Raw genomic sequence first — 72,089 nt, forward strand, 5'->3', positions numbered from 1 at the left:
ATGTTTTGCCATTTTAGGCTTGTCCCAGTTATTTGTATGGGAGTGTAAAACACAGTTATCTGAGCATATTAAGCCTTAAATAATTAGTAAAAGGTGAGAATAATCTTGTTTTTGGAGAGACTTTTTTAACTCAGTTCAATAAACAAACATTAGCAAAAAAAACCTTCCTCACTTTACTATGCAATAATGTCTGCAATACTTCTGTGCCCAGAGAGAAGCCTCATGGTGGTGATTCAGGCTTTCACTTGCAGAATACTGAGTGAGTGAGGCCATGCCAGTAGGTGGCAATCCTACATCATCGTGCCCACTTTAGCAAAAACCACATGCACACAGACACACACACACACACACACACACAACACGCCACACACAAACAACTGACATTATTAAAAGTTATCTTACATTTATATAATTTCAGAGCTCGTGGTGGTGCTGGCTTACAGCGAGACTCAGCACACGCACATTTCACTCCTGTGGCGGTGGCAGCGCCGCGCATGCGCAGAGGCTGTCAGCTCTCTGAGACTGAAGCCGCTCAAACCCGGGAGCTTCAGCAACTGCAGCAGATGTGAAGGCAGGCTGGAGGAAAGCAGGGCTCCTTCCGTCTGGGATGTTTTTCCTTTTCCTTTTCGTACGCGGCTGCAGCGCGGTCAGCCATTCTTCATTTACTTTTGTGATTTAAAGAACAAACAAGCCCTGTTTAGGCTCCGCGTGCTGGAGCGGAGAGGCTGAATGGAAAGAGAGAGAGGAGAGAGAGAGAGGAGAGAGAGAGAGAGAGAGAGAGAGCTGCAGTTTGAATAAAACCACTGACTGACTGGAAATGAGTGAGTGACACTCCAGAGTTGGACGTCGTGCTCTTCGTACGGACTGAAGCAGCGAGGAAACGCGCGCAATGATCCGGAATATTTCAGCCTAATTAACGAATCTGAGCGAATCCTAAACCAGTTAAAGGCTGAGGAGGAGAGAGAGAGACTGCAGTTCAGACACGAGGTGAAGTGCGTCTCTGTCTGTGTGTGTGTGTGTGTGTGTGTGTGTGAGAGAGAGAGAGAGAGAGAGAGAGAGAGAGCTGGAAGCACTGCTGTGTAAAGTCAGCACACACACACGTTTGGGTTTGATCTGTGGATTGCTCTCTCAGACACAGGCTCTCTCGTCGTCTCTGATACACTGGGACCCTTTCTAATAACTGCTGGATTTTTTTTTCTACCCCCATCGGAATACAGCACCAGAGAGGCTGTTTGAACCCCAGTGCTCTCTCCTCCTTTTCCATCTCTCTCTCTCTCTCTCTCTCTCTCTCTCTCTCTCTCTCTCTCCCTTCATCTCTCTGGATGTGGATAGCACGCTGCGTTTCCTTTTCAGCAAGACGCTGACAGATTTATTCTCCGTTTATTCTTGGGATGGAAAAAGAAAGCGCCCGTCTGCTCTCACATCTCGGTAAATCGTGCATGGATTTTACATTAACTTGAGGCTGCAGTGGACCCTCCATATTATACACTGCCGTCGGTCGCTCGGCACATTTCAGAAAAAAAGAAAATGTGTAAGTAGCTGCCATCAGAATTTTAGATTAGCCTAGCCGTTAGCACTGATGTATTTTCTTAGTTTATTACGAGTTTCATTCAAAAGCATTCGCGGTGTCATTGAAAAGCATGCTTTTTAGCTCTTTGTTCTATCTATCTATCTATCTATCTATCTATCTATCTATCTATCTGTCTATCTGTGTGTCTGTCTGTTTGCCTGCCTACCTGTCTAACTATCTGCCTGTCTGTCTGTCTATCTGTCTATTTATGTATGCATCTGTTTGCCTATCTATCTATCTATCTGTCTATCTATCTGTCTATCTATCTGCTTATTTGTCTATTTATGTATGTACTTGTGTGCTTATCTATCTATCTATCTATCTATCTATCTATCTATCTGTCAGTCGGTGGCTGCAGGGCTGAGTGTTGGTAGGCATTGCTAGTGCGACAGTGTGCTGGTAGAATTTGGATCCCACCCCACCTCCCCCCTCTGTTGCTCCACTTAGCGTTACTTTTTGCTAGAATATGGCGTTGGGTCATTCATATTCCGTTCACATGTGGAGGCTTTTGCAAAGACGCAAGAGGGAAAGAGGCACCGTGTCTGTGGTCGCTTCGCCATCTACTCCTCACTGCTATCTAATAAAGCAGGTGATGTGAAAGGCATCCTGAGAGCAGCTTGTGTGGAGTTCGTTACTCACCGTGGGTCTCATCCCTGAACATGTTATCCCATCTACTACAGCTTTTTTTTTCTTTTGATGGTAATTCTGGGAAGCACAGCAGAGGGGGGCAGCTCACACAGGGCCGTGCTGCGCGTCTTTAATATTTAACTCTCTGAGGCCCCCAAAGCCCGGCCACAGTGGCCAGGCGGTGGTGTGAGTTATAAATGCTATTTGCATTCCTCACACATTGGCTGAGACTCTAGGTTGTACATTGGCATTGGAACATTACGTAATTTCAGCAGATGATTCATGGTGGTGGGTTGATGCTTCCCTAATACTGTTTGGGCATGAACACTTTGACAGGGGCTGTCTTTTCCTGAAAAGGTGCTGGAAAGCAGTGCGGCTTCTGCATGTTAGGCTAGCGTAGTAGCTGAGGCAGTTTTCCAGGGACATTTTAAGCCCAGCCGTGGACTAAATTTCACTGTTTTACGGAGATTCTGCGTCGAAAGTCCACGTGAGTCAAGAACACGGCTATGACGTCTCGATGCGTTGCCTGCTTGTAGGGATATCAAACGAAGAGAGTCAACTGAGATAATTGTCTTAATTGGTTCTGTTCTATCTATTCCAGCTCCTGAAGTGTTGCAGTAAATATAGATGTCATCGCCCTGAGTCTTGTAAGAAGGATCTGTTATTATCATGATCTGGAAGTGACAGTGCGTTCGCATACACTTAAACAAGTTAATACAGATGTTTGCAGCTTGTTTCAAATGACATGCCTTTAAAAGAGGGAAGTTTTATTTATCGCAGCTGGAAAACGTCAAATAGGGCTCATGTTTTTATTCATGTTATTACTGTATAGTTGTCATGTTGGCTCTTGAGATGAAGCCGAACGAGTCCACTTTATGGATGGATTTCATGGCTTCATGATGAAACAAGAATAAGCAAACAAACATATTAAATGTTACTACATACAGATGCAGAAATATATGAAAGATTAGATGCATTTTCTAGATCTCTGACAGAAATATTATCTCATATTATACACATACTGAAAACACTGCCAAACTCTTAATGGTTTTCATAGAAATTGCTTGACAGCTGCTCTATTTAGTTCAATGCATTCTGCACCATAATCATCTTATCCAGCTTAAATGAATGGAGCAAATATCCCAATTCCGATAAGGGAAAGTAAATCTGCTAAAAATTAAAAGCATAATCACATTTAGACAATACTGTTACCGACTCAGATCAGTTTTGTGCTTGGAACATTGCCACGGGGCTCGATGATTTAAATTACAGCCAGTATGATGTACTGTATAACAGATTGAAGTGTGGGGGTCTTCATTTACACTTTGGTTTCTGCCTGAGGGTCCTGTTTGTTGTGGTTTCTCACAAGACAAGACTGCACAATTAAAGGAATAGCAGTGAATCACTGGGTACACTGGTCACTGAATATAGGTAAATGTAACATGACCCGATGAACACATTATATTTTGTATTATACCATCATCGCTATTTTCTTAGCTACTTCATGAATGATGTCTAATGGATTACAGAATCACCAAACTTATGATTGAGTTCTGGTCATGCAGAATGTGTTGTGCCGATCGTCATTAGTCACAGTTTGATTAATACAGTCGCATCAGTCAAAACATTATCATCTTTCTTAGATCTGGAATTACACTGTGCACTTATTCTCTATTGACACTCTCTTTCAGAGACAACAGTTTTAGTCAATGTAGGGCTGTCAGTGTTCATTATATTAGTAACCGGGTAATATTTAGATTTTCTTTTTTTTTGGCCTGAATTGAACAAACTATGCATACGGGAAGCCTGTAAAAAAGACCAAATTAGAAAAATATTGCATTATATGGCACAAAAATGCATGTAAAGTGGTGCATCTATTAGATATGTGCATTCTGACTAATTTTGATATTCGAGCATCCGTAAGATTTCATGATTAGATATTCAAAGGGACAAATGATTTCAAATTAATGTGTGAAAATTGCTAAAATTTTTCAGAACATCATGTCCACTCCACAATCCATACAGTCCATTTAATGAATGTCACAAAAACCAAAACACTTACCTAAATAAATCCATTTTAACTGCAGCAGTTTGGCTCATTCACAGTGAAGTTATGTATTTTCAAAAGAGTCACATTACAGGGCAGCCGATCACAGAAAATGTCATTTAAATACACCAGTCTTAAAGTCACAAAACAAAAACAGCCTGTTTCATTCTGAGGGATAAAGAGGTTGGAAGATGGTCGTGTAAAAATGTGGGGGATAATATGAAAAAAAAAAAATATATGATATGGCCCCTATAATGTAAAGGGCATGACTAGCTAGAGGTATGAAAACACTGGTGTTGCACCAAAATTTAGCATCACTTTGACATTGTCAAAACATACAATTATTCAAAAATAGCTACAGAAAATTGTTAGATTTTCATATCAGATGAGTAACATAACAGTACCGTGTACTGTCTGTGTTCTGTTTTGTGTTTATTGCAAGTCTTTTGTATTTATTTACTGTACTGTATTGTCTTGCACTTGTGTTCCTGTATTGGTCCTGGAGGAATGTTGTTTCGTTTCACTGTGTACTTATAGCTGAAATGACAATAAAGCCTGAATTGACTTGACTTGACTTGAACAGATACTGCCTAAAGAGCTAATGAGCTCAAACTACAGCTAACCGGTTCAGCGCTGGGTGCTGACGAGTAGGGCTGAACATTTAATTATATAAAATATAATCGCGACTTTAATAAATGCAGTCCTCAAGTTGCAGGAGCTGCAATTTTAATTCTATCTGACATTATTCACAACTGTTTTAGCAAGTTTTAAATGGAGAAATTTAACCTAATAACTCAGCTGGGAGTCTGGCGCTCTACATCCAGTGTTCACACATCAAGTCCAAAAAAATTCTTAGCGACAAAAAGGCCTGAAGTTTACTTGAATGAAAATATTCAAAATAGTGATCAGAAAAATTACAATTAGCTATATTCCCCAAATCGTTCAGCCTTACTAATGAGGACTTGTCTCTTCAGTGGACAATAACCTACTTAAGGATTTGCTTATATTTTAACTGCTTATGGACCTAACACGGCCTTAACAGCACATCCTTGATAACAAGTCCACATTAAGGCATATTTGGCGCTTTGGAGTACCAAAATATAGTATCACTTACTTGCAAATACAATTTTACAGTCCTGTTAAAAATAAAATCATCATTTCGCTCAACTGTTGGTAAATATATGGTACATATTCTCAGTCTTCCCATGGTGGAACTCAATGGATTCACATGGGTACTCAAGTAACTCAAGTACTCAGTTAACCATTCAAAGTGCCAAATTTGAAATACTGAAAACACTGTTTGGGTGTTTGTTGTGTTTCGGCTTGGGAGGGTGAAGAAAATATACATACCAACAGTTTCAGTGAAACATGGCGGTTTTGCTCATACTTTGCTACTCAGAAACACCAGAGCCTGAACGTGAGTGTATTGCTAAGGACACATGATTAAGGATGTGTCTGAGAAGGCAGAGAGTTTATCACTTATTAGGCTAACTACTTTAACAGATGTTAATTATATATATTTCTCTGACAAATAACGTGGCCCATTGTGCAGTGAGGTAAAAATACCTTGTGTAGAAGACGACGAGTCCTCTTTAGCATCCAGTGACGCTCATCTGAAGAGGTAGCCTCCGTTACTCGTCCAATCCAAAAACCTACCGATTTCCCTCTGTTTTTGAATCATAAAATGTATTCCTCTGTGTGCTGCAATATTTTTGTGCTACACCAGTGTTTTCACCCAAAAAGGTTGTTTTTGTTGTTGTTGTTGTTCCTCTTCTGCAGTTAACCAGACATCTGTTCTTTCTTATGGACACCTGACAATTCTTATGGACACTTGAATATCGTCGCTGTCCAAAGAAAACCATGTATCTCCATTTTTTTTTTATTTTTAGTTTTCTACATCAATTCAACACACCAGCTGTCCTTTACATTGCGTACGAATTTCATGATGCATGGACCAATAGAAATGCTTTAAAATCACTTGGTTCAAAATCTCTTTACATTGACTTACATTGAAAGGTAAGAGTGTTTTTGCCTTCTCCTGTAAAGTTACTGTTTTGGAGATACTTGTTTTTCATTGGACAGCAACGATATCAAAAATAGTCAGAATCCACGTACATGTTTAAAATGCCTTATCGCCATGTAATATGCAAACAAATCAATGCTGCCAGTTCATCGAGAAGGTACAGTTTAATCAGCGAGCAATTGTTACTTTGAAATTGTAATAAGATAGGGGTATTATTTTAGCTTCATTTACAGAAGCTCTAAAGCATTGCAGAGAAACATCCTTGCTCTTTTCTGCGGGGTGGTGACCTGAATTTAGCCTGCACTTCTGGGCTGCAGATTACAAACCCCTACAGTACGTTTTTGATTGATGGTGTATCCTCACAAGCCGCTCAGAGAAACAAGGTTTAGTGTGCAGGCCGGGAACTGGAGGTCCACAGCGAGGATGAGCGCTAATGTGTTGAATGTGTCAGCTAAAGGGGAAAAAAAAAAAGAATGCCAGATACCATTCTGTTCCCCCACAGCAAGCAAGGGTGTGTCTCCGAATGAGAGCATTTAGCCAATATTGCACCCATTAACCTCGGTAATCCCTGCCATTTAAATGAAAGTGGAGCAGTGAGGCGCTTCGGCTCAACCTGACGCCATACTGAACACGCCTCTAATGTGGGTCAGGTAGGAGTTCATCTCATGCCGTGTAGAGACATTAAAAAGTTTAATAAGAGGGACCTGAGTTATTGCTGTAATGGCTTATTTGGGAATGTAAAAGAGGTCAGTGGCGTAGATTGTGTTTTGAGCAAATTCATTAACGCAATTTCCTCTTAAAATCTGAGTGCAGATGCACTCGAGCACTGTGTTCCTCAGCTCAGCTCAGTAAAGGTAAGGTTATAGACTGAGCCAGCAGTGACTCAAGCGTCTGCCAGTTGCCTAGCCGCGCTCCCTGTTCATTTCATTTAAAAAAAGTCATGGTCTTTTATTAATCTTGTAGTTTCCATATCCTTCCATCCCTTCAGAATATAAAACAACAACAGCACGCCGGCAGAATTCTAAGCAGGAAAAGATGCCCGTGTCCCTCCTTAGGTGAAAAAATGCTTGGCTTGTGGACCGTTGCTGTAGAATCACAGCAGTGCCCAGCACTTTGTTGTACATGGTCATGCTTATGTCAGCCATTCTGAAGGATAATAAAACACTTGATGCTGGACTTTTGTGGTTATTGATCGGTTTGTGTTTGAGACAATGTGAAATCACTACAACAGTCTTTTTGTACTGCATTGATGCACGGCTGTATCCTTGCGTGTTGAGGGGTTTTTTTTTCCATTGGCATCTAGGGGTGGTTGATTTTCTTAATACACAGTATGTATCACAGACAGTGTTGGGGGTATCCAGGGTTCAATTTGTGGCAGAGGTCTTGGAGGGTCCCCTGGTGGGGTGACTATGAAGTGATTTATTGCAGAATACCAATTTCACAATATATTTTTGTGCAGTTTCTTCATCATATTACCTGGCAGGAGTCTTTTACTTTATGTCAGTGTAAATGTAAATTATCCTTAAAGTCTTTCTGATTGATTCAACCTTTTTCAGCAGGCAGGGGGTCCCTTTACTCTTATAGAATGTCTGGGACCACCCCTGACATTCCATAAAGATTTGTGGGGGGTAACGCAGTTCAAAGTCGCACGTACAGTGATGTGGATACTTTTTCTTTTTATAAATTTAGTAACATGCTGCAGTTTAAATAACTGTAATCACATTACAGTTACTAACTAAATAGGAATGTTGTCACTGGTGTTACTCATATTTTTAATTACATTATGGTGCATTTTGAGCGCAAATTTCCTCTATGTAGATTATCCATGCCTGTCCTTCATGTAATTTGCGTGCCCATGTGTTACCTGCGACAGCTGATTTTGTAACTTCAATTGTAAATGTTAGCAGCACAGCACGCTTGTGGGAAGCTTCATAACCTCAGCTCACACTCAGTGAAAGCATCTAACCATATATCTAACCTAGTATGAAACGAATATATAAAGATCCCAATGCTAAAGAAGAGAACCTCGCCTATACAGACAAATAAATAATACAAAACCCAACCAGTGCAGCAGCGTCACTTCAGTAATACAAGAAAATAATCACACTACACAATCACATCATTCCACCGTCTAAAAAAAACGCTAAGACATTTCATTAATTTTTATGTTTTTTTCTTTCCAGTCATCATTTTAACAGTAGGGGGACAGTAGGTCATTGGCTGTGTTTTATTGGCTTCCTATGAAACATCTGTATGAATTAGAGCATGGTTCATGTAAATTATATGCACATGAGGTACTGGTAGACTGTCACTTCATTTCACACACTTAAGCTGATTCATCGTTTGTGCTCACGTCATACAAAAGTTGCATGAATTAGACCCAAAGTAGTTTGTACATCATTAAAGATGGTCAAATCTCTGCTCTTTTTAAATGCAACTTTGATGAATAAGGGCCAGTGTGGCGTAATATATCACCATAACAATAAATAGTGTGATGTTGGACACCTAAATGAGCAGCTTATGTAGAGTAAAAGCAAAAAAGGTACCATTTCAAAGATGTGAATTTGCTACAGTAACAATATGTATTAAAGCACCACTCAGCACTTGGCTATGACTCACTCACATGTCATATGAACATAGATTATGAAAAGGACCACATAGCTTGTATAGCTTGTAATTCAGTGCTGAATTACCTGTTAACAGCATTCCGAAGAACTTTACTGTAAGAGTTCATTCAACAGTGACGACTGCACTGTGAACCTTCTTACATGGGAGCGTTGAATGAAATAAAGCCTTCTGAAAATATCACTCGTGAACCATCTGCACATAAAAGGGTCTGTTTTTAGCCAAAATATGTCATACTAATGGCTGATATTTGCCGGGATGTTTTATCAAGGGAGCGCAGTAGGATGACACATGAGACAGTGCGTTACTGGTTTTGGCTCGTCTCTGATGCTCAGCCATCCTTAACTCTGATGTTCTGCCCGCCACGATTCAATCACAATAGCGTAGACCCTCTACTGCGCATCTGCTTTATTTAAGCGCGCTTTATATCTCTGTGATTCGCATGTTTAATAAGGCCTCTCGTGGCAGGTTCGTGTAGATGTTAATTCTTAAATTACCAGAAGCTGTTGCTAGATTGTGTGGCCCCTGCGACTGTGTTTACATTTTTTTCTTTTCCTCTTAATATAATGACTCGCAATGTAACCAGTGCTCTCACCAGTAATTAACTAATAAAGGCAAAGGACATATCTAGCTTCTCCAGCACGCAGATAGCAATCGGAATGATGTGGCATCTCTCCACAACTTGATGTCCTAATGCTGGTTCTCTTAGGCTTGTGTTCCAGTGCATCTCTCCCTAGATTAAGCAGTGGATCGATGAGCGCTTGTTTTTTGATGTAATTGCATGGAGCAGATCACCTCGTGTAAAGCGTATTAACAAATGTTGACCTGCACAGATCAAGCGGTGACTTTGAACGCTGGCAGAATGGGACGGAGCCCAAGCGCTAGCAGATGAGCGAGAGCCTGAACAGGCTGCAGGAGTTTAAGTCCCGCAGCAGATGTCTGATGCCATGCGTGGACGCTCTGGAAAACCCTGTCTGAGGGGCATATGGCGCACTGGAGGAGGTCCAGAGCGTTTCGCAGACAAGCACAAGCACACAGGCACACATAGGTGAAAGTTCATCTGTCTAAAGAGCTGCTGAATTTAGACATGCCCCATTCGAGTGGCTTGTTAAGCGAACGTCTCATTTCAACAACAAATGGATGTTGGCCGCGTTGCCCTCCGCAGGCCTTCTAAATGTATCTGTGCTTTTGGAAGACATTGCTCTTGCCGTTTAATCAAAGCCACAGCCTGTATCATCTGGATATTCTGAAATGATAGACTGTCTGTTGATTGTTAATTTAGGAAGCTTCAATCACCACCATATCCCGCTAATGACCCAAACAGTGTAAATTGTAATATTCGTCAAGATTAGTCAGCGGAGACAGAGAGCGAGCGGTTCCTGTCTAAGCTGAGGACGGTGGATATCGTTTTTGCCGTGATTGCGCCGTGTATTTGTCATCACAGGCAGTACAAATCTGGGTTGCTCATTATTTTGGAACCCCTATCCAATCACCCCCCACCACCCTCCACCACCTCATCCCCCCCACGGACGCCTATCCCTCCTCTCTCAGCATATTTCTCAGATTGGAGAGGAAACTGGAGGGCAGGTGGCTTTTTCAAGCTTCTCGGATAAGTTGGCCTGGATTCTCGAACAGAAGTGTGTCAAAGCGAACCATGTTTTTAGAGGCTCTTATACCAGAGGGTGCCTAGAATACATGCTGCTGCAGACAATGATCAGGGTTGAATTTGTTCCACAATAAAGACGGAAGCCAGCTGGCATCGTTTCCAGCATCTGAAAAATGCAGGATGTAAACAAAGATGGAAACATCTCTGGTCTGACTTTTCCAGTGGAGATGGCTATCCATGGGTCCAAGGGCAATTCTAGGATTTTACCATTAGATTTTAATAAGAAAGTTTTTCCAAAATTGAATTCAGAAATTACTTTCCCCCGATTGTCAAGGCCATTAAAAGTTGACCCTCTGGGGTCTGAGGGGATGTTCTCAATTTTTGCATATCTTCTTAAATTCGCCTTTAAAGCCACTTGCATTTAACTTGAACCCCATATTTTATATCAAAATGCTCCGATATCTTTGTCACTACTTTCCAAAACTGCTGTGGCCAATTCAGTGGCTGTAAAAGTTTTGCACACCATTTCACGTGTCGCTGATGTTGACTGAATGAAGAAATTAAGGGTTTCCGACATGCTGGGTAAACCTTTAGTGCTTTCGTAATCGTTCATGGGAAATCTGAGTCACATACGATTTCACGAGAAGATGGAATCGAAAAGGCGACTCTACGGAGTCAGGAAATTTTTGAAACGGGTTGTATTATCAACATATATACAAACATCCGATTTGACACATGGGCATGTTTGTGGACTTCAGGGGGTTAATTAGCAAAGGAATGCTGGAGATTCTACTGTTGAACTGTTGACTGGCAGGAGTGGCTGATGTGATGTAACAGGCGCCTTTCATGATGTAACTTTTAAGGCACACGCCATCTAATATCAATGTCTGCAGTTTTGCTCTTGATATTTGAACTCTGTCACTCGTGTTAACATGAACACAGGTCGCCAGCGTAAACAACCTGAAATAACTCAAAGTGAGAGAGTAAAGTGACATGTACGTGCAGCTGGCGGTGATGACGGGTGTGCTTGATCAGTGAGTTTAATGATTAGTATAATCTTTTCCCTGCCATTGGAAAACCGTGCCGTTTAGAGGCGGTAAAAGTCACTGCACTTCAATCAAAGATTACAGAGAAACAAGAATTTATTTTTGTTTAATGATATGACACAATGGATTGTGCATAAATGACCAAGGACAACAAATTTTGTTTCAGGTTGGCTTTAAGCATGAGATACGGCACCTTGTGCTTGAAAAGGCCTGGTCTCGATGCCCCTCTTTTTGGTTAGATAGATGTCGCCTACCCAAGCTAACATATGAATGGCCACATAAGATTCAATTCCTCAATACATGCTATCACACTTTTCTACATAAGCAAAGACCACAATACCATGTTGCCCCTCACCAGTCATTCAGATTCAGCATTAGGAGGTTACGGACAGATTCAGACCAAAATCTTTAATACAGTTCAAACCACGAAATCACAGAATGGAGGGGAGAACTTGAAGGATAGTTTGCTGTTTGTTCACTGCAGCACTGCATTAACCAATGACTTTTAATTTATTTGGGAAGGAATGATATTTTCAGGAGTATGGCAGCATATTCCAGACTTCAAATTCAAATTTGAAAAGGCTAATTAAATTGTACGTTTACAATTGTACTTCCCATGTGAATGTGCATCATTGAAGACATAAATCAAATTCAAATACAGAATGTGTATTTGCGTTTTTATTTCTGTGTATAATGGATGGAAAAAGTTAATATGGAAAAGCAAAGTCTTTTTGACATTCCATTTTCATTGTCTTAATGGTCTGACATATTAAAAACAGAATAACAATCACCCATTTGCAGTTGCATTTTCTCATTATTGCGCTTCAGCTCTGACAAAGTTATGTATTTGAAGCCCTGTTTGCAATTGCGTTTTCACTGACAGTCTTCCGAGCCTCTGCCCGAAGCCAGTCACGATGTCACTAATGTTGGTGCTTGTGCAGCCACAAGCTCCCCTAGTCGGTCAAGAATCACTTCCACACGAAGCAACAGGGAATCACTTTAGACAGAATTATCCTCAGCCTGGTTGGTGAGTGTTACAACGTAATTAGCAGCAGTTGTTAACGCGCCAGTACTGACCAAAATTTCGGCTTTTTCATCGCTTCCTCTCAAAACACACCCCCACACTAAAAAGTCTCTCCAGACGTTCCACCCACAGTGTTTGATTGACAGGAGAGCTTGTTTACAGTAAAAATGCAATTGTGAACAGGATTGCAAATACATTTTATTTTATCAGAGCTGAAGCACGACAGCAAGGAAACACGATTGCAAATGGAGGATTGTTGTTCCATTTTTAATATATGTCAGAGTCAGACCATGAAGACAATGAAAATGAAATGTCAAAAAGACTTTGTTTTCCCATGATAACATTTTCGAGCCATTATACACAGAAAAGCAAATGCAAATACAGATTTTGCATTTTAATTTGAATTATGTCTTAAATAATGCACACTCACATGGAAAATGCAATTGCAAGTTCACAATTTATCATTTTCAAATTTGCAAAAAATTGAAAAAAGTGCAGAATATGCTGCCATAGAGGGGGGCTGGGATGAAAAACCAAAAACTAATTCTAGAGTCTAGAATCACCCCTGTGTGAGCCAGTAAAGTGATCTGATAGAATGGAGCACCTACCAGCCCATGCTTGTGTTTATTTTCTGAAAATGTTACTTCCTGTTGTGTTTTTCCATTGTTTACATGAATAACCTTTCGCTCTACAGTAAGTACTGTGATTGGAAACTCTATTTGTACCTTAACCTCTAACAGCCTGTTGTAGTTGGTACAGCTTCTAAATATATTACTTGTTCATATTTATTGCTTTTGAAATAGTAATTCTAATAGTGGGCTGTGTGGCCCAAAATGTATATCATAATTAAAATGTTAATGGTTTTAGTTTATATCATGCTATAGTGTATTTATGTTGGGGCTGTCAAACTAAGATAATGTACTTTTTGGGGATTTGGAGACGTCTGTGGTGGAAATGTGTAGTTGGAGAATTGTACACATAGAACAACATTTTGTAATGTGGGTTGTGCTTTGGACCCCTTCCCCGAGTGGATGAATGTGATAATTGCAAGAATATTCAAAGAGAACTTTGTCAAAGCTTGGTGAAGGATGTGTCTTCTGAGGATGTAAGGGAAGCATGGACACAGTATTACTTTCCATATTACTCTCCACTCTTTCAATAACAGACTGGACTGATGTTCAGGTGAGGGACTGCTGAAACATCCCTGACTCAGTCATTCCACTAATCACACCAGCCTTACCATGTTTTGCACCGTTTGTTCATTGTGTTATCTGCTATTATTTGTGGTATACCAGTAGAAAGATTACGAAAAAGCTGATAGCTTAAGACACACAGACAGGCCAGTCTAGCACCTGCAGTCTCTTACTTACAAATCCTGCTGTTGAAACACGTGCAGAACGTGGCATTGTCTTGCTGAAACAAGCAGGGATTTCACTGAAAAAGACGTCATCTAGATGGCAGCATATGTTGCTTTAAAATCTGTAGGTGCCCCTAAATATCAATGTTATGTTCACAGATGTGCAAGTTACCCACTAACACACCCCCAACCCATAGACACTGACTTTTGAACTTTACACTGGTAACAATCGGGATGGTCCTTTTCTTCTTTTGCCCTGGGTATACGACATTCATGATTTCCAAAAACAATTTGAAAGGTGGACTCGTCAGGCCACAGCACACGTTACCACTTTTCAACAGTCCTTTAGCTCAGAGAAGTCGGCGGCATATCTGGATGTTGTTGGTATAGAGCTTCCGCTTTGCAAAATAAAGTCTTAACTTTCATTTGTAGGTGCATGACAAACTGTGTTTACTCACAATTTGCGTTTTACCTACTGTCCCAACTTTTTGGAATTGGTTTTGTTCTTTGGTTAAAAACAATGTAAAGTCTTTAACCATAATCGCATTATTGATTCACAAGTGCATTTTACTTATCGCAATACTACTAGCCTATTTTGTCCACATCGTGCAGCCCTACTGGTGCGTATGATACCTCTGTTGGTGCCAGAATCAAAAATCCAGTGGTGCAGAATATGCAGAATATGAGTGAGCATGATGAAAAGATGCGATGCGCTGGAGCTCCTCAGAGAGCCACTCGCAGGCTCCAAACACACTGGATTTATGTGTGCCGGCCTGCTAGCAGCTGAGTGCTTCAATTGGCCTGGCTTCATGTGGAGTCAATACTAATGACTGAGGAGACTATATGGCCACAGTGAGATTATAGCTCTGAGGCCCCAACCGCTCCTATTGTCATGTCAGGCATGGAAAAGTAATGGTTACCCTGGCCTGCCTCCTTTCATCTCTTCTCTACATTGTCTGTGTTATACAGTCATTAAGGCTAATGACTATTCAGACGTATTTGTTTTGAACTGCGAAAGATACCGGCAATCCCCAACAACATGTAGGTGTGGAGGATATCAGAGCGGTGGGCGAGAAAACAGAGCTGAATGCGTTTCTGCTGTTCTGCCCACCAGAGCAGAGAAGCGAGACAGTATCAGGCGCCTTTAGCACATCGCTTAGGCACGAGCATAAATGCTCAGTGCCAGCAGCAGAACACCAGAGCACAGCAGAGCACTCTTATTCATGTTTTTTGCATGTGGGACACTAAGACTGCACAATGTATCGTATGTTTAATATTCATGCTTCATGGTCTTTGTGAGATTGATAATATGGAAGGCTGAGCCCTCTAACTAATCACTAAATATTTTATTACGACCAATGTCAGGGGCTCCAGATGAGTTACTGTGGGTGTTTGCATAAAGTAAAAGAAAAATATGGTCATATCTAAGGGGAATTACACTGTTTAAAGAAAAATCTGCATAATTCAGTCACTGAGATGTAAACAAAGTAATTCAGAGTGGTTTGGAGTGAAATACTGAGTTGATTTGTTTACAGTGGTGGTGATAGGAACCAGGGGTCACATTGTCCACAGTGCAAATCTAGCCATTTTATTTGCTGTCCAAAATGACTAGTAAACCTACACACACCCTTTGAGTTTTTATATATAATGTTGAGAATGGAAAAAAGTGGTAACCCAAGAAAACGAAAGCTTTCTTTAGGGACTGTTTTGCATTTTTGATGTGAAGTGCTCCATTTCAGAGTAATTAGTCAGAATTGTTCACAGTGGTGGTGATAGGAACCAGACGTCTGAAGAGGTTAATGCCTCTGAAAGCTGTTACATGATACATTGCCTGATGCCTAAAACGTTGTTCCATGGTCATTTTACGATATAGATATTTCCAAATACACATGAGGCAGAGAGGTAGATGCAGGGCATTGTAAAGAAAAATACCTCCCCACACTTTTTTCCCCATTATCAACATCACATATAAAAACTCAGAAAGGAGATGTAGATTCGCTGTTTGTTTTGGATAATAATAAAATTTCCATAATTGCATTGTCAACATTGTGACCCCTGGTTCCAATCAGCACCACTGTAAAGAAATCAGATACTATAAGCTTCTCTACAGGTTTCACATCACACCACTCTGAGTGATTGTTTACATTACTGCATGATGGTGCAGTCATTTTTAAAAATCGGTGGAATTTCCTTTTAAATTCTACCCTTGCATTAAGGATTTATTGATATTAGTCATATTATAACCACATTATGTAATATGTAATGATATATTGTATTGCTACATATTAAAGCTTGACTGATATTGGATAATTGGATATTGATTGTTGGATAATACTGGCCAATACTGGCCATCAGAAGTGGCGAAAATGTTCCCAATAATCAGCAACTTTTTTTAAATCACAGTATCACTTTGATATAAACTGATGTGATTTTCAACAATAGGAAAAAACTTTAGACAGTTGTGCCAGTGGGGATCCCAATATGAGTCACCCTCCCTGTCTAACTACGTGCCAGCCATGCAGGCTGAATTTGTACACTTTTAAATATTTAAATATAAAACATTATCATGGTAACAATAAGAAAAAAAATCAGATCAGCATTTAGCATGAGAATAAGACATAACAACACATACACACAAAAAATGTATATTTTTTTCTATTAAGAGAACTGATATACAGTAAGAAATGTAAGAGGTCAACAGAAATAAAAATGCAAAGAATTCTGGGTAGCTCCACCCCCAAAGCTACAATATTTACTTTATTTAATACTGAGTTTAAGAAGTGTTACCTATCATAGCAGAAGCTCAGTTTTACTAATACTATTCCAATAAAAACCTACAATATAAGATGTAAATAGTTATTGTTGTGGTTTAGCCCATTAATATCTGTGTAGATCATTTTCATATCAGTCGGGCTGTACTACATAATGCAATTATCATGTGCATCACAGTACATTAATTAACTCATCTGTGGATCCTTGATGTGACAGAATTAAAGATCAGCTTACCTTAACTAAATGTATTGTTTGTTGGATCACATAACTGGATTTATTGATCAAAACTCACAGAAACTCACCTGAGATTAGTTGGGATGCTCAGAGCACTCGATAAAAAGCTTAGTTATTTGTTAAAGGGCACATTTGCATATTGCAGCCTCTTGCAATATCAGTACTGCAAAGGCCAATATTACGATAACGATTAACAAACAGTGTTTTAACCGTAACTTATAGCACTATGGAATTCCGTCCATATTGTGCATTCCTACTGGCTGTAAGGCATCTGCATGATGGATAGCACCTCCTCTCATTCCCATAAATGCAGGACGAGCGTCCGGTCGGATAATCCCCCAGGCAGCCAGTGGGGGTGCGCACAAACGAGGGCATTCCATACGTCGCTCTATTAATCAGGTGGATTGTCACCACCAGGGAGCCTTGTTGGAAAGCTCCACCACAAGCCTAGGTGGGCCTTCAGAGACTCAATATGCAGAACGTTGGTCCAGATCACATCTTCGCTGCAGGAACGTTCGATACATGACACATTAGTAGGTGTGATAATGACAACGAATAGCGTCTTGCCGATGCAGCCCCCGTTAATATTGAACGCCATGGTTGATGAGTAAAGTAGTCTTTCTTGTATTAATTGCCCTTAAGGGGCCACTTGGCTGGGTGCGAGCCTGGCTGCCTCCACACACCGGAGCATGTCAGTGAGTTTGAACAGCAAAGGCTCTTTCAGAGGATTGGCTGTGTAATGCAATCTGTATGCAGGGGATGAGCAGCACGCAAGCTGTGGCTCCCTCATTTGTGCCCATGCAGGAGGGTCAAGTCATCCCTCTCTTCTCCTTTTCTATTCTCCTCCTGCCTGCTAGCGCTGCGCTCTTCATTATCTCCGTCAAAACTACACATCGGAACATGAAGTTTTCATGGCAACCCTTTACTTCCCCGTAGCCGCTTCTACTGTAAGGACAGTTCGGCTTAATTTCTCTTTCATTAGACTCTTCTCGTGGATATTTTTTCGCCTGCTCGGCTCCTTGTGCAAATCCACACGTCTTCTTTGTGAATCTAATGAGAGAATTTACTATGGGAGTTCAATGAGGAGTCATCTACAAAAGCAATTTCTGTTTTAGATTTTGTGTTTAATTACTATGCACGGTGACTTAGCTAATGAATAATGAATGTGGCTCCGCGCTCTATGTGCTCTGACTTTTAATGCGGTGCTCTCACTCTTCCTCCAGTCCTCTCCTTCTTTCCTGAGCTGACTTTAGCACAGTACCTTGAGTGAAATATAATGCTGCCTATGTCTAGCCAATGTATATGTCTTCAGGTGTTTTTGATAGTAGTTTTTAAATATGGCATTACTATTATTAGCATATCATGCTATGTATCAAGTATGGTGAAAATGTCTTTAGGTACAATGATATAATACTTTTTCCATATCGCCCACCCTTAATTTTGAGTTTGGATGCACAATGATATCAGAATCGCATCAGTATCAGCAGATAATGGCTTGCGAATAAATGATTGGCAGATAAAATGATTAGCGTTGGACAGATTGTACTCTGGAAGAGCCGAATGTTTAGGCATGTACGCGTATACTGCTGGCCCTGATGGTCTAGTGGCTAGGATTTGGTGTGCTCACTGCCGCGGCCCGGGTTCAATTTCCGGTCAGCGAAGTGCTCTATTTCTTGGGGACAGTCATGGGCTGGAGGTTAGGGAACCAACCCTGTGACTGGAAGGTCGCCAGCTCGATCCCCTGAGACGGTATGTGGTTAAGGTGCCCTTGAGCAAGGCACCTAACCCCCAACTGCTCCCCAGGGCGCTGTGGATAGGGCTGCCCACCGCTCCGGGCAAGTGTGCTCACTCCACTACTAGTGTGTATGCATTTCGCTAGTGTGTATGTGGTGTCTGCACAGATGGGTTAAATGCAGAGGTGAAATTTTCCTGTTGTGGGACTAATAAGGGTCACTCAGTCTAATTTATAAAAAAGACTGAACACAATAATTACCTAACCCTTAATCAACATTTGCAAAATTGCATGTAAAAAAAAAAAGAAAATTAAACGTTTTAGTTTTTAATGTCAGTGAGATATGTTCTGAATGCCATCTTTTTAAAATAGCAATAATCAGGCAATAATTTGAATAAAATAGTAATTAAAAATTAAAAATAAAAACCGTTCACATGATGCTTGCTGTGTATCTCTGTCATACAGGACTATATTTCAGTCAGCACTGGAATTGAGAACCCTGCCATAAAGCACTGAGCCCTTTACCAAGAGCTGTGAAGCTGCTCAAACATAAAATACAGTATGGAACATTGTGCTAGTACCTGTACAGTACCAACATAAAAATGTCATATACTGTGCTGTATAATATAATCATAATGTACATGCTGCATCAGTCATTATATACCAGTGCTTAATGTGGAAAACTTTATTGGTAGCCTCTGTTTATTTAAAAAAAAAAAACAATAATGCTAATTTCCATTAGCAGGAATTTGAGATTTTCCATTATGTGTTAGCATCCAGCTAACATGGAGGATTTTTTTTCTCCACACTGAATCCAATACTACACAGCTTGGGTCTACACACAGACTTTGGACATACATAGCTTCTAACATTTAGGCAACTTTTTACTTTGTATGTTCCAATTTTAAAGTGACTCGTGTAGTAAATGCTAACACTGAATAGCTTGTTAGCCCATTAGTAGTCTGCTGAGCTGCTTGTGAAACTTGTGTAGGTTAAGCTCTGAATGCTTTTGTACTTTTTACTACATATACACGCAGTTTATGACTGCAAACATACATGTGTTTGTTAGACTGAGTAAGACGAATAAAAATTCTTTCCCTGCTCCTCCTTCTGCTGTGCTGTGGCTTCCATCCTTGTAATTGCTCACAAGCTCCACTCAGAGGAGGAACCATATCACCATATTGCAGAATACTAAATTACTGAATGCCGGCACATGTCTAGCGATGCTGTGCTAAAATAGCAGTATTTTATTCATTTTTCACCATTTGTAACTCTAGAAATAAACGTTAGTTAAAAGGTAGTTGTCAGATTGCCGTCCTGTGGTTTATGTTGAAAATGCATGTTAACAGTGAATAGGAGCTACACATTATGATAACATCAAAATGGTTAGTTGACAATAAAAGATATGGCAAAGTGAGACTTGCTTTAAGTATTATGGTTATCACCCCTGACGAGTGTTTTTCCACCAAAAAAGCCACAATGTTGTCACTATTGTACTTCCCAAAAAGCAGCCCCAGCCACTGGTTTTGTACTTCAGTTGTAGATTAATAGCTACTGTTATATGGCTTGCTTTTATACTGTTCTTTGGTGCTGTGCTGTTCACAAAATGCCTGTTTCAAGCTAAAAGTTAAAGTTCCAGCTTTATTTTTTTTTTAGTACATTATTGAAAATTTGTCAATGAAATGACGATTCAAAATGTTTTGAATGCAAACCAGCAGATGGCGCAAGTCTGCACTTTATATCCACATAATTCTCCATAATGCAAATTCGGGTGGATTTAATGCCAATTTCTTAATTTTATAGATGTTTATGTATATATTCTGGCACATATGTATGTTCAAAATATCTAATATCGGCAGAAATTCTCCTCTGTGCCTGTCTGATATTGAGAATGATGAAAAAACATTGAAAATAGAGTAGAAATAGAACCTGTGAACCAGAACACTGTTGAGTGTGACCTCGAGAAACAATTGCAGCAGGAGGTCAGATGGCTAAATGTGCTCTCTATCTGTAGCATGTGTGCAGCGGGAAGGCCTTGTGCACTGCAATACTAGAACACGCTCAATCCTCTTGATGTAGTCAGAAAGGACTCTTGACGCAGGTTCGCTATAACACTATATTGTGGTTGCCGGAGCAACCTATGGTTGCCTGGCTCTGTATGTTCTAAAAGAAGCACTGTCTAGTAATTTAAAGAGGAATGAGGCTTGGTCATACATTGCCAGTATTTAAAAAGGTACATATTTTGAAGGCAGAGCCCATAAATGCTGTGATGGACTGTATCAATTTGCTATTGCAAGCATTTAAAAGTGACTGCAGTGGCTCTAATGCAAAACTATGAATTATTCCTAAGCAAGCTGTCTGTAATGGGGGGGTAGTTAGTGTGAGTGTATATAGAGCACTGAGTCACCTCTGCTGTGCAACAGTCTGGACACAATGTGGGGTCCATTCGGCGAATTAGAAACACAGCAACTTGAAAGGGAAAGGCCTCCATTTTCACAGCAGCGGCCCTGGGCACTTTTTATGATAACCATAATACTTAAAGCGAGACTCACTTTGCTGTGTCCCTCATCATCCTGTCAAGCGGGCACCAAGCAGATGCTGGACCTAATGACAGAGCTGCCCATATGTTTTAGCAGTGTTTTTTACAGACCACCTTTAGAATATTTCATCCTCGCCATCTTGCCGCGGTACTGAAGGGACTGAGAGTGAAATAGAGGATGGGGGGAAATGTGTTCACAGTGATCAAAGATCCAATCCTTGCAGGCTACAATGGGGATCCAATTGAGAATTCAGTAGAGGAATATAGATTCCTCTGGTTCAGATTTAATGAACATTCATGAGTGCTTTGGCTCAGCGTGCTGTAAGAAGCATGTTGAGAATCCTTACAGTTTTCTACAGCATTCTGTAGCTAAATTAAGTCATAGGACTTTTAAGATGAAATGTTTTATGTCAAATATAAAATTTACATAGTGTCATCTCTAAGGATGGGAATGTTACCGGTATAAAAGAAATGCTACTGTATAAAACCCACTGATTAACAGATGTTACACTGTTTTAAATATTAATAATTCCTGTGCAGGTTTAAAAGAACAGCTTGCTGCTACAGTAAAGCATATTCTAAGCCAGCACATTTACATACAGTCATATGCAAAACTTTGAGCACCCCTGGTCAAATTCCATGTCTTCATCTTCTACAGAGAACCAACTTAAATGTTAGTGCGCAAGTTCTATTTATTTGCAATTCTATTTATTTATAGAGTTTAACATATTGGGAAAAATATAAAATGTGCCATATCTTTTGCACAGGTCACATTTCATGTTTTATTTTTTCCAATATGTTAAATCCAGCAAATAAGCAGTAATTGTATATTAAAATGTGTGGAGAAGTGTGTTTTCTGTAGCTGTGTTAACTTATTTTTATTCAGAAAATCAACAAAGCATGGAACCTGACCAAATGTTTGCATATGACTGAATATTATAGTCTGAAAAGGTAAATAGTTTCATATCTTTTAAATAATTTTTTTAATGTTATAAAGAAGTAAAACGTTTGTCATTATAATATTTGTAGTGAAATAATTTAAGTAACACTTCATTTTGCCCACTCTAGATGATTTGTAGATGCTCTGTTTAACATTAAACTAAACATCAAGTTAAATGCAACTGTACTTGCAATGTAGTAGAGTCTATTAACTCTAAACTTTGCCACCCAAAACCTGAACCTAATCCCAAACTAGTCTATTTTCACTGGGCAGTTTGTTAATAATTTAAATCATTTTCACTTTATAAAAATTAAGTAGCATGTAAACATGCTTATAGTTTCAAAACATAGCCCATCTGTACCGTCTATAAATGGAACCTAAACTACAAAAATGGCCTATTTAGAATTCATTGTTTTTGTGATGTCATTAAAACATTTAATTTACAAAAAATGTACTCATTATGGGTGAAGTAGTCTAGCTCCACCCATTCACACTAAAGTTATAAGAAGCATTTCAGTTCAGACTGTTTTTTGAATGAGGCACAAAAAAGAGCAGCCAATCAAAAGAGATGTCATTCACACATACATCAGTCTTAAAGGCACAGTCTGTTTAATTCAAAGGGATAAAGAGAGGTTGTAAAATGCTCATGTAAAAATGAATTACGGCTGGTCTGGGTATCTAAAAATACTCAAGAAAAATGTAAGATATGGGCGTCTGTGCATGATCTATATTGGTCACACTTTATTTTGATATAAGACTATTAAAATAAAATGTGACCAATAAATTCAATGTTTATTGGTGCAACAATTTATAAACACTTTCAGTATATTTGTACTTTTATTTGGGCTGGACAGTATGATAATTGCTTTTGCTATATTAGAGATAGCAATGATGAAGGCTGCAGTATGCAAATATCCAGCTTTATTTTAATATTGTGATATTGTGAATGTAGTATAAACTCATTTTTGGCATTTTCAGATGTAAATCTGTGCTAAATTCAGGCCAGTAATCAACTTCCTATCGCATTCTTCAAGTCCTAATAATCAAAACAGATCTGTCTGGGCTTTCTAATAACTTTGACATTCCAAACAGTGTTTAGTGACGGTTTCAACTGATGAGGTTTTATGAGAGTGAGCACTGTAGTAGGCCCACAAACAGCCCTTGCAGTTTAAGGAACAAATAACATTATTTCTGTACATGTCTTTAGAAATATATATAAATGAATCTTAAAAATGTATGACATGTAAAGCATTCAGGCACACATTAATTATTCAGATAGAAATTAACTGACTATAAATTAGCTCAGGCCTGTCACAATCAGAAAATTTTAGCTGACAATGAATTGCCTTAGAAATAATTGTGATTTAACAGTGTAATTGTCTTTCTTTGTTCACTGTATTCAACCCTTAAACTTCAAGCCTATCATGGTCAAATTGGCTGACTAGCTATAATGTTCCCTTGAGGTTGATACTGATGGCAAATGCAGCTAGAGTTAAAATAAACAAACGTTGCTGACCGCTGCCTTCTGAGCGTGTAATAGCACCGGTCAAACGTTAGATCTGTATTTGTATCTATTCGCTTAGACCCTGTTGATGAAAACGCACCCAGTTTACATTCATGTTTGTTGATATGTAAATATATGACTGTGAAAGCTGGGATGATAATTGTGATCATCTCAAATAATTGCGATCAGGTGATTATGTAATAATTGTGACAGGCCTAAATGAACTCCTAATCAATCACCATTAGATTTATAGATGTATAAATGTATATGGAACATAAAACTTGGTGTATTCACAAGTAAAGTGTATTCACTGTATTTTTAAAATAATTCGGTGCAGTGATGCTACTCTGGCATCACATTTGCACAACAGCTCTAGTAGCTTTAAAGGTCTACAAGGGCCGGAAAATCAAGGGAAACACTAAAATAATACTAAAAACTGAGATGGTTTTGGTCACTGATGTGCTGATAAGAAATTTTGGTATTGTTTCATTCCTAGTCTCCCTGCACAACCTTCTTTATGGATTAGCTGCGCATGGAGATGTGGTTTGGGTGGGATACAGAGCTCTAATAAATCCTGGCTGAGCTGTAAGATGGCTGTGCCGTAGCTTGTTTTAGCCTGGTCAGCGCTCTGCCTCTGCGATTCTCCATCTGAAAGGTGAAGTGAAGTGAAGGGCCCAGGCCACGGAGTGATCACTCTTTACTCAGATAGTCTAGATGAAGAGCCTATCTCGCTCTGCCACTCCTGGAGATTAGATGTGCCTTGGCTCGTGACTATTTCCGGAGGGAGAAGAACAGGAGAGAAACAATAAGTGTTTTAACCGTTTTCGCCTGGTTTTCCCCCTACTTTTGCTCCAGCACTGATTTGTTGTGCCGCGGAATAATGCTTTTCGGCTCTTTTGTGTCGGCTCGCCCGGCAAATAACAGACAGCGTGAATGCCTTGCTAAAAATTCCGCCAGTATACAATGAGAAACATGCAAGATTCCCTTCCCTCAAGCTGTGTATTTTCAGCGAGAAGAGCCGCTGCTGCCAAAGCGGCGACTGAAGCGCTTTTGTCTAGTAATTGTATTCTTCCTCAACACCTTTTCCCATTACAATATAGATTTTCTCCCTTGGATGTGGTAGAAGAGCAGCACATGGGTCTGCCGAACACTTCCCCATGGACAGATTATCCGCTACAATGGTGTTAAGGTCCATTGTTATGAAGATGACTAATAGCATTATATGAGCCGCAAATCTGATGAAGTCAATGCATTCCCCCACGTACTGTGCTCAGAATAACTTGATGGAAATTTCAGTGTAAAGCACCAGCGCCGGCATTAATTTGCAGGGAAAAGCTTTCAATGGCTGTGTTTACTGAGTCCACTCTATGCTGTACATTTCTATCCATAGATAAATAGATCAATAGATACATACATATAAACATGTACTGTATTGATCCTCAAGGAGAAATCTGGGTGCAACAGTAGAAATTGGATGTTATTTATATGTACAGTGGCATGCAAAAGTTGGGCATCCCTGGTCAAAATTTCTGTTACTGTGAATAGTATGTAAGTAGACGATGAACTGATCTTCAAAAGGCATAAAACTAGGTGACACATTCTTTTCAGTATTTTAAGTAAGATTAGTGTGTTATTTTTGTTTGATACCATTTTAGAGTAAAAGAAAAGGAAAGAAGCGCTATGCCAAAGTTTGGACATGAAGAGATTTGAGCTCTCAGATAACTTTTACCAAGGTCTCAGACTTTAATTAGTTTTTCAGGGCTATGGCTTTTTCTCGTTAGGAAAGGCCAGGTGATGCAAATTTCAAAGCTTTACAAAAAACTCTGACTCCTCAAACATTGTCCCAACAATCAGCAGCCATGGGCCCCTCCAAGCAGCTGCCTAGCCCTCTGAAAATTCAAATAATTGATGCCCACAAAGCTGGAGAAGGCTACAAGAAGACAGTAAAGCATAAACAACAAAGGTGAGGTCTGGAAGACCAGAAAACTTTCCAAGTGAACTGCTCATAGGATTACGAGAAAGGCAAATCAAACCCACGTTTGACTACAAAAGACTATCCAGAAGATCTGGAGTGGTGGTGCTCTGTTGTACTGTGCAGCAGCATCTGCACAAATCTGACCTTCGTGGAAGAGTCATCAGACAAAAACCTTTCCTGTATCCTCATCACAAAATTCAATGTCAGAAGTTTGCGAAGGAACATCTAAACAAGCCTGGTGAATTTTGGAAACATGTCCTGTGGACTGATGAAGTTAAAATACAACTGTTGGCCTCAAAATGCAAATGTGCGTTTGGAGAAAAAAGGGTGCAGAATTTCGTGAAAAGACCATCTCTCCAACTGTTAAGGAGGTTTTAATGATCATGCTTTGGGTTTGCGTTGTGGCCAGTGCTCTTGGAATATTTCACTGGTAGATAGAAGAATGGATTCAATCAAATAACAGCAAATTTTGGAAACCATCTGTAAAAAACCATCAGTAAAAAAAAGCTGAAGATGAAAAAAGGATGGCCTCTACAACAGCATAATGATCCTAAACACTCCTCAAAATCCACAATAATTTACCTTAAGAGGCGCGATCTGAAGGTTTTGCCATGGCCCTCTTAGTCCCCCAATCTAAACATCATTGAAAATCTGTGGATAGACCTCAAAAGAGCAGTTCATGCAAGACAGCCCAAGAATCTCAGAGAATTAGAAGGCTTTTGCAAAGAATTGGTGACAAATCCCCACAAACAAGAATTGAAAATCTCTTAGCTGGCTACAAAAAGCATTTACAAGCTGTGATAATTGCCAAAGGGGGTGTTGCTAAGTGCTGACCATGCAGGTGCCCAAACTTTTGCTTCAGGCCTTATTCCTTTTTGTTATTTTAAAACTGTAAAAGATGGAAATAAAAAAAGTAATCATGTTTAAAATATTAAAGAATGAATCATCTTTAACTTGACACGTTTTGGAAAAAAGGTAATCTTTTACTCTCTTAGCTGTTCACAGAACAGAAATTTTGAACAGGGTGCCCAAACTTTTGCATGCCACTATATATGCATATTATTTTATTTTGTAGTTATATATACAGTAATAGAAGAACACAGGACAATACATAAACATATAAACGTATGTTATTATATTCTCTACACGTATATACTTATATACACACATATGCATAAGTACAATAACATAAAAACACAGGGACTTATATACTATTATTGTTGTGCATTATTATATAATACTCAAATATATCAGCTCTTCATAATATGGGATGAGAAGAGTAAAAAATAACCACATTGACATCAACAGCTTCATGTTTGAGAGCTCTCAGAAATGAAACAGTGAAAGCTTATTTCAAGCTACCTATTAATTGTGCTCAACTTTAAATGTGCACCATTACCTAACAACTACAGCAAGCTAGCAGAACAGTCACACTATATTGCACAGCGTTGCACTTTTAACAACTTCAGCATGAGCAGAACAAGACAAGATTTAAATTGAGAACATTACTCAAGTACTGAAGTAAAAAAATATCCTAACTGAATGTCAGTAACAAGCAGTTAAAAGCTCCACATGTGTGAGTACAACTGCTGTAACACTACCTCAGCACTAACATAATATTGCAAATTCTATAGAGGTGCTAAAAGAAATTAGTGTTGTTGCACTGTTGGAAATGGAGTAAATACAGCCTTCTTATGAATGTGTTTTTGCAGTGACATTGTCATGTAATGACATGCACAATTTCACTGTATCTTGACGTACAGTGTAAACAAAATGACAATTTCATATTCACTGCACGTATGTAGTATTTTACAGTGGCATCGAGCATATCTCAGCAATCACATTTAAGAACCAGACTTATCCACCCCAGTTAGTATTGACTGCAGACTGCAGGAAGGTGGAGCTGGGCTTTAGAGGCTTAAGAAAAAAGAGTAGCCCAAATGGACAGCAAATCTAGGGAGCATTTCACTACATGTAATATGTGACAACACACTTGACATAAAATCACAGCTTGGGCTAGGTGTAAACTAGCACCATGTTAGCCAGTTCATATTTTTCTTAAGGTCTTTTCAAGGTGTTATTGTTTCTGGGTGCATGAAAGTCCAAAAAAAAGTCAGCATCTAATCATTTGTTAGCAACAAGTAAAATGATGACGATGGCAAAAATACAGACCTTTTTCTTTAAAAGAGAAGGATGGCTTGGGCTTAACTTCATCAAGAGAGATGGCTTAGCCTTAACTTAACTATTGCATATGTAAGAACACAGGTCAGTGTATATATTATGTTATATTGACAGCATTGCATATGCAGCAGTAGCCCTCCTTGCTATATACAGTAGCAGAAGAGTATGGGAGAATACATACATGGGACATTAAAATGCGCCTGCATGTGTTTCATTTCGTCGCCTATGGCTTTACAGCTCTCACTCTGTATATACAGGATGGAGCGGCGAGATGAAGATGTTCACTAATCCACTTTTATCCTCACCTGCCGCAGTGCTTTGGGGCTGCAGTTTTGGCAGAGGTCCTGACAGTTTAAAAGTGCACCAATATTTTCGCTAACAAGGGTTTCACACAGTCCCGAAAACATGGGGGTGCACCAACCCACAGCCAATAAATTACCCTGGCGTACAGCTCCCGTATCTGTCCCAGCAGTATATGCCTGAGTTGAGACGAGCACATGGCGCCGTAGCCCCCCGCTCCACATCCCACTCCGCTAAATAGCTCCCGCAGAAGATTGCTGCATGCAGGGTGTCATGGCTCAGTGACTGGTGTCTATATCTGAGGCCATTCTGAGCCTGTAAAACTGTCACTCAGCACGATTCTCTGATGATTTACACAGAGTGCCTAAAAGATTTAATGTAAGATCATTTCATTTGGTTTCAGTCCATATGTTTATCTCATCTAAAGAGTCGACTAAATAGTCGTGGTCACACATTGCGTTCAAAAGAAAATGCATCTTGAAAGCGCAGCTTGTTTGACCTGTCTTGCTGATTAAGAAGAGGTGACTACATTAATTAATTAATTAATTATGTCCACTGAGTGCTGCTATCTTTATTTTCTTAATTTAATAAACTGAAAAAGAATATAATTAAGTAACATGATGTAAAAGCTCTTGGATGCCAGAAGCTGCTCTGCTGTATAACAGCTGCAGAAGCTGAGCTAATTAACATTAGAAACAAACCTTCAGTCGGTGTGTTTTCTTCTTCCTTATTTTGGATTTTTCCCAATTTCTCCCTAATTTGATCATGTCCAGTTCCACCACCCATTAGTCACACGGTGCTACCAAGCTGGGAGACCGAAGACTAGCACATGCTTTCTCAGAGACATGTGAAGCGCCACCACATCTTTTCAAACTGCTGGTATTGCAGCGTCATTGAACAGCCAAGTGTGTTTAAAGGAGACACTTAATGGCAATTCAGTTATGTTCGCTAAGAGATGACAGCATTGGCCAGCGTCACACTGAGTGACAGGGGAGAGACAGGACAATTATGCTTTCTTAGACTCTCGGCTATGGATGGTTGTGGCATCACCAGGGATCAACTCATGATATCCTGACAAGAAGTAATACAGGTAGAAGCTTATTGCTGCTGTCGGGCCGAAACCTCGCGTCTCCATTTTGGTCGTTTTTCAGTTTTTGACATAATTTGAAAAAACCTACTGTCCCTTATATTGTGTGTAAATTTCGAGATGAAACCAAAAGAAATGGCTCAGAATTACTTGGAAGAATGTCTGGTTCCATTGACTTACATTAAAAGTAAAGCAGGTTTTTTCCTTTCTTCTGGAAAGTTACCATTTTGGAGATACAAGGTTTTGGTCTGACAGCAGCGATATACGTTGCATTACTTTGAAAGAGTGCAATTCTCAAATTGCAAGCCTTATAGCTTATATTATCACCAGCACTCGTCTTGTAGGTTTTAAGAGCAGACATGTAACCTAATAACACTGAACTATGAACAGTCTGTAGATGTGTTCAAGAAGCACTCAAACACCCATGTGCTGTGACATCACAACCACAACTAACTGTCTGTTCAGCTTTGAAGAAATTCCTTGTGGTATTTGACAAATGATTGAAAAAATAATCACAGTTTAAATCGCAGTCACAGTACTGGTCAGAAAAATCACAATTAGATGTTTTTCCCAAATCATGCAGCCCGACTGTATATGGACACTCACTCACTCACTCGTCATCTAAGCCGCTTATCCTCCTCGGTCGTGGGTGGTGCTGGAGCCTATCCCAGCACTCATTGGGTGGTGTGTATATACAGGTGTACATGGACACATATGTGTAAAGTATCAATGTCTTAGCAACTGAAGATTGATTTACCAATTATTAGCTAAAATGGAATTGATGTGTTATTGGAGTAACTACTGAGGGGCGGTCTCACTGAGGCCCGTGGTGCCTATGTCAACCGGGCCTCTAAAATCTTTATTAGGCTCCTCATATAGATACTGATACAGTTGCACCCCCATGACATTCTTCACCAGTTAGCTTCCATCAACAATACACAGACATACCTGATGTAAAGTTATTTCCTTCTGATATATAATGTATCTGATGCCAACTAAGGGTGGGAAAAATAATGCTTAGATGCATTGTGATTTTCTCTTGAAAGATTCTGCAGTCACAAAATGTTCACAGTTTTCGTGTATAAAAAGTAAAAGTCCCAAAATCCTGACCCTACAAAAGAAAATGGCTTTGTTTAACAGTCAGCGCATGAGATTGATAACCAGCTATCAGGCTAATCCAGTAATGTTCAGAGAAAATAAGGTTTAAAGTTTAAATATTTAGGTGAAAAAGTTAAGAAAAATGTTCACTATTAAAGTACTTAATATGTGATTTTCACAAAAGATTTGACCAAATCAGTTACTGCTAAAACAGCATATAAGCTTGAAAAAATATAATCAAAATTAGGTCTTAACTGTAGTGAACTTTGTCAGTGACAAAGACAGGAGGAAAGCATAATGTAGGCTGCAGTCATGCCTATGAGTCATGTTTATTTTGGTACAGGTGTAGCAGCAGCGTTCAAATACAGCATGAGTGCCTACCTGCCTCGCATTACTTACCTCATAAAACTGCAACACAGATCAGGTAATAAAGTGTCAGACTTGATTAGATGTTCAGAGCAAAAAAAATATGCCAATTTCAAGCTCGTCTGATCATGCATCCCTACAAAACATATACTGTATTAAATATATATGGTCTTGATTCTTATTTAGCCAGTGATGTGTCAGACATCCAAATGTGATGCATAATTATTGCAATCCAGGTCTTATGCCTATGTTTGAGTGCCACTTGTCACATTATGTGTTTTTTTGATCTTCTAAGAGAAAATAAGTAAACACATCCTCTACATAGAACACATATTTTGGTGCACAATTACTGTTTATTTACTGAATTTAACATATTGGGGAATAAAAACATAAAATATAGCCTGTGCAAAAGTTACAGTACATTTTATATTTGTATTTTTATGTTTTGTTTTCTTCCACTATGTTAAACTCAGCAAATAAATAGAAGTTGTGCACTAAAATTAGCAGAAAATGCTATATTTAAGTGTTCTGTGTAGAGGATGTGATCAATTATTTTCACTTTGAAAATCAACAAGACGTCATTTGACCAGGGATGTTTGCATAGGACTGTAGGAAGTCTAACGTAAACATTTAGGTTGACATTAGATCCTAGTGGGTGGAGTGACAGGACTTGAGAGCATCAACTCCACTGTTAGAAATTATGTGAGAAATGTACTATGATTGTTGACTTAACAGTTGCCATAACAGTTATTAATAGTCCTTTCCTTTTCTACTTAATTAACATCATATTTATAATTAATGGGGATTTTGTTAAAATATTTATGCACTGCAAAAAAATCCATTGTGATAAATGCAGTAAATTACAGGCTATGAGTTGCATTACCTTTACTGTAATTTACTGCATCATATTAAAAATAAATAATAGTACAGTATCAACTTTACACTTTGACTTCATCGTCACCTGGTCCATAAGATCACTGTGATGTAGCTGCATTCTGCTTTATACTTACTGTAATAAGCTGTAATTAAAATACAGTTATCTCCTGTGTTTTTACACATGAAAAAATTACTTGCAGTTTTACCAGACTCATACATTTGTTCATTAAAAAGATCAATTAACACATTTATCCACCATGATTTGCAGAGTATCTCAAATATGAATTTGTAAAATGAAAATACATATTTTAACTTTTGCAAGAAAACTTTTTGAACAATAAGCAAGTGTTGCAGTGTTGACATCAACAGTTAAACAATCTAAACAAGTCAATCCTGTGTAAAACTTTAAAAGTCTTTAAAACTCCCAAACCTGAATTGTCAAAATAAAAGCACATTTTTTTATTAAAATGCTAATGCCTTTTTAACAGTAGCCACGTTGGTTTGCCCCATATGTCAGACCAAATACACACCTCTGCACAATGGCATTTTAAATTCTGGATTTTGTGTGTCATTCATTTTAAATAATCATCAAAATGAGTCTGTAACCAGGTGGAGAACGACATGGTGCAATGAATTCGATTGACCGAGGTGAACTATTTGCCTTTGTGATTTATTCTGTGATTCCGAATTTACACATAAATTGCAGCATTGTGATAAATGGTGATATTAGTAGACTTCCGTGTCAGAGCAGTGAGAGAATTGCATCAGAAACAAATGCATCACCCAACCTTTCTCCTGCTGTTGTAGCGCCGCGTAATCGCCATCCATTTTGGACAGAGTCCTGCGAGCGAACGTGTTGGGAACCTCTCCCATTTATGTGTCGCCAGTCGAGTCTGTGCAGATTGCACCTGCCGTAATGAGTAAGCCCCATGTTTGGATTACGCATTCACCTGGGGCTCTGCGGAACTCTGCACAATTACAGCATATTGATAAGCGTGGGCATCAGGGGGTATTCAGTGGGAACATTATGAGTGTGGGCCCAGCACTCCCTGCAGCCTAATCCACCCACACCACCAGAGACGGCCAAAGCTCAGCAGGGTGAAAAAAAGAGGCCTGATTGTGGCCATTTCATCTGATTATTTATCAGTGTCATTATGATAATGGAGGCAGCATAAGTTAGTTTAGCACAGTCTGATGATTACACCGATTATACCTGGCCTCAGGCACAGAACGCTTGGACTCCACACTGAACCAGTTTGCAGAGCAGTACTCCTACTGGATGTGCACGAGTAGGTCTCTGTAGGATTGGGGATTTGCATTACTCCTCCGATTTGTACCTATTTTCTCTAACTAAACAGCTTCAAGAGCCCTTCTGAACAGCAAGTAAGTTATTGATTTTGGCATGTTTCAGCACAGAAAGGTCTTCTTTCACTTCAGAGATGGGTTTGTGTCCCTGCTTGGTTTATATCTCTGTATTTCAGAATAGAACACAGAATAAAATGTTATGATCGTCATTTGTAGGCCTAGTGCTGATCGATGGAGAGAAATCCTAACTGCTTATCAGTTAGCAGGGAACTGAGGGAACAGGGAATTTTTGCCGGTTGATTACTGATATTCTTATAAATAATTTTTGTATCGTAAGTTTTACAAAAAATGACTATAAAAGCAAATGAGATTATCTTCTTACATAAATGCCTGTTTCATTGTGAAGACACTCCAGATAAAGGATTTCACAGAACAGATTACTGAAATCTCATTGCTTTATTGCTTAATCAAGAAAACGGTTTACATTCTTATTAAAGAAACCTTTTTCCAGGTCATTTTGTAGTGTAAAACTAGTCCAGCTATTAGCAATATATTAGTAAATATTTCTATAACAACTTTCGGAATATTGGTTAGGGATGAACAGTCAATTTTATTAATGCAGGTTTTCTTTTTTTTTACAAAATTAGGCCTCAGAATTGTATAACACGGTGAGATCTCACCATTGCACCATTTGAGTGAATGTTGTTGTTAGTGCAGAATAAATAGACATATATCGATACTACAGTTAGATTCAGTGTTCAGTGCAAGGTTTTCAGAGGTACATGAGACAATGTGGCTTCTACTGTTTTGCCATTTTCATAATTGCAGTTTAAGAGACCTGTTTGATTGATAGGACCAAAATTGTCATTTCCGCCTGTAGTCTTACCTTAATTATATATTAATTTATGTTAATGTATCACATTTACATATGATTTATATTCTGTGTCAGCAGATTCAACTGCTTTCAGTTTGTTTCAATGTCAGTGATAAAGAATGGCAAAAAAGAATTTTAAATTCATTTCATAGCAAAAAATCTCTGACTGACAAACATAAATGTGGTATAGATTGAAAGTTTAAAATCCTCACTTCCAACAGAATTTCTCTGCTTGTTTAGCTATGACATACTTTGCTTATCACCAATAATAAGAATTAAAATCTTTTCTTGATAAAAAAAAAGAAAACCAAAATGTATTGAATAGGAATTTCAGGAATCATAAACAAACACATTCACCCGGAGTTTCGACTTGCTGCACGATTGCCTATCTGTGCCTGACACTGATACACTACAAACCAATCACGATCCTCCTAAATCAGAAGTTTCCGGTACAAAAACGGCCATTTAAGCCCTTTTGTTTAATGTTATTGTCTACTCAAGGTGAACATAACATGTACTTACACAGCATTTGAGTCTTTGGAAGTTCTAATGAGGGCTTCCATTTGTAAAGCCTCTCCTTTGGCTGCTGCACACTCTACCCATTTAAGTAAAGACCTTGGCAGACGGCCTATAAGCCGAACCTCTCTGTAAGCCATTGTTTCCTGGCCCCGAGGAGCCAAAAGAACGTCTCCTGAGAACTCGCTTTTGTGTGTTGTTTGTCCTTTTATAGTTCTAGGGCAAATAAGCTGAGCGCACTCCAGAAGCGTGTATTTTGTGAGTGATTTAGTGGAAGCATTACTTGCTTATGAAATGGTATTAGCTTTGAGGCTTCTGCTATGGGAACAGGGCACAAATAAATTATCCCCAAAAAATGGCATCATTATTGGCAAAATTGGGCTCCGTATTAACATCAAGGCACTGTTTACTTGCTAAACCCAGTTTCCAATTTAGAGGTTTTTACCTGTTGCATCTTATTAGCTAAATATAGCATCTGCTTGCAGAAGATTTATTCATTCCAGAGTCTGTGACATTTATTCGTTTGCATGAATAAATACTTTATCTCTGCATGGAATGCTTAATTCCTCATCTATTGCCTTATTTCAGGGCTTTTTTTTTCTAGATTTTAGTGGTTTGTTTGATCATAATTGCAGAATTTTGGCAGAATCAGGCTTAATTAGCCAAGTATGATTGCACCTACAAGGAATTTGTCTTCAGTTACACAGTAGCTTACAATACTCAGTAACTAATGATGGAAATTCTATGATTTTTTACTTAAAAACCTAAATTCTACCATACAAACATTTATTCCGGTAGACAAGGGGTGGGAATCTCTGGTCTTGGAAGGCCAGATTCCTGCACAGTTTGGCGGTTTTCCTGCTCATTTCAACTCACTTGATTCAACTCATTAGTTAATTGCTAGGTTTAGTTGGAGTCTTAAAGCAAGGAAAACACCAAACTGCGCTGGACTCCAGCCCTCAGTGGCCACCCATGCTGTGGACATTCATATATGCACACATTTATAAATTCATTAAAAGGGCAAAGTATTTTGGAATACTGAATAAAGTACAATAAAATAAGTTAAGAAATGTCATGAAAAAACAATATCAAGTAGTAGCATGGCCAGATGTGATCTCAATATAAGAATATACATCTGGTGACAACTTATTAAACATCTGGATTGTGGTGAAATCCGATGCAAACAAAGATACACCCCCTCCAGATCCACCCCCAAAACACTAGTCATCCATGCTACGTCCGGAGTAAAACTAATAACACAAGCAAAACAAGCCAGCTAGCGAAACGCTGTAGGTAGCTAACAGAACTGTTGTCTTTTCCTGTTTTTACCACATGTAATGTGTTCTCTGCACACACAACACACATCTACACGTTTATTTGGAGATTTTTGTCACATCCACAGGGCTAATGACAGGCTTGTTGTCCATCAGACGAGCACACCCTCACCCCCTAATATAAGCTCCGCCTGCACAAGGCGTTGGATTGGTTTAAATTTCACACTCTGTTTATCCCCACCCACATTCACCCCAAAATTCCTCATGGTTGTCTTCAGACATTCTCGTTATGAGATCACTTCTGGCTTTAAGGGACTGTGACAAGTGCCACACAAAGCGCTGCTGTGCACTGAAAGGCGAATTCCACCATTTTTTTTTTAATTGCCATGTAATTCAATTGTCAAGACATAAATAAAGTCATTCAGAGTGGTTTGGTAGAGTACAGTATCAGAATTGTTCAAAGCAGCTGTGATAGGAACCAGAGGTCCAAAGCGTTCAATGCTGTGTTTCATGACCATGGTCCTGTAGGTCCACTGCCCTGCACATTTTAGAGTGTTCTCTGCTCCCAACACACTTGATCCTATGACTCATTAACAAGCCCTTACTGAGTTGAAGTGGGTTTGTTAAAGCAATGAAAGGACTAAACTGTGCAGCATCTTCAGGACTAGCCTGAGGAAACACTCTAAAAGCTACCTCACAGAAGATTTTGTAGCGTACTGTAACATCAGCTTTGAAGAAGACACAGAAAACATAGGACATGTAGGTGAGTGCTCTTTTATTTTGAACAGGCAACAAGAAATGCCCAGCCCAGTGCTAGTCCAACATGAAATACTGGGAGGGGTAACCCGGGAGGACAGGACATCTGAAGAGGGTAGACACTTCTAACACACTGTAACTCTCCCTCCTCAACACACTTACTACAAATAAACCAGCTACACTAACAACAACAAGAACAAATAATGTCTCATTTTGTGCCGCATGGCCACATCCCCTAAGTTCCAAACAGCAGTGTGGCCTGTGGTGGATGCTACATGTTTCCCAATCACAAAGACATTGTTTTAGGATAGGTTTATGATAAGCCTTTTAATGTTAAATATATTTTAAAAATGCATTCATAACGAAGACATGCATACAGATACAGTAGTATCGGTGACACTTTATTTTGAGTGGTGCTTTTAGATGAAGCAAACACTCAGCAGACTCTCAGTAACATCAAAAACATACGAGGGTTAGAATTAGGGTTTGGGTTGAGGTTAAGGTTAAGGTTAGGATTAGGGCCAGGGTTAGGGTTAGGTTTTGGGTTGAGGTTGGTAAGGTTAGGTTTTTGCGTAATGGAAGTAACATTAACCATACATCTCCTTAATGTAAGTAATGTATCAACAGAACATCTTCAAGATATTTAATGTATTTAGATGCCTCACTGCTGCTACTCCACTGATGTGTTGATGTGTTACTGATATGTTATAAGAGTATAAGGATATAAGATATAAGAGTTTATTGGTCATCTGCAAAGGACCACTCCAAATAAAGTGTTACCAAATAGTTCATTTTGAAAGGTAAATAAAATGGCTATATTTGTGTTGAAGGCCTTATTGTGTTATAGACCATTAGTTCCCATGGGTAATAGCAGTAATGTATGCAATGTTTTTCCACAAAGCAATAAATAACATAATCTCATTACATTTCGAGAGAAGTAATTAGTAGCTTGTACTGGATACTTTTTTTGAGTAATTACCCCAAAATTGGAGCTATCTATACTAACATTAAAGCCAGCATTTTGTGTAATCTACAAGGCCTGTGCAGCACTCTGTTTGGACTGAAGTTAGCTTTGGGAGCGTAGTGACAAACGTTTTGCTTTCCTCCCACTTTTTGCGTTCGTCACACCGAAAAATCTCCTATTCAAAATGTAGGTTATCACTTAATTGTCTTGTTCATATCAGTCCGTCTTCACATGTTGTGTCATCATGTAACAACATAGATTATAATCCATTATATTTATGAACTGGAGGGGGTGTTGCTGCATTGACATTACTGAAAAAAACACTATAATCACAAATAACAGCTATTTTTAAAACGCATTTATATTGTAGAATAGATTATTTACCATAAACATGTACAGTATATTTACTTTGTATTTTCACAGAGCTCTTAGCTCATGGGGGCCTATTGAAAAGACCACCACTGTTGGTTCTCTATCACCACCACTGTTAAGAAATTCTCTGTAATGCACCATTTCACATCTAACCACTCTGAATGACTGTTTACATCTAAATGACTGAAATGTTCGTCTTTGATTTGTGAATGAGAGCAGTGGCGTGGGAAAAGCAGCTTCTCTGGAGTCGGGTTGCATTTCCTCTCATAAGACTGCGCCTAAACTGGCCTAGATAAGGAGCACATGTTTAATGTATCACAGTGCCTGAGATAGTAGATTAGTTCTGACCTTGAATTTACTGACCTCTCCATTTGTAACCAGATTGCCTGTTGTCCTTGCGAAGTTGTCTGCATGTCCTCCACGGATACCGATGGATACAATCACCTGTGAGATTGCAGATTGCTTAACTGGGGGGCACACAATGTAGCATAAAATTGCTTTCAAAGATAAATGGTCTGATATTGTGGATATTGAATGCAGGATTTACCTCTGTATATTATCTCAATTAATCATCAGAATAATTTGGACTGCGTTTTAGCTTGAATAGTTTTATGAATTAACTCCATGACACTTGAAATTGTCACCATTGAACATAAGAAAGGACTGACGTTATCCTTTATCCTTTAAAGAGAGGGTGACTGGACTGCGTGGGCAGGCCTGTCCAGAAAGGGCTTCTGGTGGTGAGAATGTATGAACGCGGTGTTCAATCCCACTGCCTTAGCCTTTCAGTCAAAATGACACGTTTCTGATGTCTTGGAGCACATTGCTAAGACCCGGTCAGCCATCGATTGCGAAGTAAAATGTGCTGGATGATTGATACGGAGTTATGGCCATTCTGTTAGAGATCCTGTCCTCCGTAGCCACTCCTGCAGCAGATCAATAGGGCTTTTTAGTGTCAGATATTCTTAGGTAATTGGATGAATGAACCAGTCAGGCTTTGGTACCAGACAGCAGCATCTCTGTCTCATTGGATATTGTCATGACATGCCTAGTAAAAAGCCTTTTTTTGTGGAAAAAAACTGAAAAAATATTTCAGCAGCTTTAGAAGCTTTTTTATTACTTTAAAATTCCCCAACCCTTGCTTTATTTCTTTTCCTTGGCTGAGGCATTTCAAAACCTTATCAGCTCAAAATGACATTCACCTCTCTTCCCTTAATTAAATTTTTTCACTGTATTTTTTAAGTGCTGATAAGGCAGATGGGATATGTTATTTATTACCTGGACTATGAGTCAACTAAGGAATACAAATGAGCTCACATATGGTACATTTTAAAGTATACAGCGGTGCTGAATGGCCTGTGCAGTGATTGCATCAGTATTTAATTCATGACAAAGGCAGCATGAGTAAGCACGGCCTGTGAATTTATGTGAATAGTTGATATATTGCCTGTGAATTTATGTAAATAATTGTTCTACTGCACTGCGCTGGGCTGAGAAAAAGTGTTTGAATTTACAAATCCTATTGCAGGCACTGGACCGGTAACTAAAAGGCATCATTTAGTCCGTATGAAACTAGCTGGTCCGTTACATAAGCGAAGCAATGGTGCACCAGTCATGTTTTCTCTATCCAGGTTAGTTGTAGCTCCCTCCAATATATACGAGTATGAGCAGCAAGAGATGTCTCACACAGTCTATATTAAGCTGGTGTGGGTGTACTTGGAAGCTTTGCAAAGCTCCAATCTACTTATGGCTTATTTGACCATTTTTGTTTGCAGTATTCCAAGCAAGAATTTGATGTGTGGATATTTACTTCTGAGCAGAAAATTGGTCCGTACAGTAAACTGACGCTTATTTGGCCACAGCCGCTAGTTTAGCAAGCCGTCAATGCCTTTAAGAACACTTAATTTCGCTCATAAATTTCGCTGGTTATTTTTGGTTTAAATAAACAGGCTCCTGCTAGGACGTGGCCTGATTACGTCGCGCGTTCCATTAGGAGTGTGTCCCTTGGAAGACCTCTCAGCGTCTCACAGCACAGTGTCAATTATGCTGCTGCTAACTAACATCCACTGCTGAATGCAGCGATTAATCATCTAAGTCTCGCCGCGACTAATTCAATCACATTTCAGCGTTTTCACAGTTTAGGAGATGATCTGCGATCAGCTCTTTCTCAAAGGCAGATGCAAAAAGAAAATATGATGAAGCTTCAAATTAACTCGCCATGTTTGGTCAATAAAGATCAGAGTCTGTATCAAAACAGAGACGCCAAAGAGTTCGTTCATCTGAGAGAAAGCAGTTTTTATGAGATGGTCTAATAATACAGAATTTTGTATTGTATCATTGTACATTGGCTAGCTGATTCATGTGTTGTTGTTGCTAGTGTAGGATTGTGCAAGGAACAGAATCTGCTGGGTGAGCCAGATTTCAGGTTTCCTTTTGCTTTACCTTTTAATGGACAGTGGTGATGTAGATGTACCTACAGATATACTTCTACCTCAACCGCTAAAATGATCATCATCATTTTCTTCTAGTAATTTAAGTGACGGTTCCTAACCCTGCTAGAAAAAAAACAGCATAGACTAGCATAGCTGGGCCCCAACAAATCCAGCATATTGTCGCTGTTGGAACGAAAACCTCTCCACAATAGTAACTTTACAGAGGAGGGGAAAAACCTTCTTAACTTTTAATGGAAGTTAATGTAGCAACATTCATTTCCAGGTAATTTTGGACCATTTCTATCTGGCTGGTCATCATGAAATTTTAACAAAGGGTAACTGAAGATTTCAAATTATGCAAAACAGTAAAAAAAGTCAAAGTTTTTGTGTGACAGTGTGTCTCAGATACTGGCATGCTGGTCAACCAGCACCAAACCAGCATAAACCATCTTGGACCAGTGTGGATTTTTGGGAATTCATGCTGGTCTGTGCTGTTTTTTTCAGCAGGGAACCTGGAAGTGATTGTGGGAGCAAGTACAGTGATAGCATGTGAGGTGAAGCTTTATCTTTGTCAAATGAAAGAAAGCAATGAAAAAAAAGTAAAAGTCATCCTTAATTTGACCATGAAAGTATAATTAACCTAGTAATAAACAACAGAACTTCGATTGTCACACAAACTTTACCATCTAATGCCTTGGGGTAGCCGCATACGTACAAGAGCTGAGACGTGACAGTGTTTTTCCCAGGATCTGAAGTCTTCTGTTGGATGTGTGACAACTGACACTGTGGTGTGAGGATGTCCTAAAGTGAACATTACACTATAGGCAGGTTTTTGTAGGCATGATATTTGTCTGCAGCACAGACAGTGTTCAACCAGCACAGCTCAACAGCCACATTTCTGTAACTTTTCATCTATTCTAGGTAAAATAAATGTAGTACTAATGACTGCATCACTCTGCATGTTTAAAAGGATGTGAACGTGTAGGAATCTTAGTGTCTTGCTATGGTGTGCATGAAATAAGTCAATATATTAACAGTTTTTTAAACTGATGGGAAATTAGTTTTTACAAGCCTACATTAGCATGTTATATATAGGGGCACTACGCAGCTTTTCTTTGGAGTTTCTATTATTCTAAAAAAATGAGTCTGAATGGATCAGTAGAAACTCCACTGTGCCATTCTAAAATCTCAACTGTTGTACTCCTATAATGTTGAACTGAAAATTGAAACATTAATATATTAATATAGGGCACATTTTTAAGCACTTCATATTTATGGGACAGTGTACAGAATCTACATTAGAGGTCTGTGACCCCACAAGGCCCAACAAAACTCTAAATAGAAAAAACAGTTCTTGTACAACATCAGTCTTGAGTTGGGCTCAGGTTTATTCTTTAATGACTGCTTTTTTATGAAGTAGTTCGTTTTTGCTTGAATTAATAGGCCTGCATAAATTGTGCTCTTTCATACATTTGATCTGTGGTCTAGTATGTGTACAACAAAACCGTCATGTACAGTGTAGATCAGGCAGTTCTCAATTTTGCCATCTCAACGTCCACCTGCTTAACGCTAGAAAGTGTACAAGCCCATAGGACAACAAAACTCGTTTTTTTGCTTGAAAAGTTTATTTTGGGGAAATTTTCAACACAGCTGTAACAAATGAGGCTTGCAGGCTGCATGTGCTCAGTAGATTTATTCGGGGCAGCCCAACACTCGTTATCCTCACAGGCAGGGGTTTAAAAACAGGCAGGCATTCTGAAAAGCAGGGTTCACAACACAGCACAGGAAACACGCAAAGAAAAACAGCTTGGAACTCAGTTCAATGCAACAGTGTTTGCAACCAATAACAATAACACACAATAGAGTGTTTGTGCATTACCAAATGAGTTCATGACTGAACTGCAGGTGTGTTCTATGACGGAGGGGTGGAACCAGGGAGGAGCAGGACCTAGCTTGAGCCAATCCACTGTGGACAGATCTACATGGAGTCTCAGCAAAGAGGGGAGACACTGTGACAGGACTGATGTCTGGGTGCCAGAATATGCAACATATATCATTGAGCATAAAATATCAACAGATTAATGTAGCATAAACTTTTTTATATTTAAAATCAGGCAGAATGGTGGAAAAATACTTCTGCAACACATGTTTATGCCATTTTCCCACAAGTGGATGATTGAAACTTTCGAGGAGTATATGTAGTTTTTAGACGCAAGGGGCAAAGGCTTAAATTAATATTGTTTACCATTTGAAAATGTTCAATGTTATATTTCGTTCTTATTATTAAGTCAGTTCTTTTTTCATTGATTTACAATAAAGTGCCATCACCAGCCTGCTATGGACCACTGACTTCCCAAAGACCGCCAGAGGCTGTTCTGCGGCCCACTTTGCGGTCCAAGGCCTAGTGGTAGAGAAACCATGGTGTAGAGTGTTGAGACTTTCAGCTACGATAGCAGAAACTGGCACAACATGACTAAAGCAACACATTTAGCATGAATGAAGCAGCTGCAAACCAGAAACGAATGTCAGTATTTCCTGCATTAGTAAAGTCACTACAGCAAAAGCTCAGCTTAGATTAGATTCAGATTAGATTTCTGTCGATTAGCTGTAAAACAATGTCTGTGATAATCCAGCTCTCTTACTTTGGGTTGGGTTTGGGTTTCAGATTTCTGATCTAGACACTTCCTATCATATCAAACTGAATTGCACATGAATTGCACCCTAAAAGCATCATAGTAGTACACACTGGTGCAAAATATGGGGGGACGAGAGAGATATGTTCCCCCTCTTTTTGAAAGTATACAAGATAAATTTGGGGGGTCTCGGTCACAAAGGTGCATAGCTTATATTACTGATAACATGTTTTTGAGACATCTCAATGAAATACACAAAATTTCCACCAATTATACTGCATTGTTACTAAAGCTAAAACAGTGCCTGTGTGAATTAGGTTTTCACCTAGTTCTATGTTTGAATTGCTGTGTGTAGACTTTAGCCTCCTTATAGGCCTTTGCAGTCAACACATAACATCAAACATACAGTCTGATCATTTCCAGGCAGATTGCTGAGGCTGGTGTTGTTGGTGCAGTGCTTTTGGGTTCACTACTCTTGACGTCAGTATTAGAGCTGTTGCCATAGTGGTGAGAAGAACGCTGAAAAGCATGCTTGTGTAGACATGCTCATTGTTTATGCTGTATTGTCCCCAGGCTTTCTCCATAATGGTACAGTTCTAACACTTACGAGAAAACATGTTTGATCTAATATGCATAAATGCAGTAAATTGTGCAGTGAGGATGCTGTCCAAATTACGCTATTGTTTTTCACATTTCATTCCAACCAGCAATTAACATCAGAGTCTTCTCACACAAAGGTTTTGTTTAGCTCCGCCGAGCGAGTCCGGGTCAGTGACCAGTGAGCCAGAATGTTTTCAGGAGCATCCTGCTCTCTCCTCCTTCTCTCTCGCTCCCTCCGTCTCTCACTCTTGTTTTGAATTGTTATTTTCCTTTACAGCAATTTGTGATTCCACATTGCCATTTAAATCTCATATTGATAATGTCACTGAATCAGCGTTAGTTCATTTATAGCGCAAGTTTGCTTCCTCATAGATAACTGAATAAGTAGTCACTGAAAATGTGCCTAATGCTAATATATTAACGGACACATATCCTACATTTGTCTTGTAGCTTACTTTTTCCTCTCAGGTCCACTTTTAACATCTCTGTGTTTTTGTGTGCCAAAAACAGACACTATTAATTTTTTTTTACTGTGCCTTTAAGACTGATATATGTAAATAAGCTCTGTTCTGATTGACTGCCCTATATTGTGGCTCATTCAAAAAGCAGTCTGGGCTGAAACACTCCTTATATCTTCAGTGTAAATGGGCAAGGCTAACGTGCTGGAGGCTGAAAAGGCGAATAAATGTAGATGAGATTTTTATGACCTCACAAAAACGCAGTTCAAACCAGGCTAATTTTGCAGCTTAGTTTCCATATATGGACTGGAAAGTGAACAATATATTATGAAACTTCAGCAATGTTTATATACTACATCAAACATCAAAGTGAGGAAAGTTCATTTTACCATGATATGGGCACTTTAATGTTGCCATAGTCATTTTATTAGAGCGTCAAACTTTGTAAAAGTATATTTTTTAAAACAAAAGCTCAAACAAAATTGCCAATCTAATTCTTTATCCACAAGCTAATATGTTAGCCCCGAGCTAACACATTAGCCACAAGCTAGCATGCTAATTACAATTCAGTGATACATCGTATTGTTACATCTCAATATCACACCTGTTTTAGTCACTGCACCGTTTCATTTAGAAATAATTTAAAAATTATTTTACTGTTAAAGTTCCTAATGGGTTAACACCTTCATACGTTTAAAAATGCCTGACATTATGTTCCAAAGCGTGTCTTAAGATCATCAAGCACTGGCTTGAATATTCTGAGTGTGAAGCACAAAAAGACGGGTGAATCAGCCATCTGTTATTGTTATTGCACCAAAGATTTGGAACTCTTCTCTGTTAATATTCATCCGGCACCATTACTAGTTTGAAAAAGCAGCTAAAAACATTTCAGTTTATTTTAGCATTTTATTCATTTCTTTTGGATTAAGTTGGAATGCTTCATTTATATTCCAGTTTCTCGCTATTGTAATGCTTTCCTGATTTCAACAGACACGTTCTCTTCATTTTAAGCTATTCACTGTTTTATCACTGTTTGTATTGTTGAAGCACTTTGAGCTGCCTTTTTACGTATGGAAGGTGCTACATACAGTCACAGGCAAAGGGCCCCTTGGTAAATTACATGTTTTGTTGGTTTTCTAACTGAACATTTTCTGTTTATTTGCTGAGTTTAACATATGTGTACAGGCTACATTTCATGCCCAACATGTTAAATTCAGCTAATAAACAGTAATTCTTCAGAAATGAGAGAGCTATTCTTCTTATTATTATTATTATAAATGTGACTGGTGATAATCTGATCTTTCCTAAGAACACTCAGAAAAAGCTGCTTATCCTCCTGGGTTGCGTGGGGAGCTGGATCTCAGCGCTCATTGAGTGGAAGGCAGGCCTCTGGACAGTGGCCTTCTTAAACATATACTCCAATATGGGCAGATTTCTTGTAGGCTTGAATGGATGTTTGTATCATCCCTTGTACACTGCAACCCAGAAGTGGAACATATGTCACTTATCTCCTGCAAATGTCCAGCACAGCCCTCGGGGGCCTGTCTGCTTCCTTTTCCACTTTTCTGGCAGCCTGTGGTGTCAGGATTACCATATGTCTCATTTTGCAGAGCACTTGAGTGAGGATTTTATGATTTTGACTGATATCTTTTAATTTGAAGCTATTTTGCATTTGGTGCATTATTACGTGTTGCCTTTTTGATAACACTTTATTTGGTAGAACTTCACTGAAGGCCAGCGTTCATAAGACTACACAACACCTGTATGATCCTTTGCTGACAACTGACATAAACCTGTATGGATCATTCTACCGAACTGGCTCTGATTGACACGTTAATTATGTTTATTTTATTACAACAAATGATTGAATCAAAACTTTCCTAAACGTTTCAGTAGTGACTGTTTCGGTAGAGACAGCAGACCTCAAAAGTGCTAGATTTAGACAGCTTTGAACAGTTGCACACATATAAATTCAGAAAATCTTTCATTAAAACTCTTGCTGGTCTTTATATATTAGCAATCTTTAAGGTTACACACTGACTTTGGGAAACATTTACTTCAAAACAATGGAATGTAACTGCTCACCATGTGGCCATGAGGGACATGGATGCAGTCCCACTTCCTGCTTCAAAATGCAGGGGTGTGGCTAAAATAAGGCTCTGCCTAAGTACTAAAACTCTTTTTGTTTCAGTAGTGACATGAAAACGTGAGACAACGCTTTTTTATTAAAGTTATTTTATTTAAAAGTTAAACTCATGATGAATCTTAATCTTTCAGCTTCACTTTAAAAGAAAACAACGGAAAAAAATGCAAAAAAAATAAGTATTATTTTCACAAATGGAAATTTAGGGGGTTAGGATTTCAGACAGACACTTCGCAATAGAAAGCACCCTATAAAGTATGATTTTACATATATTTACCTTATTTCTATCTCTGTTAATGTCTTTGGTTTAAATAGACCATAACATAATCTGTTCAGTGTCTAAGGTCTGAATATGTAATTAGTTTTTAAAATATTTTTTCTTCTTTTACAGCAGGGTCCATATAGACATTCATAAAGGCAGTTATCATAACACTTGCTGAGGTACAATTACATTAAAATGGGCAAAAGCAGCCTTTGTGACAACTGATGCTTGTTTGAATAAGTCTTTCTAAATGTTTATGTAGTTTTATACCAGCTGTCATGCAAGACTTTTGTAGGTGTCATGCAGTCTGACGAATACTCACAAATGGACTTAATGACACATGCATAAGAAGAAGAACTGAATAATTAAAAAAAGCAATGCTTGAGTGTTTATGAACAGCTTATGTCAGTATTCACAAGATAACATCAGATGTGTATGAAGTAAATGAGACTGTATTGACACAAGTTCCCTTAAACTAAAGTGATGGACGTTTGTTCTATTTATAAGACTGTTATGAAGATTATATATAAATATAAATAAAAATAAGGCCTAGTTAAGATCGCCATGTTCTGTATCAGTTCTATGAAATATGACCTCAAACTAAGGCAATGCAGGGTAATTTACAGGAAAAAATGTATGAAAATAATCACTTCCTAGTTTGAAGGCATCAAAACCTTCTGCTGGGCTGGATTAAAGTGTTCTTAGCTAGGCAATTTTCATTGTTCCCATGTAAGTTCAATTACATTGGAACAATGCCTTATAACAGTGTTATAAATGGAATAAATGTCTGTCACTTTAGTTTGAAGGCCCTCATGTCAATATAATGTTATGTACTTCATAAAGCATCTTATGTCATCTTGCAGATACTGACATAAGCTGTTCATAAAACATTCCAATAAGAATTTCTTTTGAAGTCACGGTGCAGGTTACCTACAAATGAAGTGCCTTTTATGCTTTTGTGAAGGATATTTTGCTCATGTTTCCATGCAACCTGCAAGACTGTAGGCATGCCACTCTTTTATGAACTAGACACATAATTATCAAGATAAAATCCAATTTGGGGGTTGTCACTCAAACATTGAAGAATTATTTATGCATAGATTGAAATAATGGCATAATACCTACACATCCAGGTAGCTAAGCACCTGTGTGTTTGCACTGCAGTTATTTGTGATATGTCCTCAGAAGTTCTTTTCATTACAGAGAAAATAACAGTCAGGCTTTTGTCTTCTCATGCATAACTGTCCATAATCAGTACATGTGACACTGTTTCACAGAAAGACACCTATAGTGGCTTTTTAAGAAGACCTCCTAAGGCTAACAGATATCTGTGTTCCTCTTTTTCAGGCCGCTTCATTACAACATTTTGGGGAGAGAGAACCAGCAGACGATAAATTATGAATGTTGAACAAGATGACCTCTTACCATCAGCACCAGATGATGAGAGGTCCTAGATGGAAAGGGGCTTGGTTCGACCCCTTCTTTCTCCTGCTGTTGGCTCTGCAGTTGCTTGCAGTGGCAGGACTGGTAAGGGCCCAAACCTGTCCCTCGGTGTGCTCCTGCAGCAACCAATTTAGCAAGGTTATCTGTACCCGCAGAGGGCTGAGGGAAGTCCCTGATGGCATCTCAACCAACACTCGTTATCTGAACCTTCAGGACAATCTTATCCAGGTCATCAAAGTGGACAGCTTCAAGCATCTACGACACTTAGAGATCCTCCAGCTTAGCAAAAACCACATTCGCAACATCGAGATTGGGGCCTTCAATGGGCTAACTAGCCTTAACACCCTGGAGCTCTTTGACAATCGCCTCACAACCATCCCGAATGGAGCTTTTGAATATCTCTCTAAGCTCAAAGAGCTGTGGCTTAGGAATAACCCAATTGAGAGCATACCGTCCTATGCTTTCAACCGCTTACCCTCCTTGCGGAGGCTGGATTTGGGCGAGCTCAAGCGGCTCTCCTACATCTCAGATGGAGCGTTTGAGGGCTTGAGTAACCTGCGCTATCTGAACCTGGGCATGTGTAACCTCAAGGAGGTCCCCAACATTCAGCCCTTGGTTCGCTTGGATGAGCTGGAGATGTCTGGGAACCAGCTGACAGTGATTCGGCCTGGTTCCTTCAAGGGCCTCATCCACCTCCAGAAGCTGTGGATGATGCACGCCCAGATCCAAACCATTGAGAGGAACTCTTTCGATGACCTACAGTCATTGGGTGAGCTCAACTTGGCTCACAACAACCTCACCTTTGTGCCCCATGACCTTTTTACCCCTTTGCGCCATCTGCAGAGGGTGCACCTGCACCATAATCCCTGGAACTGCAACTGTGACATCCTGTGGTTAAGCTGGTGGCTTAGGGAGACTGTGCCGACCAACACCAGCTGTTGCGCCCGCTGTTACTCTCCTCCAAGCCTTAAGGGGCGCTACATTGGAGAACTGGACCAGAGCTACTTTCAGTGTTATGCACCTGTTATTGTTGAGCCTCCCGTAGACCTCAATGTGACTGAGGGAATGGCAGCGGAGCTCAAATGTCGGACAAATTCGCTGACCTCGGTCAGTTGGCTAACACCAAATGGCTCCATTATGACGCACGGGGCGTCCAGGGCACGTGTCTCGGTGCAGAACGATGGAACCTTGAACTTCACCAGTGTTACCATGCAGGACACGGGGACCTACACCTGCAAGGTCAGCAACATGCTGGGCAACGTTTCGGCTGCTGCTGTCCTCAATGTGACCTCCATAGACAACAGCGGTTTCAGTTACTTTACCACCGTCACTGTTGAGACCATAGAATCCCCGAATGACGGGGAGAGTAGGACCCCAGCGCAGCCTTCCTTTGGCTGGGTGTCATCCTCGACTACGAGGGGAACACCCCTCTCCACAGAAAAGGCCTACACCATCCCTGTGACGGATATAGATGTGGAGGGAGCTCTCAACGGTTTGGAGGAAGTCATGAAGACCACCAAGATCATTATCGGCTGCTTCGTGGCCATCACGCTCATGGCCGCCGTCATGCTCATCATATTCTACAAGATGCGGAAGCAGCACCACCAGCAGGATCACGATGGGCCCACCCGAACCATCGAAATCATCAACGTAGATGAGGAGCTGACGGGGGTTCCAGCGATGGAGAGCCACCTGACTCTTCCTCCCCTGGAGCATGAGCACTACAACCACTACAACTCATACAAGAGTGCTTACAACCACGCCTCCACACTCAGCTCGCTGCATAGCTCTGCGCATGAACCTTTACTAATCCAAGCCAGCTCAAAAGATAACGTGCAAGAGACACAAATTTGAATTCCTCGCTTTGAACAGGACAAAATTTGATCTGTACTAACAACGTTCTAGGTGTCGGTTGCGGACAATGTAGTGACGACGAAGACAGTGATGGAGAGATGTCACTGAGAACCAGGATGTATGTATTATTTCAACAAGTGTCTTTACAAGCAAAGATTATTTATTTAAAGATATGTGTAGTGGCTGAATCAAAAAAAAAAGAAGAAAACAGAAAAAAAGAAAAAAGTTAATATCCTTTTCCCACCTGTACTCATTTTTATTTTATTTTCAGATTATGAATGGTTTACTCAAAACAATGTGCTTGTGAATTTAACGTGAAAAAAAAAAAACATGCTTTGACAGCCTCATGTGAACAAACCACAAACATGACATTCCTCATGAATACTGACATATCTGTTGCATCTGTGGGCATGCTGCAACATTTTACATTTCCATATTTTCACATTTTAGTGAAACAAGAGCAAAAAAAGCTGGCCATTGAGGGCTTAAGACTGTAAATAACATTTGCTGCTACGGCGGCAAATAGTGCAGATAAGCTTCTTTGTTCATTTTTGGAAGTGCCCACTTCCCTAATCATATCACATACGATGGTAATATTTGGACAAAGGTGCGAAGATAACTATAGTTTGATATTCAGGTCAAATTATGGGCCGTTCTGATTGGAAATTAAGACTGTTCCTTCTGCATTATTTGAATGGGATGGCTATGGAGACTTTTTTCTCTTTTTTTAGAGACATTTGGACAAGTTTTCTGTAGCGTGTGGCATTTTCTCTATCTTCTCTATCATAAGGCTCCTTATGTAGGAATCCTGATATTAAATAAATAATTAACACCCTCTCAGATGAGCTACTGGTTAAAATGCTGTCAAATGGCCATCATAACAACTTCATAGATCCATTCCAAATTTTAAAAGTTAAAACTTGTAAGTCATATTTTAGTCCATTTGCTGTTTGAAAATGTCACTGGGAGTCTAGCACTGGTACCAGTTCTTAAAAATGCAACAAATTTGCTCCTGATTATTGATATAAATACTGGTCATATAATAGGATATACCAACACAATACTGTAGGGTAGTGTTTATAAGGCTACATGACACCTACATACGCTCATCATGACAAATGGCACAAACCTACATAAACATTTATAAGGCCTTATTCCACCAACCATCATCTATTATAAAGGCTGCTTTTCTCAGCTACACCTATGTCAGGTAACACAGGCCATTATTCATCAAAGTTGGTCAAATCTGACTGTAAAATGAGCGCACACAAATTTCACTGATAGTTTTGTTATTCTTCAGTTTCATCTTTGGCATACCTGTGCTGACAAACTGCACAAATTTACAGTTAATTAACCAAAACTATTATCAATATCATCTGTTATACCAAAAAGAAAAAGAAAAATACACTGTGCTTCTGTTTTATACAACTTACACCACTCAAAAAATTAAAAAATACAAAACACAGCTAGTGTGTACTGTGTATTAATGTGGCGTTTAAATATGTAATTTTAGAAAAGTAATCAGACTACACAATTACATCATTCAATCCCTACCAAAACATTGGCATGAATGAGGGTGTGCTTCATGTAAATTATATGTAAATGAGATACGGGTAGGCTGGCGCTTGATTTCACGCGCTGAAGCAAATATCTGCTTGTTTCCGTGTCGTACAAAAGTTACATGAATTAAACGCAGAGTAGATCATACATCACTACAGGCTGTCAAGTCTTTGCTCTTTTTTATGCAGTTTTAAGGAATAAGGGACATTGATTTTTCTGACATTGGCTTGTGTCAGAACACTTGAGATTGTAACAGCTGACTTTTGTATCTTAGAGTACATCACAGTGACATAATGCTGATGATGTAACAGCTCAAATCTTATAAATAGTAAAATGAAACTCACTTCACCGAAAGGCCACAGAAAATCATGAAGTGTCATGATAACCTACTGTTAGAGAAAAATGCCGCCTGACATAGGTGTTATGCCAACCTGACATTCAAACTGGCAAATGCAGCCTTTATGACAAATGATGCCTATATATTTTATAATTAAAATAAATAATGCAGGTCTATATAGGCTTATGTAGGTCTATGTCAGTTGTCATGAATGGCCTATGTAGCCTTATGAAAAGTGCCCTACAGTACATTGTTACTCAAAAAGAGTAGGTGCCATTACACAAAGCAGTGGCATCGTCTGCAAGCAAAAGCACAATTCCCTCTTTAATCTTATACGTAGTTCCCTTTTATGTTTCTATGGAAACCCCTTACCTTGCAAATATGCTGTTGGGTTGCTGCCCAGTGCTGTTGAACTTTACTATAAGTGCTACATATAGCATAAGACACCAGAAAGGTATCAGTGTTGCTCACGTTTGTATCTGGGGAGGAAGTGCAGTTAATTATTTATCATTTAAAGACTCTCAATTAACTACCATCGAATTAACAACCTTCGATCATGCACTACATCATATTAATTCATGTGCTCTGCTGTTTCATCACCATTTCCTTTTGTCTAATGATTGATTTAAGGGACACTGTGTTAGTGAGCGTGATGATAATGTGCGTGTTTAGCACCGTCGCTGCATTTATCACCATTTTGAGATGTCCTTTCTCAATATATCATCTGTAGCTGGTTCTGAAAAACAGTATCATTTTCATAAATTTTTTGTTCACTTGGCATATTTTAGTATTAGTCTCAAAGTGAGATATAATGGCAATGTCTCAATGACAATTTCATTAAGATTGAACTGAAGATGATGATTTAGGCAGTGCTGTTATGAACAGTGGTATTTGCTGGGTTGAGAGTGCTACAGTGATCCAGGCTGGGTATCGTTCAAACTGTTTGATACCGATACAAATACAGATACCTTGACCTCAATACCAATTCCTGAGCCGTCTTTTTTCAGTTCCTCCTTTGAAATACAAAATACAGGAAAGTACAGTAAAGGTCATATACTGATTTAAAATAAATGTTCTGTTTAAAATTAAGCAAAAACAAATGATATATTTTCAAAAATATGGATTTCTAAAATTATGTTAAAACAAATCCCAAAAATGTACAGATTTTTTACAGGAATAAAAGATTTAAAAACAGAAAATTACATGACATTCTATTTGTACTAACCTTTGTACAAAAAGTATTTTATTTCATTTTATTTTGCTTGGATGTAGGTGTATGTATTCTTTATTTGTATACATTTGTATATGTATACAAAATATAAGAAGAGCAATTTGCAAAATTAAAAAAGCACTAACATTATCTTGCTTACGTAATGTAATATAGACTAGTAGTGGGCAGTATTGCTGAAAATTTATGTCATGGTATTTGTGTGATAATTGTGTGTGTATATATATATATATATATATATATATATATATATATATATATATATATGTGTGTGTGTGTGTGTGTGTGTGTGTGTGTGTATGTATACATATACTATATATTTTTTTTTCCAATAAAACTTTTAAGAAAATTTATGTTTTTGTTACCTAAAAGTGACTTATTATTCTGAGAAGTCCCTTCACTTTTAATAAGAACCAAGTTTAACAACTCAGACTTAAATCTGAACTATTTTTATTGTGCACCATACAAAACCAAACAATATGTTGATAAGCCTATGTCAGTATTGCTTTCTAAAACTAGCCCTGCAAGCTAAAGTTCGCTTCTTATTCACAAGCTTTTTGTTCAAATTTTCCAGTCCACCTGGAGCAGCAGTTACATTCTGGCACCTGGACAGGCACCTGAATGGAACTGCTAACAGGAAATTCGAATAAGAAGCCAACTTCAGCTTTGTCGAATTTCTCATATAATCTGTCTCATGTGTGCATATAGTCAGAATTTGGAACGAGGCTTCTCAGGCAGCAGAAGTGCGGCAACCTGTTAGGTGTCCATGTAAGGCTAACACCAAATGACTGCCTATTCCTTTATGTCTGCTGCCTTAAAAACAAAGTGGTCTCCTTTAGATGCAGCGGTCTAGACAGCAGGAGGGTCTGCTGCATTTTCATTTTCATTTGAAACTTGACCGAAACATCCCTGACTCAACCCCTCAGCTAAACGGGTTAACGTTAGCATGGTTTGCACTGTTTATACATCACATTATCTGGGCTTACTTGTGGCATAACAGTATAACAACAAAACTCACACCCGAGAAAGAATTTCAACCAGTATACCGCCCACTACTAACACAGACCCCCAATCACCAGTCTAGATTTCGGAACAAGCATGCTTATTGGCTTACAGACACCAAGGTATTGAAATCTGGTATTGAATAGCGTTAAAGTCATTTGATCGGTACCATAAAAGTATTGAATTGTGATACTCAGCCTTAACAGTGATTAAGCAGAAGGTTTTATGAAAGCTACATGGCTGAACTGTGAAAACTGATCAATGTTAGTCTCCTCAACCCATCAATACAACCTAGCATAAAGAAAACAGATGAAGTGTATGATAAATAATGATCATGCGTTTAGAGCTGGGCAGTATGGCAGAAATGTAAGACATTTTGACCTTACCTGATATGTCATCAGATTCATTGTTTCTGATCTCTGATAAGTTGGGACAGACAATGTAAGCGCCACATGTAAAAAAGTACTGTCAGAAACTGAATCCAGTTATTTGTGTTCAACATTACACATTCCTTTTTACACTAAATCCAGGACTAATTATGCTGTCTTTTTAAACATACAGATGTTTTATTACCATGTTGCCCAGCCCGACGATGCATCTGATCAGTTCCTGTAAAGATTTGCCTTCTACTGTGGGTCCAACGTCTAAGCAGGCCAGAAAGGAATGAGGATAATCAGATTTTTTTTCCTTTTGCCATTTTCATCAGTTTAAAAAATGAAGTATTTGGCCTCCATCTACAACCACTACTGCATTCACTTGAGCAAAGCCTAATAACGTACAATGTGCTGACAAATTTCTTGAATTTTTCAAGTGTATTTTTAGTGCTACGCTAACAAGTACGATCTGATCTGTTCCCTGTTGAGCTTTCTCTCAATCCCACTGGAGTCTAAATAGAGGATTCTCAATGATTCACTAACTGTTGAATGTTGAGGTAAACCATCGCTTCCCTGCCAGTCAACCTTTTCCTTTTTTTTTTAGGCCGAATAGGCCGGCCTTACACTTGATATTGTACAGAATGGTGGGCGGGGCTAAACCAGAACTATAGCCAGACGGTGCTGGGCCATTTGAAAGAGTGACTGTCTGCTCTTAGGTGCTGCTGAGAACGACTAGTTCACTCTCATATCTGCTCCAAATGCTCACGTGACCTTCAGCAGTCTCAACTACTGTGGCTAAACCACCAATACATACATGACTCTCACCATGTATCTATGGCATCGAGCAAAAACCTTCTTTTTTTATTTAGTTTTCTTGTTGTGGTTTGTTTGTTCTTGGTAACTCATTTTAGATTTCTATGATGAACTGAAGTGATGAATCCTGGTATTTCTTTGCCTTTTCTTTTTGTTTCAAAAGAGAGAAAGTGCTTCTCTAGAGGAAGATTTCTACACGAACTGTTTAAGCATTAACAACAACGTCTCTGAGTCCAACATTACAGATGCTGATCAGTTCATGATATTATTGGGATGTGCTTATTTGGGGGTTAACCATTAAAAGAAAAAAAACATTTATTAATACCAGAGATTGTAGTTCATACAGTACATGCTGTAAATGTAAATAAAATGTTGTTCTTTTCTAAAGCTTTGGGTCATTGATTTATAATCTGAAGATTTTAGTGAAGTCTTGTATTGTGAGGGTTGTATCACCTTTCATCTCGGCCTTTATAACTCGGTGGTTGTTTGTACTATATCTTTCAGATTTTAATATAAGATACCCAGATTAATCTGTTACACAAAAGAATTGTGTAAAAATCTACTGATTCTTCACAAAATGACCAAGTTTATGACAAATGCAAAGAGTTCTGTCTTTACAACCTGTCCCACTAACAGGAGATGGAGCACAAAATCATTTACTGAGGTATGTTTGTAAAGACCTTATTTTAGGGCTTGCATGAATAATTTAAATCCTGAAGTATTTGTTCACTACAGTGGTTACAATGATTTTTGACCAGTTCGACCTTTGTATAGGACAGATATTGTTATTATGTGGGAAAAAATCCTATCTGAATTCATTCCAGGCATCATGTCACCTCGCCAGAGAGCACAACCAACTCCAGCGCTTCCCACAGGGCCATTGAAGTTAAAAGGTCAAAGATTCCCAAGAAAGAAATCACATGCCTGAGCACTTCAGATTATCAAACAAGAAAAATGCTCAGTGCACAATGCTACACTATGAGACTGGTATAACATGGAGGCACGACAAGTTTGATGAATCTTCTTAAATATGTACGTACTGTGATCTTATCCGAGTGCCGGCATGGATCCAATCCACACTGCATCGGACTCCGCTCCAACACGAGTGGATCATGCAGGAGTATTGCCTTCTGCTCTCCATGAAAGACAATGAATCTCTGGTCTATGCTTTCATATCATCCTGCTTAGACTACTGCAACTCCCTTCTCATTAGTGTTACTTACAAAACTGTCCGCCCTCTTTAGTATCTTTAAAACTCAGCTGCTAGAATCGTCTCTCTCTAAAAAATCAGCTGATATTACCCCAATTGTGTGTCCGTTACACTGGCTACCTGTCCCGCTTTGTATTCAGTTTAAAGTCTTCTGCTAACTAGCACCAGCCTATTTAGCTGATCTCCTGCACCCATGCTGCCCTGCCCAAACACTTAGGTCTCTGACACAGGTCGTCTAGCTGTCCCAAAATTTAGACTGGTCACTTTTAGAGGCAGATCTTTCACCGTCATGGCCCTCATACTTTGGAATGCATTACTGCAATCTCTCTGTGACTGTCCCTCAGCTCAGCTTAAAACCTACTTCTTTTCTCAGCACTTTCATTCTTCTGCTCACTAATTTTTTTGTTTTTTTTTTATGTTCCTGCCTCTGTAAGATGGCCTTGGGTATGTAAAATATATAAGTTGAACTTTATAATAATAATTATTATTATAACAGTTTTTCAGCAGGTTTAAAACTTAACAGTGCAAACTGTAGATCTGTTCATTGCAAGAAAATCACAATCACTTGTATGGCTGTACTGTAGTATGATTAGTACAGCACAGGAGCTGCAACTTCCACAACCACCACCAAACAGCTCATCACAAGTAAACTGTTATTTTAAATGTTGTTTAGAACAGTAGAGAAAGTGAGAGTGTGTGATTTGAATGGATATCTATGGAGTTGAGGATGTGAGAAAAAGATGATGTGAACTCAAATACTGAATTTAATGGAAGCACTTCTGTTTTTATTTAGAGCAGGAAATGAACAAGAAGAAACACATATTGAACTTGTTGGTCTATATCAAAACATTTAAGGCATGTATCGCTGTGTAGGTGATGTAGGATGAAGTCAGGTTTCATTGACCATTTAATTTTACCTTACTTGAATGGGTTTGTGCAAAAAATATGAGTGGGCCTCTTTGGTCAGTTTGCATAACATTATATTGTGTGGTACAACCCAACCTGTCCAGGTCAGTCATGACCTTGCTGGATTTACAGTACGGGCCCACTTACACTTACACCGCTATGCTGAATGCCTCTGCTTAGTGCTGATAGGTGTATCTATGTTGGTATGCTATAGCTGTAATGTTATACCAAAGCTCATAAGACTAAAGTGCAAAAATGCTTTTTATGCTTTTATAATTTTCAGAATGCATCAGTCGTCTACCCAAGCTAGAAAATTAGCTTGCTCAGTCTCGCTAGCAAGCTAGCTACCTTAGCAAGTAAGCTACAACCTCCATACGCAAGTTAATACTTGCCTTCCTGCCTGAAGCATATAAACTGGATCCAATCAAGCATCTTCCATTCAAACCTTCACTGTCAGTAGTTCAGTATAAAACCAGGGTTTTTATTTATTATTTTGTAAAACTAAGAGATTCAAAGTCTGGGTTAAGGTTAGTCTGGCGTCGTACTCATGTTAGGAACTCCATGTCTAATCTGTTTTTCTCTATGGCAAAAAGTGAATGGGATTTTTGAAAATTGCTGCTATCACACCCTGTGGTTAACCAAAACACATTTTATCTTACAGTTTTCCACTGATGGTCACCGGATCGTCTGAATTTCAAAGTCAGTAAGGTACTGAAATGTTAATTTTGCTACACATACACTGCTGCACACAGAATTGACATGATAAGACTGGCAAGTTCAACAAAATATCCCACACAGACAGCAAGCTTTGTCAAATGTATTAGTTAAGTTGCTTTGGTGGTAATAGAGTGCAATGGGTGTAGCATGGATGTAGCAATGTGCACATTTTGGCTCCTTAAAGACCTTGTAATTCAGAAGGTCCAATGACATTCAAAAATGTGTGTATGTAGACAAACGTATCGAATTTTGAAACTTTTGTGCACCACAGAGTGGCGGTGAAGTTGCAACTGGACGCATACTGTTAGGCATGTATGTTTGAAATCAGTATCCATGTTATACATCAAATTAAATTAGAGAAACTGTTTATTTACACTGTATAGTTTAACCTTCATTAACATAGCCCACCAAGCTATAATCCAGATGTAGAATTTGAATTTCTGGCCTCGAAATTGGATTTTGTCTCACACTTTATTTGGATGGTCCCTTATAGATGATCTACAGATACTTATATTATTAACAAACTTTCTGGTGATACTCAGTTGATCATCAACGACATTATGGTTAGGATTAGGTTTAGGATTGAGGTTAGGGATAGGGTTAGGTTTAGTTTTTAGGTTTAGGGGCAAATTTAATAGAATCTTTCACATGCAACTTCAAGTTCAGTTGCGTTTAATCAATATCTAATTGAATGCTAGTTGAAGATAAACTGAGCATCTACAAAGCATCTACAGTGGACCAGCCAAATAAAGTGTTACTGGATTTTGTGGTATAAACACATTTCCCTCAGACGGGGGATGCACAGTAGAGATATCACTCCTGTAGTGTATTTCTGATTGGTGAAATTGGGGGTGTTCCAACTTACTCCATGATACAGCCCTCCACGGTCTCTCCTACTTGCGTCAATGTGTAAAGAAAATGTTCATTAAACTGTGTAAGCCTTTTTTACTGCTTAATATAAATTTGCCTCGCTTTCATACACTGTATATACTGAACACACACCCACACAATGCAGATCTCAGGCAATTCTGGCAAGCAAACAAAGGGCTACAGCTACAAAAAGTGCTCTGTAGTATATCTTATATCTCTGGAGTGCTAGATGCTAACCTCACCCCACCTTGAACTGTATTTTACATTGTGTGCAATAAGCTCCTCCAGAGCCAGTGTAATATTTTATGTAAAGTGAATATTTCAGACTTCCTCTCAAGGGAATCCCCCGGGGGTTGCTCACTGCTCTGAGAAGAAAGTATGACCTAGATGTGCAAACTCATAGTAGTCATTGTGTCATTCATGCACTTCTGATATTTCAGACAGAATCTGAGAGCATACATTATCCTACACACACTCACTCTGAAACAGTTCAACAAAAAAAAGAAGATCTGATGCATAATTTGTGATTCATCACTATGATTCAATTGAACCAATTAACTGGTGGTGTAATCAGAATATGAGACAGTTTAAGTAGAGGCACACATAATCTGCTTTATGAAGCAAATAGTAACATGACTCATGATTCTTTATGCGAATCCAAGGTAATTCTGAGGAGCAATTAACCCCAGGGGTATGAGCCATTCAGCATCTGTTCCCTGATTGTTTGCATGCGCTCGTTTTAGCCCACACGTCTCCAGGAACAGCAGCTAGAGTGAATTAAAAGCCCCAGAAGACCTTGACAAGTCCGTAAATGGCTTTGGGAAGGGCGTCAAAGTGCATCAATTTCTTGCAAACCTGACATATGTGCATAGCTTTTATGATACACAGCTAATAACTCTGCTGTGTGAAAAGCAAACGCCAACACAGGTACACTGTCCAGCGAAAAGACTGGAAATGGCCTGCCCTATTTAAAAGATTTCCAAGAAATCTTTCATTTTAACTGTTCATTTTTAAATTAAGTAAGAAAAATAGTGTTACTTCAAGAAATTAGCAGCTTCCACGCAACAGCTATGTTCCAGTCTTAGCAAGCTTCAACACTCAGCTTCATGTTTGTCAGAATGTTAATTATTTTGTTTATTGTTGTTTAATTTTTTTTCTGCATGTACTGTAGTAACATTATTTTTTCATTGTTAAGTTTTGGTTGCAAACAAAGAGCTTAAATTTGAAGGAAAACTGTCCAATCAGGATTTTTTCCCTAGTGGTATCCAGGTAAGTACAGCCAAGTGAGCTCTCCCATTGTTTAGGACTTCAGGAGCCATTTTTAAACACTGTGTCGACTGATTGTCCACTCTATTAGACACTCCTACCTTGTTGGTTCTTCTTGTAGATGTAAAGTCAGAGACAGCAGCTCATCTGTTGCTGCACAGTTTGTGTTGGTCATCCTCTAGTCTTTCATCAGTGATCACAGGATGCTGCCCACAGGACAATGCTGGCTTAATATTTGTGGTTGGTGGACTATTCTCAGTCCAGCAGTGACACTGAGGTGTTTAAAAACTCCAGCAGCACTGCTGTGTCTGATCCACTCAGACCAGTGCAACACACACTAACACACCACCACCACATCAGTGTTACTGCAGTCCTGAAAATGATCCACCACCCAAATAACAGCTGTTCTGTGGTGGTCCTGTGGGGGGCCTGGGGGGCCTTTCCTATTGAAGAACAGGGTGAAAGGGGGCTAACAAAGTACGCAGAGAAACAGACGGACTCCAGTCTGTAATTGTAGAACTACAAAGTGCACCTATATAGTAAGATAAAAAAAACAGTTGTCAAGAAGTAAACAAAGTTATTCAGAGTGGTTTGATTTGAATGCTCCTTTCTAGAGAGACCTTCTAAATCAAAATTGTTCACATTGGTGGTGATTGGAACCAGATGTAAGAAGTGTTCAATGACTTTAAAAGCTCACAGAAAGTTATTACCTGAAAAATGTTCACTGAGATCTGTTTTACCATAGTTTTGAGGTAAGATTTTGGTGTAAAATGTGTCATTTTAAAATCTATTCATGGTAAAAAGTGCATGAGGTACAAATAGGGCAATGTACAACAAAATAGTTTCCTTCATTTTTCAGATTTGCCAGTATTTTACTATGATCAGCATTAAATATAAAACTGTGTGTATGTGTAGGTTCACTGGCCATTTTGGATAGTATATAAAATGTTGTAGACATTGCGACCCCTGGTTTCTATCACCACCACTGTAAAGAAATCTTGTTAACTTTCTCTACAATGAATCATTCACTTCAAACCACTCTGAATGACTTTCTCAACCACTAAATTCTGCAGAAATTTTAATGCACATTAAAGTTAAGAACAGTTTTCTTCCTCTAAAGTTACCATTTCTGAGATTTGAGGTTTTGTTACACGAATGACTCCCATTTATGTTAATATATGTGTTGATAGATATGTTAATATATCATGTTATTGCAAACCAAGAAGGAAAACATGCTCGTTTATTAAAAACACTTTGAAAGTGTGTCTCCAAACTTTTGAGAGTACAGGTCTACTAGTGAGAATACTTGTGGAGAACATACAGGTTTCACTGTATGTATGTGGACCATTTGTATTTGTAACTAGCCCAGCAACTCTAAGAGTCTTCTCCTCTTTCCACGACAAAAACAAGCCATCACAAGGTTTTATTTCACCTGGATGGGGAAAAAATGTGCACAGTGCAAACGCTTGGCCCCATCGTTCATTTTGGACACCCCATTGCACTGATGTCAAGCCAGAGACGGGTGACCTCTAGACACGAGCAGGCACATCTTAGTCCAAGATGGACTTGATTTTACAGCACCTTCTGTTGAGTTATGAGCTGCTTGACATCTAATCCATAGGGCTTAAGCTGAAGTCTCTGTGGAAGCAGACACTTGTGAATAGAATTTATAGACGCCCTGCATTGTCTCATTCCCCGGGTGATTAATTGTGTGGAGGCCTTGACAGACGGAAGTACATCAGTTAATTAATTTTGCCTGGACAATGCCATTAGCCACACCAGGCAGAGAGATAGAGAGCGAGAGAGAGTGGGAGAGAAAGCATTGCAGACTCACACCATCAGATTGTCTGCCTATGCTAGCACTCGCCAGTAATAATGAACCTACTCAGTGATTCGCACAAGCTGTCACCATCGCCCACCACATTTACAGGTAGCACTATCTGCTGTCAAATGACTGGATGATGATAGAGATCAATTAGGACAGCATATGATTTGAAAAATAGCAACAGCCGCGGCTACAGCGAGCGGATTTGCTCGTTTTGTTTGTTACATGTGGTCATTTTCCCAATTGCGCTGATTTAGCTATGGACAGTTATCATCTGTTCTGCCTCATGCTTTTGGCAGAAGGAGAAGATGAAATACAGCTAGCTCACTCTGCCAGAACATCCACGCACTCCACTCCCTGCTGAAGCTTTTGGGTGCCACATCAATTCATCTTTGCCTCCTCCTCCTCCTCCTCGTCCTCCTCCTCTTCTGTCAAGACAGGCGGAGTCACTTAAGGAGGAGGAGCTTCTTTCTGCACTGTGGGTTATCAATGCAAAATTAGCATGCATCTCAAAGTCAAGATAAATATTCATACATTCGCTTTGCTCTGTCTCTGATCATTTGCATACATCTGTCAGGCCTGCTGTGATTATTAAATAAAAAAAGTTAACAAATAAAAATCCCAAGCTAATCATTGCTGTACCTACCTTATCTCTGCAAACAGCTGATGTTGGAAGTGGCTTCCAACGTTTCCAATGCATATATTTTTACGTCGGCCTACATATTTTGTTATTTAATGAGAAAAAAAATCCCAATTTTAGCTCCAAGACAAGCAAAGAAGGAGAAAAAAACGCTGCTTTCAGTGTTGTGCCTCTGCGAAATCAAAGACCTGCTTATCATGCCTTTGAGTAAGTGACTGGCAATTTGCGACAGCAATTTGATATGGATAATTTGTGCAGGTCCCTTGCTGAGCTCGTCTGCTTGAGCTGTTTGTGGTTCGAAGGCAGGGGTCACCCTGAAACATCCACAGAGATTGCTCTTCAACCCAGGGGGCAGCCATCTTGGGTAACTGATGTTCCATGCACTCTGAAGTCGTAACATCCCTTTTTCAAACAGCGGCCTGTGATTGTAATGCTTATCTCAAGTCTCTTCATCTTTGGCAAAGAGTAATTAACAGCTAGCATGAGGAGTGTGTCTGCTGCTAAACTGTAATTACAAGTCCCATTACTCCAAGGGGGCGTTCAAAGCAATTAGCATTCCTCGCACAGCCATCTGAAAAAAGTAAGATGAAAGCATTTTGTTCGGGGGTTTTGATGCTATAACATCCTCAAGAATACCCACTAAAAAATAATCCTCATCCAAATGTTTATGTGGAGATTTCCTCCCTTTCAAGCTTACCAGTGTTGATACGAACTCAAGCACTCACCCACGCTGCCGCTATTCATGGCAATGAAGAGCGATATCAAGCTGTATTATGCATGCTAAGCGTCATATCACAGAGACCAGCGTAAGATGGTGGAAAGCACCACTTGGAACGCTGTCTCTAAACATTCGGATGATCTTAAGGCTGTTTGGCTTTTGGGAAAGTCACCCCAGACCTCGCCTCGCTGAGAGCAAATAGCATATATTTAGCCTCTGGGCTATTTGGAGCGTAGTGTGTCAGCATGAGGAAGCTGGGATGCTCCAGTATTAGCGCTAATAGAGCTAGACCCACTTACGTAATATCACTTAGACCTTCCGAGCTGAATAACCTGCCAGGGTTGCCCTCGATATGCTTGCTAATTTGTTGGTGTCCTCAGGGATGCACGTGGTGGAATTGGAACTGAAAACATGGGAAAGCTTATGCCGTGTGGGAAATCACTTAGCTCATCCTAACTAACTCTTTCTGTCACTCTCTACCTCTTTCCCTTATTTCCTCACCCTGCACACTATTAGAAGCACCGACCTTGTGCTTCCATGCACCAGACGCTTTATGAGGTCCATCTACCTGATAGGTCGGCTATATACAGTACTGTGCAGAAGTCAGAGACCACTCTTGACTTGTTTCATTTCCAGTCAAGGAAAGCCACTAAGTATAAATGATTCATGTTACAGGAGATTAGATACGAGAAGGGAAAGTCAAAGTCATCCATCCACCTTGCTTCTGGGTAGCGGAAGGTGCTGGAGCCTGTCCCAGCATTCTTCAGGCACAAGGCAGGAAACACCCTGGACAGGTCACCAGTCCATTGCAGGGTGGACACAAAGACATATATTCACACACATTCACAGTTAGGGGCAATTTAGCATGTACAGTTAGCCTAACTGAGTGTATTTGGAGTGTGGGAGGAAACCCACACAGACAGGAAGAACACACAAACTCCACACAGAAAGGACCCTGGCCACCTAGCTGGGGAATCGAACCCAGGCCCTTCTTGCTGACAGGCCAAAAGTTTTATTACACACTTCTATAACCTAAGAAAAACTCAACTAGTTTAATAATAATAATAGTAGTAATAATCCTGGGATTTTAAGGGGTTAATAGCTAGAACGTTAGTCATTACAGTGTACTTTAGTTAGACTGTCTTGGCACTTGTTGTTATTTTACCCAAAATAATTACACAGCACTTTGGAGATTGTGCTCGACACTTTCTCAGCCGATATCTAGAACCTGTTTGGTATTTCAGTGTAATTTAGTTCAACTGTTTTGGAACTTGCCAAAATAATTATCTAGCACTTTACAGTAGGTACTTTGTACCTTACACCAGGTTGATACACTCTTAAAAAAGATGGCTCTTCAAGGATTCTTTAGTAAAGACAATGGTTCTACATAGAACCATAACCACTCAAAGAACCATTTGAATGCTTAAATGGTTCTTTGCATGGTGAAATGGTTCTGCAGATTGATGAAAAATGGGTTGTATAATGTTCTATACAGCACCAAAACGGGTTCTGCTATTGTTATGATGTCAAGGTTGTAACAATAGAAGAACCCTTTTTGGTGCTTTACAGAACCATTTTCAAAAAGGTTCACACAAAGAACCATCTACAACACATTCTCCATCAATCTGAAGAACGATTTCACCATGCAAAGAAAGAACCATTTAAGCATGCAAAACTGTTGATGTAATATTTTATATTAAGGTGGACATGGATGGACACAGTTGAATGTAAACACCATGAGGATTTTAAGGGGTTAAAGAATGGAAGCTGTAATAAAGTCAAAGGGTGGACACAATAAATACTGATAAAAAAAAGATATTATATCTAGTTGTTGAGACTACTATATCATGTTTTATACATATATAGATAATATATATATATATATAAATATATGTTTTTGTTTTTTTTCTGATGCTGAAAAATGGCCATTTTAACTAGAAATAAAAACATGAATGATGGCTCTCTGACGTTTGCACAGTACTGTAGGTGCACATTTGCAGACTATAGCCTATTTGTTGGCTATAGTCTTTAATTGTGCTGACCAATGATCAGCCAACATCTACCACCTTAATCATTGGGCAGTTTCTGGCCACAGGACAGCTGTCGACTAGATATCGTTTGTGGGTGGATCTCAACACTGACATGGTAGTATCAGTGTGAGAGTGTGACTGGGTTTTATTATACACGCCATTGGTCCGCCACCTAAAAATATCCAGCCAAGAGCACTTCTGTGGACATAAACTGACCACTGATGATGGCTAACACAACAGATGGGCTCTAACCAGGGTCATAATATAGCAGCTACTGAGTGTAGTTTTACAAAAGACTGTGAAATGTCCACATTCTTGTTCTGTATGATGACATTTGCGTTTGAGAACACCTTCTGGTTGTTCTATTTTCACCAGACAACAGCAGATAGTCTAGCTCCACATACAGACAGAGGGCTTTGCAGCTCTCATTAAATGTGTTCATGCAGATCCACTGTGCTATTCTCACTCAACTCTGCTCACAAATCTCCCTCCATTTGAATCTCATCTCCTGCCAAACCGGATCACCCAATTTGAACTAAGCATCCTGGTGTTGCATATGGCCAGAGCTGCTTTGCTGCAGGCCCAGCCAAGACAGAGCTGCTGTATACACTCCACTGATATCATACGAGTTATGTGCTTCTCTCTCCACTGATGTTTGATTTGGCCATGCTGCTATTTTCCAGCTGTGCATTCTGCCTAGACCTTTGTGTCCTTGTTTGTCATCGTTTCACCGCTTTAATCACATTTTAATTACTTTTTCTCTGTCACAGATGGCAAACATCAGCATAAAGCCACGGTTCAGTTTCCGTGCGTGAATCCTCCTGTGGATGGATGGGCTACATAGCACCCGGGCAGGATTGATGCATACAATTTTGCACCATCGTCATTTTGGCACTGCAGGGCAGCTAGCTGAAATTAGCAGCCTGTGGCTGCAGGAGGAGCGAGGGTGATGCAAGGAGGCTCCTTAGAGTTAATGGCGCACATTTAGAAACCATTTTGGGTTCTTGATGATGTGCTGGCACCTAAATTGGTATTCTCTGTGACTTTTTTTTTCTTTCCGGGCAAGAAGAGAGAAATGGGTGGGAGTATGCTATCTGAAGAGGTAGAAACACCTGCTGTGCTTTTCACACTATAGTGGGACGTTTGCATTATATCCATTTGTAAATGTCAGGTTTGAATGCAACGGAATTTAAGTTGTCATTTACCTCCTTGATTGCCTTGTCTGCTTTGTGAGGAAAATTACAGAGCAACCTTATCAGAGTTGTATGTATCGCAGACCTGCCTGCAAAACTCATTTAATAATGGGCCGTACAGCGTGTACCATTTTCTCTGCCAATAAGAGAATGAATTATTTATTTATTTAAATGAAAATTACAGTACAGCAGATTAAAGTTAGTGCAGAAAGAGTGAATGTTACTGTTACCTAATGTCTCTAAGCACAAACACTGATGCTGAGGCAATGCTAGATGGGATATTATGTATGTTGGAAGGAGAATCAAGAAATAGAAGACATACATTAAAAATTAATGTTGACATATGACATGATATAAAGAATAATTGTCAATAGTAAAATCCTTTTCATTAAGAAATTTAGAAATGCAGTGGTGAGCCATGATTAATAGAGCTAGGGCTTCAGTTTGGGTCAAAAATGTGAAAACTCAGTCAAAAAATATGGATAATGCTTGATGGTAAAGCTATTTTTTTACTAGCAAACCTATGGGATTCTAATTATATGTTAGCACTCACCACTTTATTTGGGACACCTCCCTACATCTACACCCATTGTCCATTTTATCAGCTCCACTGACCATATAGGAGCACTTTCCTATAAGCTACAGACTGTAGTCCATCTGTTTCTGTGCATACTTTGTTAGCCCCCTTTCACCCTGTTCTTCAGTGGCCAGGACCCTCATAGGACCACCAGAGAGCAGGTATTATTTGGGTGGTGGATCATTCTCAGCACTGCAGTAACACTGACATGGTGGTGGTGTGTTAGTGTGTGTTGTGCTGGTCTGAGTGGATCAGACACAGCAGTGCTGCTGGAGATTTTAAACACCTCAGTGTCACTGCTGGACTGTGAATAGTCCACCAACCAAAAATATCCAGTCAACAGTGTCCTGTGGGCAGCGTCCTGTGACCACTGATGAAGGACTAGAGGATGACCAACACAAACTGTTCAGGAACAGATGAGCTACTGTCTCTGTCTATCTACGAGGTGGGACCAACAAGGTGGGACCAATAGAGTGGACAGTGATTGGACACAGTGTCCTCCAGCAGCACTGCTGTGTCTGATCCACTCGTGTCAGCGCAGCACACACTAACACGTCACCACCACGTCAGTGTCACTGCAGTGCTGAGAATGATCCGCAACCTAGTAATACCTGCTCTGTGGTGGTCCTGAAGGGGTCCTAACCATTGAAGAACAAGCCAAAAGGGAGCTAACAAAGTATGCAGAGAAACAGATGGACTACAGTCTGTAATTATAGAACTACAAAGTGCTCCTATATGATAAGTGGAGCTGATAAAATGGACAATGAGTGCAGAAACAAGCAGGTATTCCTAATAAAGTGCTCGATGAATGTATTTTACCTTGTATATTTGAGGCCTGTTGTGCACAGATATATTGGAGGGTGGGTGGGCTCAGAAGAAAAAAGGGCAACATAAACATGAAATAAACTTATTATTTTTTACTGTCGTTTGTAGTTAATCTTATCCAGAAAGGCAGTGTAATCATATTTCAGATAAAACCAAACATATTGTTGAGTTTTTGCAAAGGCAGCCAAAAGCACTAAACTTGCTGTCTACGCAGGGATGTGAACCCCTGCTTCCAACATGCAAATCCATGGTGTTACTCATTATACTGTCAAATCACTATGTAGTATTTGGTTAAAACTCCAGGTCCACATTTTGTATTAATCATTGTTTCTTTTTTTACATTAATAAAAACTTGTTTTGAAAGTTACACCCCTTTTGCTTCCTTAAAGAGGTTATCAGTGTTTTATTGGTGGGATTCCAACACTGTGGTGATGCTTTACAGGTAGGAGTTACTGAGGAGAACCATAGGTGGTCAGTACTGCACCAGAGGGGGCATCAAAGAGCAATGAATCCCATAGAACACAGGCCAATGCACAAGCTCCATTCCTGAGGTGAGGCTGGGCCTTATATCACTGAAACAAATCTTGAAGAATGGCAGAGTCAATATAAAATATAGTTATTGTGCACACCAAGCAAGAGAGAACTTGTAGACTCTCAGGGAAATGGGGCACAGGCTCAAGCCCCCCTGGGTCCCATCTGTGTTTCACAGGGAATCTTTTAGTAAAGAGCCGTGCCATAGAGCTGCTGCTGTTTTTCATTCGTAACTGACAAACTTGGAGCAGGCTGAAGCACGCATGAAGATAAATTCCGCAAATTAATGAATAGCCTAAATAAAGTAGAATGATCAGTAAATCATACATACAAACAATATAAAGTGATAACAGTAAAACAGTTAAAATGAATAAAATCATTCTAAAAAGTTGCAAAGCAACCGATCACATGAACAGCAGAGATTACAGAGATGGCAGAGCCTTCAGTCCGACAGCCCAGCTGCCCAACAAAACACCAAAAATAACTATTTAGTGGTTTAATTCCTGCTTTGTGTTTACTGGAAATAAATGACGCTTGGTGAAGTTACTTCACAGTGAGCCAGATGACCATGACTGCCATGTTATTTCAGCAGATAATGTATTTGTGAATAGACTATGCCACTTATTGGATGTCAGTTCGCCTTGCATGAGTGGGAGCAGGACAAAACGTTTCGGTTGCGGGTGGGACAAGACAAATAATCCCGACTTTATGTGGGAGCCGGCAGGCGGGAGCGGGACTGAAAAAACACTCCTGCGCAGACCTCTAGATTAGAGTGATGCGTTAGGCCTTTAGTTCAGTTCCTAAACTAACCAGTGTGGCTGGTTAGTAGTAGTAAGATAGACGAGCGACAGGCTGCACATTCAAATCCCAGGGCTAAATGGGTATACCTGGTGTGATCCCTTGGTCAGTGTGCCTACTAAGTGCCTTGCTGCTCTGCTGGTGACACTGTGCTGCTTCCAGAGTGGACATATGCAGGAAAAATAACAAATTTCCCTTGTAGGATCAATAAGGGGATAACATAACCAATGGGAGAGCTAGCTTTAGATGCCACAGGGAAACAAATGTATCTTATGGGCTGAGTATTGACATTTATATCCCAAACTGAAGACCTAGCTTTAAAAGTTACAATTCTCCAGTGGCTGACCTTGCGATTATGACTAACCAACAATGTGTTGTCCAGCCCTAATGTCAACATCTGTCTATTTATTCTGATCAATAAAATATATTTGTTCAGTACATGCTGTGCAAGCCATGAAACTGTAATGATTCAATACAGCTGACTTAGTTTCTGGGTTTGCTACATTACTATGCCTGTGTGCTTTCCTGGCAGGTGGTTGCAGCTGTGTGCAGCTACAGAGAAACCTCAGCTCTCCAGGCTGTTGCAAGGGAGCCACTAGCTGTGAGCTGGAAGCATGAATGATTTATTCCACTGAAAGGAAGTCTGCTTTTGTCAGTAACTTTAAAGAAAATATTGCCCATTGTGCACCTGTAGCCAGTGGCTATGCTAGACCTTCCAGGACATCAAGCATGAACCTTAGCCTTTGCTCATTAGCCTTGGTAATCAGGCAATATTGCTGAGGTGCTTTTTGTTGATCTTGGAGAAACTGGTTTTGTTATAGATGTTGCAGTTATCATTTCGAAATATCCAGTATGTTTTTGGCTGCTGCCGAGCGATTTGTAAACGCTTCGTGTTCTATGAGACTTGGACAAGAGGTGCTTGTTCAGTGCAGCCAATGCATAATTCATGCTTTATCATAGGCATAGCTTGTCCACTGGTATACTGAGGGCATCTTACAGCATGAAATGTGATGAGCCAACAACACAGTCCTTCTCTCTATGTCTTATTTAACCTCTACCTTGTAAAGCTATGATAATTGCAGTCAATTTTCCAAAACTGTTTGCGCTGCTGCTGAGTGCTGCTTAGTTTAAAATGCTGTAACAAGCGGACATCAGTGAAAAAGCAGTGCTATAGTGCTAAATGTATTCCTAACACCCATGCAAAACCTGGAAGACCAGCAAAACTGTCACCATCAGATAAACAGCTTTCATATTTAAGAGAAAATGTAGATTCATTCTTGATTCAGATTCACATCCACTGTGAGAAGACAACTCAACGCTATGGGTCTGGGATGTGTTTTAAGGTTTTATTGACTGATGGGAGTAAATTTGAGATTTTTGGAAGTAACAGAAGGCAGTACATACAAAGCCAAAGCAAAGAAAGACCTTGTCTGCAACCATCAGTTGAGCATGATGGAGGATGCTTGCAGGTTTGGGGATGTATAACAACATCTGGAGTTGGTCATTTGTTTTAGAAAGTGCCAATATGCATGCATGTTAATACGCATGACCCTCTGGAAAGCCATTGGGAAGCTATTCATTCAACAGCTGTTCTGACTCCTGGTTGCAGTAACTTTTCTGTGTGCTTGTGGCCTCTTTGTGTTTTGCATTAAGTGCAGGTCTGAGACTGGCCACATGGGGCACACTCCTTTACAAAAAGTCACCAAACCGCCATCTCAAAAGATGTTCAGGGCTCTCTAACCTCAGACATGACCTGGAAGAACACCTGTCCAGACCAGCTCAGCACTCTTCACACCAGTCTGCTTCGCCTCCATTGTTCAATTTGTGACTGCTTTATTAGACTTTGTGAGCTTGGGGAAAGTAGGGGATGAGTGCCAATTGTTTTGGTTGGCTTTTCTCCTGTTTTAATGTAGGGAGTTAGGGCAGCCATATGTATTTTTTTCTTTTATTTTTAGGTCAGTTAGTTCTTGTTATCTTTAGTAGTTTTTTTTGTTTTGTTATTTTGGCTTACAAAATAACAATTTTGTAATTTTCTAGTTTCAGTGGTGTCCAGTGTCTGGTCTGGCAGCAGGTCTGGGGAGAGAGCCCACTCTCATTTTCTGTTACGTCCTGACCCTAGATCTGGTCATAACAATAGCAAGATAACGACCTCAAGTACAATGCTGAAGCTGCTGGTTTTCTCAGCACTGGACTGACCACCCCAGAGTCCAGACCTCAACATAACTGGACGTGTTTGGGACTACTTGAAGCGTGAGAAGCAGAAAATGCAACCAACTTCTAAGACTGAACTTTGGAGGTGAAAAATAGCCCTGCGAAGTCTCCTAAAAAGAATGGAAACTGTGCTTAAGGCAAAAAGTACACCAGAGACACATTAAATGAAAGGCGGCCTCTGACTTTTGCATTTCATGTTAGTCTTGTACAACTTATGTATTCATCTGACATTATTTCAATAATTACAGTAATTACAACAATTAGTAGGAAGCTACGAAGCTGTAAATAAAAATTAAGATGTCGTCGATGTGTCCAGAATAATGAACAGAGTTGATGATGTTTCTTAAATGACTCAGAAAGCTGTATGACATCATGACAAAATTAATAACCAGAATGCATTATACATACACACATACATCATCTAAACCGCTTATCCTTCTGGGTTGCGGTGGGGTGCTGGAGCAGAATGCATTATATTTTAAGTCAAATCTTAAGACAGAGATGCAGAGAAATACTGTAAACATAGAATTACAGTATGTGATTTGTCATTTAGTAAATTCTTGTCAATAATGCTATGATTAGGGATGTGCAGCACAGTGAGTGCAGTGGATGTCACAGACATTTTCATAAGCTTAACGTTATCAGTGATTCATCTCAACACTCGACATAAATCTAAATGCCAGGAGCAGGTGCCAGTGTCTCGCCGCTGCTGGGATATGTGTGCATTGTTGTTTGTACAGAGATTAATGACATGCAGTGTGTGATATCCTCCTCAATCTGGGCGCTCGTATGCGGCGCGGACAAGCGCAGGTGACAAATGCTGCGGCCGCAAAACCTCGATTACTCACGGCCGTATCACATATCCATCTCTTCCATCGTGCACTCTCACCTGGAGAAATGTCAGCGTGACAGCGGCCTCATTGTGTCCGTGTCCGACACTTCCCTTTGAACCAAGCCGGAGAGCTGAGGTGGACCTGTCCCACATGTCTCTGCCTCGAATTGGATTTCTCCCCCCACTTTCTGGCCTATTTTAGGCCTGTGGG

At 39.5% G+C, this 72,089-nt stretch overlaps 1 protein-coding gene across 2 annotated transcripts; it reads left to right on the plus strand.

The window, feature by feature from the left end:
* Window positions 1–780: 780 nt before the first annotated feature.
* Window positions 781–49,619, plus strand: lrrc4cb (leucine rich repeat containing 4C, genome duplicate b). Of its 2 annotated transcripts, none has more exons than XR_005008029.1 (2): window positions 781–987; window positions 47,466–47,517. XR_005008029.1 is itself a non-coding variant. In XM_036584334.1 (2 exons), the coding sequence occupies exon 2, from the start codon at window positions 47,520–47,522 to the stop codon at window positions 49,413–49,415; it is 1,896 nt and encodes a 631-aa protein (XP_036440227.1). In that variant the 5' UTR covers window positions 1,393–1,428; window positions 47,466–47,519; the 3' UTR covers window positions 49,416–49,619. The 2 variants fall into 2 exon arrangements, 1 of the variants encoding a protein (XP_036440227.1); XM_036584334.1 differs by lacking the exon at window positions 781–987 and adding an exon at window positions 1,393–1,428 and having other exon boundaries at window positions 47,466–49,619.
* The last annotated feature ends 22,470 nt before the right edge of the window (window positions 49,620–72,089 follow it).

This window comes from Colossoma macropomum, unplaced genomic scaffold (assembly GCF_904425465.1).
Source record: "Colossoma macropomum unplaced genomic scaffold, Colossoma_macropomum, whole genome shotgun sequence".
Classification (NCBI taxonomy): domain Eukaryota; kingdom Metazoa; phylum Chordata; class Actinopteri; order Characiformes; family Serrasalmidae; genus Colossoma; species Colossoma macropomum.

What these genes read in the sequence shown, in the direction of transcription:
- lrrc4cb (XM_036584334.1), top strand. Translation starts at nt 47,520, where the DNA reads ATGTTGAACAAGATGACCTCTTACCATCAGCACCAGATGATGAGAGGT.